This window comes from Chenopodium album, chromosome 11 (genome assembly GCF_948465745.1).
Source record: "Chenopodium album chromosome 11, dcCheAlbu1.1, whole genome shotgun sequence".
In the NCBI taxonomy this organism is placed as follows: Eukaryota; Viridiplantae; Streptophyta; class Magnoliopsida; order Caryophyllales; family Amaranthaceae; genus Chenopodium; species Chenopodium album.
In genome coordinates, this window is record NC_137844.1 from 57,242,871 (window position 1) to 57,295,805 (window position 52,935).

The window sequence follows — 52,935 nt, forward strand, 5'->3', positions numbered from 1 at the left end:
ACAACATACACAAGTAAAAACGATGAATATATACGTACCCTATGAAACAAAAAGGAATTGAAGTAAAGTTTGAAAAATAATATGAAGTATCAATTATTCTAATAGATTCTTAGTTGATTATGCTTATATTAATCTAATAGATATTATAGGATTATTATAATATTTGTCGCAGAGTAGGATATATTTGTATATATTTGTGATATAGTTTGTATTCTTATCGTACTAGGTTTCCTAACAAGATTAGGACTAGTATTGTAACACTATATATATTATTCAATGGTACACACTCCAACCCAAGGAGTTTTCCCGAAATCTAACATGGTATCACAGCTTAGGTTTTTTTAGGGTTCCACAAAATTTTTTTCCTAATAGATCCGATCTACTCTTCCGCTTCCTCTCTTCTCACGTGGTAATTGCATTACCAACCATTCTGCCTTTCCTTATTGTTCACTTGCCGCACCATTAACTTTGTTTCCAGTGGCAAATTTTGACTTTAGTTAGTTTCTTTAACTATGGCCAAAGATGATGACAATATCACCCCACCTCCACCTCTTCCCCCTCCATCCAATGATTACCACCCTGCCAATGCTATTAGCAATATCAAGAATGAGGTGCCTGAAATTCTTGACCGTGACAAAGGGAATTATGGTAGTTGGGTTGAACTCTTTGAGATTCATTGTCATTCCTGCAATGTAATCGATCATATAGATCCAAAATCTCCTCGTCCTACGGACCTCACAACGGCGCAGTGGAACCGCCTTGATTCGATTGTGAAAAAGTGGATCTATAATACAATTTCTGTTGATTTACGAAGCACGGTGTTGTACAAAAACGCTACGGCACAGGAAACTTGGGATAGGCTAGCTAATATTTTTCAGGATAATGGAGAAATTCGTGCTATTTATCTTGAAAATCAGTTTAACAATCTTTTTGTTGAGAATTTTCCAGATGTGTCTTCTTATTGTCAGAAATTGAAGGAACTCAAAGACCAACTAACTAACGTTGGTCAACCCATGTCCGAGAGAACTTTGGTGTTACGTCTTTGTGCAGGTTTAATTGACTCAGACTATGATGGCGTGGCTCAGTCCATCACCCAAATTCGTCCTCTTCCCGGATTTGATGAAGCAAGATCAAGAATTTTGTTAGAAGAGTCTCGTAAATCCGCAAAAGATAACTCCGGGCAAGGGTTTCTTACGCAAACAAACACCACCACCACCACCACCGCGGCAGCTGCCCAGCAGCAGCAGCCACCGCAACAGCAGGGCCGGGGTGGTGGTGGCGGTGGCCGTAGCAGCAGCAGTAAGGGGTGGGGTGGCAAACCAAAAAGCAAAGGCAGGGGCCGTGGCCAAAATCAGCAGCACCAAACGGCCCAGGCCCAAACCACCCCACCTAATCAAGCAGGCCCAACACAACAGCAGCTATGGGCGAGCTTTCAGCAATGGGCCCAGCAGGCAACTTGGGCCAGACCACCTGCGTCCTTCCCAGTCCAACAGGAGCAACAGTCCATACTCGGACAGCCCAACAGACCACAACAAGCTTATGCAGCCCAGTACGGGCAGCTCATGACTCCAACGGACTTGGCGTCATCCTTCTCTACGATAACCCTTCCAAATCCCGACAATCAGTGGTACGTGGATTCGGGTGCCACATCTCATATGACGAATAATGCTGGTAATCTCTTAACCCTGTTTAATTTAAGCACTAAAAATCATATTTTAGTTGGTAATGGTCATCGTATTCCAGTAACAGGTTATGGTCATGGCTCCCTTCTCCACCCTAAAACACCTCTTATCCTTCGTGATGTCCTCCTAGCACCTCAAATCATTAAGAACCTTATTTCAGTTCGTAAATTTCCTACTGATAATTCCGTGTCTATTGAGTTTGATCCTTTTGGTTTTTCTGTGAAGGATCTTCGTACGGGGAGACTAATAACGAGATGTGATAGTTCGGGAGACCTATATCCAGTCAAAACCACCAAGTCCACTCCGTCAACTTGTCTTGCTACCTCCCTCACTGCTGTTTCCCCATCTATTTGGCATAGCCGTCTAGGACATCCTGGAGCTCAAGTTTTTAGCTTTCTTAAGTCTAAAAATTATATTCATTGTAATAAGGAGCATGACTCCCAATTTTGCAATTCATGTCAATTAGGAAAACATACTCGACTTCCCTTTGATAATTCTATTAATACTACTATTTGTGCTTTTGATATTATACATGCCGATTTATGGACTTCTCCTATTTGTAGTGCTCAAGGCCACAAATACTATCTAGTCTTATTAGATGATCATACTCATTTTGTGTGGACCATTCCATTAAAATACAAATCTCAAGCTTTCCAATCCTTTATCAATTTCCGGAAATACGTTGAAACCCAATTTGAACTCCAAATTAAAAGCTTTCAATGTGATCATGGTAGGGAATTTGATAATGACCCCTTTAAGCAAAAATGTATTGACCATGGGATGCTTTTTCGTTTTTCTTGTCCACACACTTCTTCATAAAATGGCAAACCCGAACGTATGATTCACACTTTTAATAATATTAAGCGTACTATTCTTTTTCATGCGTCTCTTCCCCCTTCATATTGGTTTTATGCTCTTGAAACGGCCACTTATCTACTAAATATTTTGCCCACAAAAGCTCTTAAAAACAATACTCCGGCTTTTGCCCTGTTTGGAAAAACTCCTTCGTATGATCACATTCGTATCTTTGGGTGTCTATGTTTCCCTAATTTATCCGCAACAGCTCCACATAAACTAGCTCCTCGGTCTACACCATGTGTTTTCTTGGGCTATCCTATTGACCATAGAGGGTATAGATGTCTTGATCTCACCACAAATAAAATAATCATTTCCCGTCATGTCACCTTTGATGAAGCTACTTTTCCTTTCCGAAATCTAGCTCATTTCCGTAGCCAAGACTATGATTTTTTAGGTGATGACTCTCCTTCACCCCACTTATTGCATCCCTTCCTTAATAGCCCAAACGCTGCTCAAACCCGAAGCCCAGCTGCCAACACAGTGAGCCCACACACCTCACCTCACCTGCAGCCCAGATCCGCGTCACCTACCCAAGGGCCCAATCCCGTGATTTCTGCCCAGCAGCCCAATACCGAGTCTTCTGCCATACCACACTCTCCAGCCCAGCAGGCTACTCCGCAGGCAGGCTGCGGCAGTCCTGGCCGAGCCGCGGGTAGCCCGCGGACCCCCCTGCCTACACCTACCTCGGCCAGCAGCCCCGGCCCAGCCACAGCAGCCTACTCCCCGCCACCCATGCGTGGAATTCCTTCCATACAACCCACTCGGCCACCACCTCCCTCGCCCCGAGTCACCCGTAGCCAACGGGTATTTTTAAACCCAACCCGAAATATTGTAACCTCACAGTTCAACCTTCGGGTCCCCATCTTCACAAATCACCCCTTCCAAAGTCCTATAAACAAGCTTTAAATGACCATAATTGGAATGCGGCGATGAATGATGAATATAGTGCTTTAATTAAGACAGGGACATGGGAATTGGTGCCTAGGCCCACGGGGGTGAACATTGTTAATTGTATGTGGCTATTTAAGCATAAATACAAGTCTAATGGTGACCTTGAAAGGCACAAAGCTCGTCTTGTATGTGATGGCAGGTCGCAGGAAATTGGTGTGGATTGTGATGAGACTTTTAGTCCGGTAGTTAAACCGGCCACTATTCGTACTGTTCTCAGCTTAGCCCTGGCTAGAAAGTGGTCGATACATCAACTAGATGTCAAAAATGCCTTTTTACATGGTGATTTGCAGGAAACTGTTTATATGCATCAACCTCCGGGTTTTCTTGATCAGAAAGTGCCCAATCATGTTTGTCGTCTTCGCAGGGACCTATATGGTTTAAAGCAAGCTCCCAGAGCTTGGTACCAACGCTTTGCAAATTTTCTCATTAAGTTGGGCTTTGTCATTGCTAAGAGTGACACTTCTCTCTTCACTTTCCGACAGGGTGATGATATGGCATATTTGTTTCTTTATGTTGATGACATTATTTTAACTACTTCATCTGACAGGTTGCGTACAAGGATTATATCTCAGTTACAAACTGAGTTTCCTATGACTGACTTGGGTCCTTTGAGTTACTTTTTGGGTATTGCAGTGACCCGAAAACCTTCTTATATGCTACTTTCACAGAAAAAGTATGCACAGGAGATTTTAGAGCGCGCAGGTATGGGCTCATGTAAACCTGCGACTACTCCAGTTGACACTAAGTCAAAACTTAGTGCAGATGCAGGACCACCATTTCGGGATCCGACTTTGTATCGCAGTTTAGCAGGTGCTCTTCAGTACCTCACTTTCACTAGGCCGGATATTGCCTATGCGGTACAACAGGTGTGTCTTTTTATGCATGATCCTCGGGAACCTCACTTTGAGGCATTGAAACGCATTCTGCGTTATGTTCAGGGTACCATTGATCACGGCTTACATTTATATCCGACTGTTTCTCATCGACTTATTACTTACACTGACGCTGACTGGGGAGGTTGTCCCGATACCCGACGTTCCACATCGGGCTATTGTTGTTTCCTTGGGGACAACCTCGTGTCTTGGTCATCTAAGCGTCAGCATACTTTGTCTAAGTCGAGTGCAGAAGCGGAATATCGAGGCGTCGCGAATGTTGTCTCAGAGGCATGTTGGCTTCGTAATCTTTTACTTGAGTTACATTGTCCTCTACGGCAGGCTACTATTGTCTATTGTGATAATGTCAGTGCTATCTACCTTTCTGGCAACCCGGTACAACACCAACGCACCAAACATGTAGAGATGGATATTCATTTTGTTCGAGAAAAGGTTGCTTTGGGAGAAGTTCGGGTTTTGCATGTGCCTACTAGATATCAGTTTGCAGACATTTTCACCAAAGGCCTACCACGAGATTTATTTCTGGATTTTAGGTCCAGTCTTAGTGTACGCCCTCCTCCCGCTATGATTGCGGGGGTGTGATAGATATTATAGGATTATTATAATATTTGTCGCAGAGTAGGATATATTTGTATATATTTGTGATATAGTTTGTATTCTTATCGTACTAGGTTTCCTAACAAGATTAGGACTAGTATTGTAACACTATATATATTATTCAATGGTACACACTCCAACCCAAGGAGTTTTCCCAAAATCTAACAATTTCATATAATACTCAAAACTTGTATCAAGTTTTATGTTGTAGGCTTTAGCTAGCAACATTACTATTATGCCAGAAACGTCTTCATACTCCCTCCCACTTTAATCTAATAATCTATATGTCTAACTTTGCAAACAACCTTATAACTTATATGGTCGTAATTAATATTCAATTCCCTTTGTATCGTACATACATTTGAACATTAAACATATTATTATAAAAAATTATAAAAATCAACTTCAAGAAACAAATGTGTGGAGTAAATAATAAATTAATAATATGTAAATGTGTACATTTCATAATAATTATCAAGTTTTAGTAATTTCATTACAAAATACTGTATAATCTAATGAATTATTTATTAATCAAATGATCAAAGATATATCTTGAAGACGTAATAGGAAAATCAAAATAAAATGTAACAAAATAACAATCAACTAAAATGAGACGAAGAGAGCAGTACAACTAGTAAGATAAATAACAACTGTGGTCATTGTGTTTGCCACTTTTAATAATTTCACACATGTTGGTTTGAAAGTTAGCAATTATTTAAGAGATGAAGAAGACATATGAGAATGAAGCTATCATTTGGCTCTCCATTAACGTCCAAAAAGAAACATGTTAAGGAACTATCTTGGAAGAGCGTAAAACTTTTACACTGAACATGAACAATTTTTTATGGCTGAAACTGTTCTTAAATAGTTACTAACATGATGTGGAAAGACAAAAAGAAAGAGATTAAACCACTTTAATTTCATGTTGATTACATTATTTTGGCAGTATCTGATCTAATTAGACACAATGTTTCTGTTGAGAAAGATGCCCTAAAAGACCACAAAGCAATGCTTATTTTCCCCCCTAGATAAATCCAAGGTAGCGTAGACAAGATTTAATTCCAAATATAAGCGTCACTTCTAAGTTTATTTTACAAACTACAAGTAATTGAGATGGCATTCTAAATTGCCTTAAAAAAATGACATCCTCCATTAAAGCAATGCTTCATTCATATACATGCGAGTACTTTTCTGATAGTACTTTTCTGATAATTTTAGTAATATCATATCAGACACACCGAACTTGTTATTAATGATGAATTTAGAGGTAGTAATAGGATATTCATGTTTTGGATTGGGTCATCTTTGAGTAAGATTTGTTCGAGTTGATTTGATTATTGGGATAGGTTCAAATATTTATAATTTAATAATAATAATAATAATACATAAAATTAAAAATAGAAAAGGTAAATTGGGTGATTTTGATTTTTGAGTAGAGTTTAAATTTCTAATTAGGTAATTAAATACGTTTGCTAAGTCTGACCTATTAATCATAGCAGACAGAAAGAAAACTTATGAATTGCCAAGTACTAGTGTACTACTAAGTATTATCACAAGTTCATTTAATCTCTCACGTTAAACCGTGACAAAATAAAAACACAGTCTTAATTTCAATTGTCTTAATTAAGATGATTGCTAGTTTTGTCAAAAAAATAATGTTGACTATTGAATCATGTCACTAATCTACCAATTTAATAATTTATGAAGGAATTGACGTAGAATTATTTGGATTTGGATTTGCTTTATAATGGAAAATTTAGCCTGATTAATAATAAATTAATAAGTAATAGACTGATTAATGTGCATGAAAATCATGCATATTTGTTTGTCAGTAGGTCCACACTCCACAGTGTCAAATTGTAGTCGCATGTGGACAAATGAAAAATGTGAAGCCATTTTTGATCATATGAAGTACATCATTAGAACTTAGAGGTATGTTAATATGTTATTAATATACTACTGTATAGATTAATCCAAAAATGAAACACAAAATTTCGGTCAAATTTTGTGTGTTAATGGATAATTTTTGAACAACTTTTGGCAACCATTATCAAACTAGCATGCATGGTATTTGGACTATATTTATATGTGAAACTACCTTTCGCCGCATATTTATAACTAGGACATGCTATATGATATAGGGAGTAACGAGTAATATGATTATATGAATATGAACTTATGAAGTAGTAGTATAGTAGTATAAGTTGATAATAATATATTTTCATGTAATTTGATAAATTATAGGTTTATTTTTGGGACACTAATCATCACACTATGTTGCATCCTTGTCATGAACATGTAAGTTATGGATTCCGATCCTAAATGAAAACATTATTTCTTCTTCCGTTGTGAAATCGTTAGACTATTACCCTAAAACTGAATTGTCATAATAGTTATTGTATCATTTATTTGGTACCTTGATTTTAGTTTATGTAGTAATATATAAAAAAAAATGTCAAAATTTGATAGGTAGGCTCATAGAAGATTTGAATAGCCTAGCCCGACAGGGAGCATCATCCTTGGTATGTTGGGAGCATAAAATAATTTGCCATAGACCTATAAGGCTATAATCCAAACATCATCACAATATCTATAATTATAAATTAATGATCAAATATGTACGTGTTAAATACGAGCTTGGGCTACAATCGCAATCAAGAGAGAAAAAATCCACTTTATAAGTTAAAATGAGGTCCCATCTTTAAATCATATGGCAATAAAAGGAATAGTCCCTTAACCTTATAAAGTATTTGAGTCTCTTTTAACTTCTTTTTTAATATGGGATACTTACATATATTGTTTGAAAAACCTATGCCTCAAACATTAAAAAGTAAGGGTCACCATTTATTTTTTCAAATGATTCTCTTATAAATTACGAAGTATTTGAAATTTTGTGTTGTTTAATTTAATAAACCTCAAAGGGAAGTACATACATCCTTTTTGACATAGAGATTGCACAATAATGCAATAATATTTATTCTATTCTAATTAAGTTACTTTGCCCAAAAAATATTTTACTCATCCGTTCTAATTTGCTGGTCTAAATTTTTCTATAAGGAATGTCTCAATTCATTTGCATCATTTTCTTTTAAGTCTCTACTTTTATCCTCTTTAGTTGAGCTCCATATTCAAATTATTTAATTTTTCTCTTAGCCCAAGGCCATCTCAGACTTTTTGGAATTTTTCTGTAAGGGATGTCCCAATTCATTTGCATCATTTTCTTTTAAATCTCTACTTTTATCCTCTTTAGTTGAGCTCCATATTCAAATTATCTAATTTTTCTCTTAGCCCAGTGCCATCTTAGACTTTTTGGAATTTTTCTACAAGGGATGTCCCAATTCATTTGCATCATTTTCTTTTAAGTCTCTACTTTTATCCTCTTTAGTTAAGCTCCATATTCAAATTATCTAATTTTTCTCTTAGCTCAGTGCCATCTCAGACTTTTTGGGGGCCCGGAGTGAAAACTTAAATAATAAACAACTACATCATACATAATTTGCTAACAAATTTTTTTTCCTATTGGCATTGTTGTGAGTATAATAATAATAATAATAATAATAATAATAATAATAATAATAATAATAATAATAATTAGGATCGGAGAAACCGTAACTAGATATTTATCTATTTATAAAATTTAATTCATTTATTTTTTTACCAAATTAGATGTGTGTTGATGAAATGATGATACTAAGATCTCACAAATAAGAAATAATATATTATTGATGTATTGATGATACTAAGATCTCACAAATATGAAATATATAATACGGAATACAGTACAAATAACATAATTGCAGATAAAGTGTCAAGTCATGAATATGATCGGATTACGATGGTAAGACTCAACTTTGAGTATTGAAATACAAAATGAGTTATTTTTTTACCTTCAATGGTGATACCCAACCCACTTCTCAATTTAGCAACTCATGTGAAGTCTAGTTTTCCAATGCTTAGACTTTCTAAAATATACTAATATCACTTTCAATTTATGGTCCACCAAATCATATTTTAAGTTTTTTTTAGAAAAAAAATAAAATTTAAACTTAAATAAATTACAAAACATATTATAATATTGATAAGGGCCCACACTTTTTGTCAAATGAGACTCAAAGTTGAGCATCTAAACTTAGCAACTTTCTTTTGGAGTTGCTAAGTTTAGATACCAACTTATTGGTATCCTTTACAAAAAATACTTCCTCTCTCCTAAAAAAACTCACTCAAGTCTCACCAATGGAGAGGATCTAATAGAGTAAAAATTTCTCACATCCTTTTATGGCCTACATTAAATTAAAGAAATCAACAATTTAGTGAAATGGTGGGTCCGATATTAAATTTTCCCATCTCTTTTTTAACTATACTTTTCTTTTTCCTTTCTCTTTCTCTTTCTCTTTCTCTTTTTCTTTCTGAGTACTTTCATTCTAAGATGAAGCTCAGTGTATTCGTGTATATAGCTTCAATGGAGTTCTAATCTCCAACCTAAGTTATCAACGCGGAACCCATCAAAAAGGGGGCCTTGAGCCGTTGCTCAAGCTGCTCCCCCTTATAGCCGGCCCTTGTCTTAGCCATTTCAATTGCTTAAAATCTCGTGCAAAACATTATGGGACATGTAATTTGGGGCAAAAGATAAATTTATGCATATTTCTAGTTCGTCAATATAACTATTAATTGTCAAATGACCTTTTTTTGTCCTTAAAACTTATTTAAATTTATTTTATTTGGACTTATATAGTAAGTATTTTAACTCATTTAAACTTATTTAGCTAATTTTGTTTGAAAAAAGCCAAAATAAATTTAGTAATAATTCCTCCGTTTTTTAGTTGTATTGCTTTTTAACAAAAAGGGAAAGGGAGACAACTTATTTAAAACTTTCGTTTTAGAAAAGTGATGCAACTAAAAATAAACAGAGGAAGTATAAGCCCAAATAAGTGGCAATAAAAAGTGTCATATGACACTTTTAACTCGAGTTGACAAAAACTAACCCGACCAACCCAATCTGACTCACAAAAACCCGATTTAGATTTCAATTTACATGAATAGTTGGACACAATAAGAATAAGTTAACATAACTCAACTTTTCAACTTTAAAATACATCCTACACTACAGCGTATTTAAAGGCGACTCATATACCTAATTTGACACCTCTAGTTTTAACTACTTTAACAAACTTCTACAAATATTACTTTGGGTAATTAGCTACTTGTATGTTTAATTAACTTAGTTTCAAATTTCATGAAAAGAGTTTTGATATTTTGAAAATTTTACTTTCAATCGAATTTAACAAATTTCCAGATGGAACTCAGGTATTTGGCCTCCACAAACAGTGAAGCCAAAAGAACAAGAAATCTTTCCCCCTTTGCTGCTGACTGCTGTGCGTGGCCTCAATCTGATGCTGGTTTCTGGACGAGCTACACCACCATAACCAATGTCTTCTTCTACCTTAACTCCCAATCTTCTTCAAACCATCTCCACTCAGTTTCCCTCTCTCTCTCATCATCAAACCCCCTCAACTTCTCGAATTCTATTCAATCGCAAATCAAAACACCCAATTTCATCAAAATCACCTTCAATTCTAACCCCATTTGCAGCTCTTTCTGACCCTTTTGTGCTCCAAATTGCAGAAACCTTTGAAGATTCTCTCTCCTCTTCTTCTTCAGCACCTTTACCTTTGCAGAAACTAAGGAATTCTTCTTCTGAATCCCTCCTTTCTCTCTCATGGCCTACTCGAAAAGACGAGCCCTATCGATTTACTGATACTTCCTTCATTAAATCCTCTGAAATTCAACCTATTACTAACCCACCTCAAGATTCTGACATTTCCAGTGTTTCTGAGGATACCCATTTGCCCAATCTCACAATAATTGATGGGTATTTGGTGGAAACTCTATCCGGGTTATCGGGTTTACCCGAGGGTGTGTATGTGGGTAGCTTGTCAAAGCTATCTTCTGAGGAAATTCTGAAAAGGGTATCTGAATTTGTGTCAAATGTTGAAGGGGATTTGTTTTGGTCTTTAAATGGGGTTGGAGCTCCTGATTTGATTGTTGTTTATGTGCCTGAAGGGTGCCGAGTTGATGCCCCTTTGAATTTGAGGTATTGCTCTGTCAAAGGGAGTGATGTCGGGTCGAATACGTTGCCGGTTTCGAACCCAAGAGTATTGGTGTTGGTAGAGAAGGGAGGAGAGGTGGGTATAGTTGAGGAGTTTGTGGGTGGAGACGGTAACAAGTGTTATTGGACTAATTCTGTTCTTGAGGTGATCATTGGTGAAGGAGCAACATTTAGCCATTCTTATGTACAAACACAATCTTTGGGAGCTGCCCATATTAAATGGACTTCCATTAGGCAGGTATATTTGGTTCTGCTTTTATTATGTTTTTGTTGATCTAAGGTGTTAATATGTGCAACACTTGTGTGATTTCCTTTACTTATGATCTTGTTAGTGCTATATTATTTTGGAATTAATTGCCTTTGCTTCTGTTCTTGTTAGTGCATTAGCATTTTGGAATTAAGTGCATTATTATGTAATTGTCTTCACTTCTAATGTTGATAGTGCACTAGCATTTAGGAATTAAGTGCACTCAGTGTGATGCTGTTTATTGTATTGGTGGTATGATGGCCTTAATATAACCGGTTCCAAAATGGATACTGCACCTTTATTGTCACTGTTAGATAAAACCAAAACTAAGAACAATTGAAAACTGAGAAAAATAGGTTCTACAGATTTATGAAATAATATGGAGTTATAGGAAACTCTAAATGAACTGGCGGATACGAATATAGAGATTAGCACTTCATGAGAACTGATTAAGTACATGAATAGTTGCATAAGTTTTAACTGAATTCTAGAGTGAACTTGTAAGTTCTTTCGAAATATGTTGTTGGGCACTGATACAACGTATTGTTCTACTTGGAAGTGTTGTGAGGATTGAGAGTCTCATTCTAGAATGAAAATATTGTGGCAAAGATTCCTCATTAGTCATTGATAATGTTTCTGTGTTATTTCTGTATGCTGTTGCAATAGTAAGGAAGTTGTCGAATGAATAGGGACATTTGTAAGGGAGATGTAGGAGGAGGCTGCTTGTCTAGGAAATTGTGAACCAGGTGTGTCGAAACTTTTTTTGTGAAAACTTTATGTTAGAAGGCAAGAAAGATTCATTTGCTCTCCTATAAATATTGAATTTGTTTATAAAGGCTGCTTTCTTTTATTATGACTAAGCGTTTTGATAGTAAAGGATTCATTCTAGAATAAACGATTAAACGCGCTGCAGCAAAGAATCCTCTTTGGTAGTATTCTTGTATAAAAAAGCAAGCGTTGGGTATTGAAGAATCAAACATTTAGAAGAATATATTTTTTCTATAATCGGGTACATGTGCTCTCAGAAAAAAAGATTTGGTTGGACAAGATGGCTGAAAGTAGCTTGAAGCCCGATTATGATAATTCAACCCCATGAAATATGAAGCAAGCTTTATACAAATTAAATGTCTAAAGATGCTGCTGTAATTTTTGTGTCCGGCTTATTTCAGAGTTTAGAGCATTTATCTTTCAAGCTATATTTTCATCACATATAGGATTAATACATCATAAGTTAACCTCATTCTGGGATAAAAGTTTTTGCCGTAAAGAGGTCTCATTATAGTGGTGTAATTGTAATGGAGTTAAGAATTAGTATAAGTTTTTCACCAAAGAGCAATTTTTGTTTTGGATACATAGAGGTAGACTGTTTATAAGGAGATTCATATGCTTAAGATGGCTGAAATCTCCCTATAAGGATTGGAAGGTGAGAAAGCAAGAAAGAATGAAAGATTCATTGGCTGCTCTATGAAGATTGAGATGTTTTGCGGAGATTCATTATCTGTATTTTTTCTCCTTGGATAAAAGCCTCTGTGTCTCTCTCTTGGGAAGATCCTATGAGCTTCAGGTAGTTAAAGGGGCTACCCTGTTGATTCTGAGGAATTTGCTTGGGCTAAAGCCAGTGTGTCTGTCTTTGGGCAGATCCAATGAGTATTAGGTAGTTAGGAAAGTAACCTTTAGAAACACGAGATTCTGCATGCTCAACACAATTCATTGTAAATTGACTTTCCCTAAGATCCAATCAAACAACTTCCAGGTCTCAATATGTTAAAAGTTGCACTGCACCATTAACTTATATAAGCCTATAATTTACCTACTTATTATGTATAATTACATTTTGTTTTGGAAGAGGGATATAATCTTGTGTTTTAATGTTAATTTGTTTCCTACCTCCACAGGAATTAGATAGCACCTATAAGCTTACAGAATTTTTTGTGAAATAGGGGCTGAATGTTGATTAGATGAGTCAAATGCATAAGATGGCTGAAATCTGCTTATGAGAATTGTAAGATGGATCTCGAGGGAGGAGGGAGGAGTAGTGGAGAGCAGAAATTAAGGTATTGTTGATGGTGGTGTGTCATGGTTAATTGGTTATGGTGGCTTCCATGGTGAAATGCGAGGAGGGAGAAAGAAGTGGGTTGTGAATTGTAATTGAGAACTGAGGTGAGGGGGTGAGAAATGGGTAAAAAAAAGGTTTTTTAATTATTTATTTATTTATTTTATTTTATTTATATATATGTTATAAAGGTGAGGGTTAAATGGGAAAAGTGTTATGTAAGATTAGCCAAAAAAAAAAAAAAAAAAAAATTGGTCTAGTAAAAAGAAATTTCCTAAAAAGGAATACAACCATACATGTCAAGTAAAAAAGAACGGAAGAAATAAATAGAAAAAAAAAACCTAGAAATGTTGATGTGACATATCAATACTATATACTAAAGTAATCACCAGGAATGTTCTAGAAGTACACATGTTACGTCTACATTAAAAAATTTCCCGCTAAAAACTTTTTATTTTTTATTTTTTTTTTCCTTAAAAAATAATAAGATAATTGATGAAAAAAAGAGAATATGCAGCCTACAAAATAGAACAATAACTTTAAATAAATAAAATATTAAATATATACACGATCTATAAACAAATACAAACTTTTAATAATATATAAAATAATTTTTTTCCCGTGAATATTCGAGCTTTGCTTGGGCAAAAAACTAGTATATATACTAAAATAACAACCGCTGATGTCATCATTGTCTACGTGTCACTTTTTTATTTAATTTTTTCCCTTCAAAATGCAAGGATGATGTCATATTTTTTTTTTCCTTTTTAACCTATTCTATTTAACATATCTTTGAAAATATATTTCATTTGAATTTTTAAATTTTAAATTTTGGGTTTTCTTCAGATATTATGCTATTTAGTTATTTACGAGTTGTTAACAATAGTTAATAATATAATTGAATTGAAATTTCTTAATTAAATATGAAAATTATGCACTTTCGGGAATTGTATATTCATATTTAATTAAAAATTAGTTACGAAAAATGAGGAAGTTATTTTCTTTCAATACGTGTTAAAAGTCTATAATTCAATTCTTATTTTTAAACCGTGCATTGCACGGGATTAACCTAATTTAATAGTAATTCAAATTGTGTAAGGTATATGACATAATTTGTGTCCCAAGTCTCCCCCCAGAAAAGGACATGATTTTTTCATGTGTCTGACGCGTATGTAGGTGTGTCTCGCGTTTGTCGGTGCTAGACACTGTGTCAGTCTGTCCGGTGTAGGTATGGTGATTGGGTGGTGTGTCTGTGTTTCGTAGGTTAGAAAGAGTATCCTAGGAATTTGCATTTCCATCACAATCCATTGCGAATTGACTGTGTGACTGTGTCTCATGACCCAATTTAACAACTTATAAATCTCAGTATATTAAATGTGTGAATACTCTGCACCAACTGTTATGAGTATAGTTTTTCCCTACTCATTATATTTTTAAAAAAAAAAATTTTGGAAGAGGAATTGAATGTCGGGTTGTTTAAGTTAAATTTGGTATTTGCCTCCGCAGGAATCAGCTAGCACCTATAAGCTTGTAGAATTCAGCTCTGGTGGGAAACTGAGCCGACACAATCTCCATGTTCAGCAAGTTGGCCCAGATACAGTTACAGAATTGTCAACACTGCATCTATCTATCAATGATCAGACGCAGGATTTGCACAGCAGTCTGATTTTGGACCATCCACGTGGTTACACCAACCAACTTCACAAGTGCATTGTGGCTCATCCACGGGGACAAGCTGTATTTGATGGGAATGTAAGAGTTAATAGGTTAGTTTACTTGCTATTCTTTTCTGGCTTACGTAGGATTTCTAGCTGTCATATCTTGTTTCTTTTTCTTTCATCAATCTCTCACCTTCATGCTCGTCATAGAAACCGAAATTATCAGATAATGGGTTAGATATTATCCATGTGCCTTGGCATACTGAATCCTTGATGCTGGTCATCCATGATTTACACTTTTCGTATGATGATAATCTTTAATATGTGTAGCATGTATATCATACTTTACCTGAATACAAAACCTTTTCCTTTATTTAAGAAATGTCAAAGTAAATATTGCGAACATATTGACCAGCAACGTGTTGAGTTAGCTTTTTACCTTTTCAAAATATTTCTCTCAGATAATGTTCCTGTGCTACTGAACAAGATGAGACAAAAATATAGTAATGTTGGTATACTATCATTGGTAAAATAATGTTGAATAAAAATGTGAAGTTAAGCTAATTGCCGAGCTCACACGGATCATAAATAATCAACCTTTACCCTTTTGCAACAATTCCTGAGAAAAGTTTATCCTTGTAATTGTTAATTGTTTACTGTAATCTCTCCTGTCAAAAAAGAAGAAAAACTGTCATATCCATTGACTTCATATAAGTTTCTAAAAGAATTGTTGTAGGAATATTCTTCTATACTTTTTTGCACCAAGGAAAAAGCTATTTAATATCTCCTTTTTTTCCTTGAATTTAATGTGACTTGTATGTCAAATCTCTTTTTTTGAGGTATTTTGTACGAAGGAGTCTTGTCAATCTGTTCTCGCTATTGGTTTTTACTTGACAGTATGTGCTTTCTATTAGTTCTAAGTCATTGGATTCCTTCTTTGATTCCATTGCTATTTTTATTTTGAAAAGCATGACCTTAGAAACTTGGAATCTGCCATCATGGGATTTAGAGGGTCCACCCTCTGCCCTGAAAGTCTAAAAGGAGCTGCTGGAACAGTAAACCCCCCCCCCCCCCCCCCCCCCTCTTCTGTTCAAATGTTAGATCATCAATGAGAATAAGACTGGTGAGTCTAATGAAGATAGTTGATATTGACCATGGCTGTTCAAGTAGAATTATGTATATTCTCGGAGATTTAACTTTGATAGTCCATTCTTGCAGAGAATTGCATTTCCTTTGCATTTCTTGTACTGAGTGTAGATGAATCATACTCTACTTATCAAACTTTTAGTGTTTCGTATATGCTTAGATTGATGTGTGATGAATTTGTGGATTACGAGCTAATGCATTATTCAGAATAGTTCAAACTGTGGGAAATCACATGATCCTCCTTTCTTATCATTATTTTAATCCTTTAAAAGAGACTTTTGAAGAGCTAAGCCAACCCGTTTTCCCTGCTCTATCATTTTTCCTATTTTCTTTTTTATTATTATCAATTATTATCGTTCCATGCATCAGTGTATATATCCACCAACTAATGCCCAAATTATGATGATTTCTGACAACTTCAGAGTAATCACTCGTTGCTTTTCAAGCCCTTGAGATGCTAGTCATTCTAGGCTATCATCAATTACTTGCAATAATTTATCTTAATCTCTGAGTAGTAGTCTACACAGATTATACTTGGTTCTTTTGCTTACAACTCTTTTTCTCCCTGCAGATATGCTCAGCAAACAGATGCTGGCCAATTGACAAGGAGTTTGCTCCTTGTTCCTCAGGCAACAGTAAATGTGAAACCCAATCTCCAGATAATTGCTGATGATGTCAAGTGCTCTCATGGAGCTGCTATAAGTGACCTAGAAGAGGATCAGCTCTTTTATTTCCAGGCTCGGGGTATCGACTTGGAGACTGCTAGAAAGGCGCTTATTTACTCTTTTGGGGCTGAGGTAATTGATCGCATTCCTTTTGCTTATGTGAGGGAAAAGGCGAAGAGTCACATCGCCGAGTTACTTGTTCCCACAGTAAAATCTATTTCTTGATGAAGCCATAAACAGACGCAAAAAAAAGTTTCCGTGTCATTCTAATTTTGACAGTGTTTATATTCCCGAATTCAATTCCCTCATTTTTGTAATAGGATAGGTAAATCAACTGCTTTATGTGATGAAAGTATAGTTTCTCCATATGGTGTACACTTTTGTAAGTTTCACATATGAGCAAAATATGCTGTTGTATTATAGTGCCTGTTTTTAAAAATATATGTGGTTCTCTATATGTTTTATTTGGCAGTCACAGAACGGCGATGATAATAGTAGAAGTAAGAAACAGAACAAGGATACAACTACTTGTACCCTTTAACATTAATCGCTAGAGTATGAACCTGGGTAACTAACAGACCAGAAACTTTCCGGCCAGAAACCTAGGTGCTCAATAATTCCTACTGGGGTCATGACAGTCCCCTATAATATCTGTTACCTAGGGAGTGCAATGTGCAGGGTCTGATAATGCCCTTACCCTTTCTTTTTAACTATACCCATACCTTGTCTATACCAGGCTACCAGCATTAGACTGCCTGTGAAGGGCAGAATCCGTGCACCATATGAACATTCCTGATATAGCTTCACTTATCCATCTGGATAGACATGATTGTTCCACCGTACCTCCCATTCCAAACCTAAGAAAGAATCTCCTTAGATAGATTATGTCCGTGCACCAGTTCAGAATGTAATAGGAGCATGGTCAGATAGCATGGTAGGGAAGATTATAGGATTCGAATGCAAATGGTGCTTTCTTCCCTCCCATTCCACTGTCTGAATTGACACCCCCTCATAGGACATCAACAAGCTAACTGGACATCTTCCGGGATATGCAGTCATCCCACCTTTGGATAGTAGTACAACCTCCCTGCTTGTCATAACCTGTCTACCCATTTTGAAACTTGGGTTCTGGACTTAACGTCCTGAGCTCCATAAACAAAGACAACACATATAATAAATATCCCTTACTTTGAACTTTACGATATTGCTAGGTGCCTACTCCAAGCCACCCCATCTGTGCCATCAAGAAAAGAAAAAAACATAACTGTGTATAAGGAAATCTAAGTATTCCAGCGACTGAATGGTCTTAAACATAAACAAAAAACTGTTTTAGAGATTAAACGGACAAACATTTTAGAAATGAAACTATAGGATTGTCTGCATTATTAAAGTTCCTAAGTCCCCTACCATTCCAAGATGAATCCTAATTCATGGCCGACTTGAGGGCTTTGAAAAGGAAGCCCCATTACCATTTTGGCAATACAAGCGCACCAAAAATCTTAGTGCCTTGACTAGCTTGTTTCTGACCATTTCCGGAGCTTCTGCCTTTAGAACCTCACCTTTTCCAGAGCTTCTGCCTTCACCAGCTTGTTCTTCACCTTTTCTGGGGATTTTCCTGCACTAGCCTGCACTTGACCTTTTCTGGTGCTTTTTCCTGCACTAGCTTGAACCCGACCTTTTCTGGAACTATTGCCTTTGTTAACCTTCACTTTTCGGCCCTGCTGTTGTTCCTCTACCTTTTTCGCTTCAAGTCCCAGCACAATGGGCCTGACCGGTATGTGTTCCTTGTTTTTGTGCTGAGTTTTCTTGGACCTTGCCTCCTTACTGCCAGTCACCACGTCTTTCTGTATTTCCTTCCTCTTTTGACCCTGTGATTTCTTCGGCGAGCTTCTTGAATTCCATGAAATCTCTTCCCTTAGTTCCATCACTATGCCTTCTCTTCCTGTCTGGATTTGCTGCTGTGATTCAATGTTGATAAGAAAAGAGTGGATTAATAGGAAGTTGTAAGAAAGAAGGATTCTGTTATTTTGATGGGGGACTTCTAGAATTTTTTATAACAAAACTTGCCCTTGTAAGAAGTAAATGCTGTACATATACTAAAGCAGAAGCCACTAATGCAATATCCCTAAACATATCAAGATTGCATTAGAGATGTATACTATTGGTCAGTAAAGACAATAATCAATAAAAGTTTTTATTTGAAATATAGATTTCTTTAATTATGTATTTGATCACAAATTTTAACATTTTCAAATTAATGGCGTAACAAATCTTAAAATATTTAATTTGATGATCCTATACATAATGGATAAATTATATTCAATATTATTTACAATTGATTCCATAAATGAGGGAGAGCAACACGGGTACGTATCAGATAGATACCAATTACTCATACTAATTATTATATACGTTAGTTTTCTTATACTTATATATGAATAACAATTACACTTTTAAAAATTATAATTTAATTTGATTAATAATGTTTATATGTTATTTATTATTATACTTATCCGAAGTATGTGAATAGTTATTCAAAAAAAAAAAAAAGGTATGTGAGTAAAGGTGATCAAGAGCCAGATCGGGCTTTGCCAAAAAAACAACCCAATTTGGGCTAAGCCTGCATCCAAAAAGGTCATGTCCAAACCTGCTATTTCAAGCCAATAACATATAGCGGCTTTTCGGGCCAAAATCAAGTAGGATCAAAATTTAATTAAAAATGAATTATTGGGTTATCTTTTGGAAAATCAGCCCAGGCTTGATTTGATCAAGTCTATAATCTTAACTTTAGGTCTTTCGATTTAATGATCTCAATTATTGATAATTTTTAATAGTCCGAACTTTAAAGAGTATGCTTTCTTTAGGCCTAGCGGGTTACAAAACTTGTATCAATGCCAAATTGACTAGTGTTTATTTATTTATTTATTTATTTTTGTTACTATTTTTTAAAACAAAAATACAATCCCTCCGGCCAATCGTTGACCACCTTCCCCTCCGTTTAAACACGATGACCATCCTCCTTTCGTAGACGACCACCTCTCATTCCACCGCGGCCGCCCTCGAAAACTACTGGACCCAACCATCAAAAACAACCCCCTCCTCCCCCCCCCCTTAAACAACCCCTCACATTCCCCCACTGCCTAAACCCCCCCCCCCCCCCCCCCCAAAAAAATTTCTACAATGCCGAAAAACCACCCTAGTGGGTGTTCTCAATGACGATGGCAAACGTTGTTGGTTGTGGTCAATAGGTAAAAAACAAAGTTTTTAAAAAAAAAATTAAACAAGTTATCGGTTATTTGGGAACAAAAAAAGCGAATATCCCTCAAAGTTTAAAAAATAATCAAATATTAAAAGCAAATGGCCTAAATTAAGTTAAAATTATTCAAACCAATTTTTTCTAATTTTTCTTAACAATAGTGTAAGAATTTTGGACTACCTTTTCTAAAACCATTGATGCTTCATTTAAAACCCCAAGCCCCAAACAACCCCATCCCACCCCACCCCACAAAAAAAATGAAAAAAAATTTACATCAACATTGTTGTTGCAAGAGAAGCTAAATCCACATAGCATATCTGACTAGAACCGGTTCCACAAAAATTTATTTGTATTGGGAATGCATATGGTTGATGTTCTTGGGCGCCACAAGTAGAGTTGCTCAAAATCTAATCCGGACTAGAATAATGGACCGAACCAAATCAGCTACTCTAATCTTTGGGTTAAGAAAAATAACTTTTTTGATCTTTTATCCGCCCTAGTCTAATCTATAACCCTTAAATAAATCGATTTTGGGCGGACCACACAAGTTTTTGCTTAAATTATGCATAAGTTATTTGAAAATAATTGAGATAATCCTTTAAGTTAGAAAAACTTCAATTTATTATGTGCTTTTATTGGACCTATAAGAAAAGACATTAAATTTGTTTTCCCTTTATTTCTTCCTAGTTTTGCAAAATTTTATTACTTTTCTGTATTTTCCTTTATTCTAAAACCGGTCCAATTTGGATTTTGACCGATTTTTCGATCCGGTCTAAATTTGGTCCTAGCTTAATCATTCTGGCTTTTGATTCTTGAAATTCAAATTTTGGATCTTTGGCCCGGTCGGTCTAGCCCAGTCTTAGAATGATTAATAACCCTAGCCACATAGAAGCAATGAGAAAACCAAGTGATGATCACTAGTGGCCCTGAGAACATTAGGAAGGGTTGAAAATTAGTAAAAATAAATAGATTTTTTTTTTAAAAGCAAAATTCCAGGAGTTGTTGGCATTTGGCAGCGGTCTAGGGTTAGTGGCAATGTTAAGGGACCATGAGCAACGACACAGTAAAGCCAACAATGGGAATTAAGATATTGATAGGCCGTCGTCGAGCCTACCAAAGATAATCCTATTTTGGTCTCACAAACTAATAGCAAGGGTAAGAAAGGGTCAAACCCAAAAGAGGTGTTGAAACATCCACCAAAATACTACTGTTTAAATAAGCTAAATCAAGACAAATTTGGGTTGGTTTTAAGTAACTTCTACTAGTTCAATTCAACTAAGGCAAGAGGAAATCAACAATATTAAGAGGAATCTAGGGCTCAGGTTATACTACTCAACTTCATCACAAATCACAATTAGCATGCAACAATCAAGGTAAATTAGGGGATAAAATAGGGGAAGTCATATAAGGCACCCAAGTACTCTCTCAAGCTAGAGAAATTGATTGAATCATGAAAACAATCTACTCTCGTGGTTATAAGCATAATCACGATGACATAAACGTTTCCTTGACTGGAAATTCCTATTCTCATGGCATTTCAAGTCAATTAAGCATAAAGGAGCTAACTCAAGTTCATCTCTCGATCCTTTGTTGAGAAAGCGGTTTGGATAAATAATCCTAACATTGGCCAAATGCAAGAACTAACAAGGAAACCACTTAATCTCAACTAATTAACATATCCCACAATTACCAAATTATCACATGCAACAAGTTATTAGTGACTACATTGAGAGTTTTACCCAAACCCTAGAAATTAGACTACTCAAAATCCATGAATTAAAGTAATTAAAGATTTCAAGCAATTCATGAACAAATTCAAATTAAGAATTAAACTAATTAACAATCTAAGCATACAAGAATTAAGCAAGTAATTAGCAACTAAGTTAAGAGAAGATAGAAGAAAATAGTAAGAAATAATTACTAAGAAGCTTCAAACTTGAATAACAATGGCGGAGTTCTTCTTCTACAATAATTTGGATTGAGATTTCCAAGCTAAGAATTAAAAGCTAACTACTTATTTGAGAGTTTTTGAAAAGATTACAAACTAATTAAGAGAAAAACTCTAAAAACTTAGACCCCCCCTCCCTACAATAATGAGAGCTAAAGGGGGTATTTATATTACCTCCAAACAAAAAGGACAGAGAAAACAAGAATCGGGGTCGGTTACAGGTCTTCACGAACGTGCCAAGGTTCGATACGGACGTGCAAACATCTGTACGGCGTGCATGAAAGGCAAAACTGGGGCAGTAACTACTGATCTGGGGCGAGGCACTATACCGTCCATATAGGCTCGGTTTCAAGGTTCGGTATAAAGAACCGCTAATACCAATAGAGGTTCTATATTAGTTAAAACTGCCATCAATGTTAGCGGTTTTATACTTGCAAATAGCCAAATACCAAACCTTGAAATTGAGCCTATATGTACGGTATTGCGGGAAATTGTAACACCCCCAAATCTCCCTCTACGTAAATACTATATTTATACGTATACAATACCGTAGAGATAGACTTGGACGTATTACCGCCACGTGAAAACGTAAGGATTGAATAATTACTCAAGTTGCAGCGGGAAATAACTAACTTTTATTAATAAAATGAATAACTATAACAACTGTTTGAAATTACTTCAGTAAAAACTCGTCCAGTCATAAAATAAATTTTTAACTCCTAACTACGTGATCCCATCTCGACACTAGCATGTGCACGAACAACTCCACACCTGAAATCAAGACTGCTTACCAGTAATGGTAAACAGGGCGAACCAAAACAAAAAGGAAAACAGATTAGCAAAAACGCTAAGTACGTATAAGTGCAAGGCATGTAAATACTTTTATTAGGCAAACATGCTTTCCAAACCAATAAATTTCCAATTTATAAACTTTCCAATTTTAAAATATAAATCCAAACCAATTTTCCTCACCTAAGTGTGCACACCCCCCAAGCAAGTTAAACTATACTCGAGGAAAGACCAGATCATACAAAGCTCATGGTCTTACTTAACCAGTCCCGGGTAGAGGGACAATTAAAATATCAAATACTTAGGCTCGTAATGAGCTGCAAATTAATTAAATCAAGTGATTTATAAATTAAACAACTTTTATTAAATCAATCATCACTTTTAGAGATCAAACCTTTAAATCATAAAATTATATATTTTAACTCATCATGAAAATCATTAACTTAAATATTCATACGTAACATTTATTCAAACAATCATTAAAACAAACAGTTTCCACAACACGCATTCAAAATTGTATCAAGGATCTAGCCACCTATACGTACCTTGATCACGAGAACAACAAGGTACGACTACTAAACTTGACCACGATCGAGGGACTCCTCCTACACAATTAAAATAACCTTAATTAATATAAGGTTAACAAAATAAACACAAAACTATAAATAATACTCTATTTGTGCATGAACTACAATATCAACTTAAAAATCAAATTTACAACAATTACGTAAGTATTACTTTAGTACCAAAGTTAGGTAGCATAATAATATTCTTAGTATCAAAACTTAATAATAGTAATCATAATATTAATAGTAGTATCATAAGGAGTAAAAGAGTAAGAAATTTGTTGTTATGTTTTTAACAGAAGTTAACGCAAAATAGGGAGTGAAATGATCAGGATGGTGCGTAGCACCTTGCGGCAGCAGCAAGTGGCAGATAAAGGGGGCAATAGGGTACAGCGTCAAAGTGTTGTTAGTGCAACAATAAGGTGGCAATGGTGGCTATGAAAACAACTTGGTGGCGATTACGGTGTTTGTTTTAGGCAAGGAAAATAGGAAGAATGAGAGGGCCGTGAGTTTAAGAAATAGGGAAGAGCGTTTTCTGATTTTTGTGTGAGGAATTTGTGAAGGATTGAAGGTCTATTTGTAGTGTTTGGAGGGGAGAAAAGATAGAGTTGAAGGTATGATATGTTTACTAGAAGATATGATAAGTTTTGGGGTTTGTTAAAGTACTTGGATCAAATTGGGTCTAGGTTAGTAGTTGGGTTAAAAGATGAGAAGAAATTTAGATAGATTTACATATGGTTGAAGGAATGAAGATAGGAAGCAAAATTGGATAATAAAGAAGAAAATTAGAGGTTAAGTTATAAATATTAACAAAGTAAAGTGATAAAAATCACCATGATATTTTGATCTACTTGGATCACGTTTAACCTTTTTTTTTTTTTTTTTAAAATACGAAAATCATAAATAATAAATAAAACAATTGAATTAGATAATTAAATCAAGTTATTATATAGATAATATCAAAACTAAGATTAGTTATAATTCATGAGATAATAATTAAGCTAAGGTTGTTAAGTATTATTAAGGAAAAATCTGAAAAACAAAAATTAATTTAAAAACGGCGTACAACGTTAATAAAGTATGGACCGACCAAGATCATAATTTATTTAATTGTTTCAAATAATTAAGAAAATATTTCCAAAAGTTAGGGGTATTACAGAAATAGTTTTTAAACAAATGTATATAAGGAATTAGTTTATATTATTACATTATTTTGGGAAATCACTCATAAAAATGGAAACAATTTAACAATTATTTTAAGAAACAATTTAATAATTATTTTAAGAATATTTTGGATAACCTGTGCATAGTAGAGATACATATACGTAGTACAAGTTTTACATTGTACCAACAATTCTCTTTTCATGCAAGATAATATAGATACTCTGTAAGTCTCTAATAATTTGCTATTTGACATCTTGTTTAAGGTATTTTCGTAACTTACCCTTGAGTCCTTCCATTTTATAATGTTTATCCCATTTGGCTTGTTACGGTTTTCTACTTACAATAAGCAACAACAGATTTACAATGTATATAATAAAACTATGAAAATTAATGATTGTTTTGAAACTACAAATCAAGACGAATCCACAACAATATTACTTCTAATTGGTATAAGGCACGTTGTATAATTAAGAGATTCGAGCGGACAAGATAGTTTCTGGTGAAGATCTCATAATTGAGTTTATCAGCTAATCTTATCGCTCAAAGCAGCATCAAAATTATATTTCCTTTCTCTTGAAACTTATAGGAGCTCATTGTTATTTCAGTGATTCATAATCACAATTACAAGTTGAAGGGAATTGAAAAATTAGTAAACCTCTGATTCCTGTCATGCTTCTCACTCTCTGCAATATCTTTCAGAGTAGTCCAGGACTTCTTCCTTTTCTTCAAAATGCCGCTACCTTTTTCTATCTCTGCTGGGGCTGAACTAACCATAGTCTCCTCTGTTGATCTCTTCAGCCCTGGTTTTTTCCTTTTCCTCCTCTTACTATCCAATAATTTTGCACCACTCTCGGCCAATGAACTAGTTGGAGCATCTGTAAGAGAAGAACAAACATTGCTTATTGCTGGTGCAGGTGCCTCAGTTGCCTCGTCAGTTATGACCTTACTAAAATTCTCCTTGTCCCCCTTGTCAGTTATGACCTTGTTTAAATTCTCCTCGTCTGCCTTGTCAGTTATGACCTTGCTAATCTCTTCCTTGCCAATTTTGGCATTGCTAATATTAGTTTTACAATTCTTTGCAGAGATTACAGATTTAGGTATTGAAGATCTGGGCTTTGAAGGGGTTAGATCTTTCATATGTCCTTTTGGGGTTCCTCGTTTTAGATTCCGGTGCAAACAGAAGTGGCATGTGTAAACAACGTTATTCTGTGTGGGTGTCTTAGTTTTGCTTCTCCTCTGACTCTTGGCTCGATTTTTTTCAATTCGAATCGTGCAGTTGGAGCCAGGTTGGAGAATTGTCTCACATCTGCAAAAATAGCAATAAAATTCATTAAACAGAATAAAAAAACTACCTTCTCACAACAGAGGAAAAGTATACCCAATTACGCTAGTAAACAATGCCAAGTTGTGAACAGAAGCAAGCTAAAAGGCCAATAAGCCTGTCAGTACAACGGTACCAACTACTAACTCCAGGCCCTTTTTCCTTTGCAAAGAAACCCTACGATTAGGCAATAGAAATTTCCCTCGCACATGTTAATGGCTTTGCAGTTACTACCATGCTGGGATTGAAGCGGAAACAAACCCCTCAAGATGATCAGTGTTTCTACTGTCTACAAGGAAGAAGATTGATGCTATATGTCTATGGACCCCTTATGGGCCTTATCTGTATTAGTTATTAGCATTGTAAGCTTGTAACAGCCATGAACTTAGACTCTTGCAAGCTTTTACCTACTGTGCTCTTCTAAAACATGTCTGTTAGCTACTGATTCAAAAATGAAGATTAAAACATATTTTATAGTCTGCCAGACAAATTTGTACAAGATTAAATAATTAGAAATGAGGGAGAGAAGAGAATTTGAGGGAGAAATGATTGTAGATTGTAGATGCGATCAAATCATCAAATGGGGCATACAATGATAACAATCCCAGACTTCAACGGGGATGTATCATCATATGTATACTTGAATAAAAATTGAACTCTTCATCAAAATTCTCTTATGCCTTCGCTCAAACTGATCTCATATATGTAGAAACTCCCTAGCTGCCTTCCTCCCCAACCTAATAATAACTAGCTTATTAGCATCACCTAAAATTCCCTTCATTTATACCTGATGCATCATATTACAGGTCATCAGGAAATAGGAGCAACGATCATAAGAGATAGCCTAAAACAACAAAACTTCTAGCCTTCCAGATCTCGGTTCTAATTCCTATTTGTCAAACATGCTCCACGACAAGCTAATCAAACCGCTAAATATACACCTTCACCTGATACAAAACCACTTGAAAAGATATAAATAATCAATTGTACTTGGGTTTCCCTCTCAACTTAAACTGAGCCTACAGCTTTCCTGTGAGCCAACTCTGTAACAAGTTAGACTAAACAAAGCAAACCATACACTATGAATGAATGAGAGGATTTAGAACAAAGGAAGAGTGAGGGATTTATTAGGATGATTATCGGGAAGGCTTGGGGAAAGGAAGGGAATTTGAGGTCCCATTTTCTTCCAAAGTTGGCTATTAAGCCACAACAGCTCCATCACCATCTCTTTTCCATTGATACGAGCTACGAACAAGGCAATGAAATAGTTATTCCTATCAGGCATTTAAGAACATTGGCTGCAAAATCCTTTCCTTAACCTGAGTTCCCCGTGCTTCGAGAATTTAATCATAACCGAAAATTTATCATATCCGAGCACATCAAGCACTTCATTCCCATCCCTTACTAGCATTTCCTTACCCTCATGTTTTGTGTTATCCAAATGGGAAATTAGTTTTCCCTTCTGGCCTTCCCCTCATCTTTGCTACAAGCCTACCTTCAATTCCCTTGAAAATAGCTAGTTAGCACAGTCTTAATAGCTTACAGAAGCTCCCTGGCCAACAGATAGCCACTGCTTCCAAGCGCAAAAGGCCTTTTACAACTCATAATCTACCAGTTCTATGACCTATTCTAAAAATTCAACATCCTAGCTAGAAAGTTTATGTTGAATTTTAGACACAATCTAAATAAACCTGTATAAAAAGCAGTTCTAATAATCAATCTTATGATATTCATGTGAGCCTAAATATTCCAGAACACGTTTATTGTTCTTCCCACACACTAAAACAACACACCATAACTTCATAAGCATACTCTTCTTGTAACCCAATATGTTAACCAGTATAGATTCTACTTTTTTTTTTTTTTTTTTTGACAGAACCAGTTTCCTTGAAGCAAAAAACAACCAAAACCACACAAAAATTCAAATACAATTACCATTACAATCATCTATTACCGACTACCAAACCGGCTGTAACAATATCATAAATTGCTATACAAAACACACACAATTCCCAACAATCATAAAATTTTACAAAGCAAATAAACAAAATCATAGAAAAAGGAATCACCTTTGGCAAGAAAAGAGAGAAGGGTCAGGGGCAATTCCTAAGGACTCCCCAAACTCAGCAAAACGACGACCAAAAAGGGCACCCAAATAACCAACTGAAGGTTCATCTTTACCTTTCCCTTGCCCTAACCCAGTAGCCCATTGAGCCAAACTCTGTAAATGTTTGTGTTTAAGAACTGCTTTAGAATTGTGGGATTGTTTCTTTCCACTAGCTTCTTCTCGAAGAGTGAGAGATGTGTGAAACCCAGATGAAGAAGAAGCGCCATTCTCTCTCCCTTTACCTCGTTTACCCATCTCTGGTTCTTGAAAGGGTTTTTCCCTGGTTTTTTTGGTTGGGGAATTTCGTCGAACACTTGGTGGGCTAATTGTGTGCGCGAGTATAAGAGGATGGATCTCGTTGAAAGAAGAGGGGTGGGTTAGTCAAGTTTCTTTTAAGAAAACTAATGTTTTGTACCACATCGAAAGATTAGAAGGTAGAATATTAGTTTAAATAGAACAGATTGTAATATTTAGATTGTGTTCGTAGAAAGGAGAGATGGTTGGCATCTCCCCTGACAGGGACGGGAATGGCCTTCGGGCTTTCCTGTAACATACACATCCGGTTAAGGCTACCCACTTCGGTGGATCTTATAACCCAATTTTTTTGGACCTTTTTTGAAGTCCTATGACCTTAATAATAAGTCAAACAAATCGATTCAAAACTGTAACTTGCAAAGCAATTTTACGATCACACAAACAAAACAATATTTTTTTTGCGAGTAATAAGAACTAGATATAATACTCCCTCCGTTTTTTTAAAATGCATCACTTGAAAATTTGCACTATTCATATGTTACATTTGACTTAATTTTTTCAGTATTATATAATTTATAAACATGGTCATGTAATATATTATTGGATTTGTTACAATACCTACTATCATAATATAATTTTGCTATAATTTTTACTAATATCTAATTAAAGATATTAATGGTCAAAGTTGTGTCTCAACAAGTGTGAAAACTCAAGTGATGCATTTAAAAAAAAAAAACAATGGGAGTATTAACAATTGGAAAACTGAAACTCGTTGAAAAGTTTTAACTAATAAATGCATGAACACAAGACATGAGCTAGAAGATATAACGTCCTAGAAACTTTTGAGAATCATGAGAAGTACCTCAATGCAATAGCTTGTTGGAGCACAAATGTTGTTCGAAGGCTACAGTTGAAGGCTATAATACATAAAATTGAACCAATTTTGTAGTTTTCAAGGCGATGTCGAAAACTCAAATGATGGTGAGGCTACCCACTTCGGTGGATCTTATAACCCAATTTTTTTGGACCTTTTTTGAAGTCCTATGACCTTAATAATAAGTCAAACAAATCGATTCAAAACTGTAACTTGCAAAGCAATTTTACGATCACACAAACAAAACAATATTTTTTTTGCGAGTAATAAGAACTAGATATAATACTCCCTCCGTTTTTTTAAAATGCATCACTTGAAAATTTGCACTATTCATATGTTACATTTGACTTAATTTTTTCAGTATTATATAATTTATAAACATGGTCATGTAATATATTATTGGATTTGTTACAATACCTACTATCATAATATAATTTTGCTATAATTTTTACTAATATCTAATTAAAGATATTAATGGTCAAAGTTGTGTCTCAACAAGTGTGAAAACTCAAGTGATGCATTTAAAAAAAAAAAACAATGGGAGTATTAACAATTGGAAAACTGAAACTCGTTGAAAAGTTTTAACTAATAAATGCATGAACACAAGACATGAGCTAGAAGATATAACGTCCTAGAAACTTTTGAGAATCATGAGAAGTACCTCAATGCAATAGCTTGTTGGAGCACAAATGTTGTTCGAAGGCTACAGTTGAAGGCTATAATACATAAAATTGAACCAATTTTGTAGTTTTCAAGGCGATGTCGAAAACTCAAATGATGGTGAGGAATGCATTATTCTAGGATAATAATAGATTATTCACAACCATATACGTTCATTAAACAGATCCATAAATGCTTGTGGTGACCTTAAGTCAACAACGAGAAGTGTGTCAATAATTGGCTAAATTGACAATTAGGAGGGGTGGAAATGGATGGTTTCAACCTTCCAACTCCCCAGGAATTTTTCAGGGTTCGTGGAAAACACCTTAACCTTTTTCTTTTTAGGGTCAAAGAAAATTTGAATATTCTCAAAAAAATCAAGGGTATAATACATAAATTTAGATCATTTTTGCATATTTTAGGACCTATTGTTAAAAACTAAAGTGATGGCTAAGAATGCAACTCAAAGTGATAAAAGGTTGTTTGGAACCATATATGCCTACTAATTTGAACACAAAGGTTTGTGGTGGCAATGGGTTAAATGTGGAAGACATGGTCATAATCGATTAAATTGATAGTTCAGAGGAAAAATAGATTATTCCAACCATTTAGGGAATCACCTTAAACCCTTTTCTTTTATAACTTTTATACTTTACCTTTACACTTACAACGTACGGAGTACTATGCAAATTTAAATTATTAAACTCTACTTGTGTATAAGGTTATAAAGTTGATTCTTCATATTCCACAACCATATATGGAGACAACTCTAATGACTTAGCTATAATCACTCATATGTAATTTGTGAATTAAGACTTGTTTAGTTCACCTTATTTTTACTAATCTGCTCTGATCAGATCTAATATGGTATGAATTAATCTGATGTGATCTGACTGTCTGATTTGACAAACTTTGACCTTTTATGTACGATAATCTATAAAGAAGAAATATATCGAGTGAGGTCTAGTTACAATTGTATTAATGTGTATTTTATTATTATATAATTTTTATAATTTTTTCATTACGTAATTAAAAATATTTAAAGATAAAAAACTGCAAATAAAACAATAAACTGATCTGAACTTATTTTTTTAAAATAAGTAAAAATAAGTTAAACTAAACAAGACCTTAACCGCATAATGCATGCACCAACCTTAGGGTCTGTTCTCATTGACTGAAATGAGCTGTACTGAACTGAACTTATTAGAGCTAAACTGAACTGAACTTATTAGAGCTAAATTGAAGTAAACTGAACTGAAATGAAATGAATATTTTATAAGAGAAGGAAATTAGGAGTTGAACTGAACTGAACTTATTAGAGTTGAACTGAACTGAAAATAATCGTATGAGAACAGGCCCTTAAACTAGTCTAATACTCTAATTATCTACTCCCTCCGTCCCATAATAAATTAGGCATTAGACTTTTTTTTTCACTATTCATGCATTAGGTTAAACCATTATTTTTTTTTACCAACATAATAAAATTATATTTTATCATAAAATATGTTGTTAGATAGATTTTAATATAAAGTTTCATAATACAATTTTAACAATAATTTTCATCAATATTTAAAAATAAAGTCAAATTACTATGTTAGCATATGCGTAATGTTTAACTGTATCATGTGTTATGGGACCGAGGGAGTAACTTGTGGAGTGACTATTGCAAATTTCAGTCCCTATACAGTTATACAGCCGATACTACTATTGTCTATCTCTTACATTCTCAGTCCTTATCTGCACTCAGAATACAAAGGTTTAAGGCTCAAAAATGAAGGGTTTATCGAGCTTCCTTCAATAGATAAGGTGTTACATTTATACACCCTTTTTTCTCTTCGTTAATTTTAATGGCTGCTCCTCTCACCATGTCTATGGATCTTCATTATAATATGAATATTTCAAATATTTCTGAACCCAAACACCCCAATTTCTTCCCCAAAATTTCCAGATACCCAATTAGAAAATCCACCATTTTCTGCAATTCCTCTAAATCCCCTCCAAATTTGGAAGAACCCCAGAAAAATTCTTCACTTTCTGACCAACTTAAGCCTCTTTCTAAAACAATTTTATCAGAAAACGCTAAAGAACAAGCTCAACTTCTCATTAAACCGCCCAAATCTACTTGGGTCAATCCCACTAAACCTAAGCCTTCTGTTATTTCTCTGCAACGCCAAAAACGCTCTCCTTATTCATTTAATCCCCAAATTAGAGACCTTAAGCTTTTTGCAAAGAAGCTTAATGATTCTGATTATACTTCTGATGAAGCTTTCTTTTCAATTCTGGAAGAAATCCCACATCCAGTTACTAAAGAAAACGCTCTTTTGATGCTTAATTCTCTGAAACCATGGGAAAAAGCTTTGCTTTTCTTCAATTGGGTGAAAACCCAGAATTTGTTTCCTATGGAAACTATTTATTACAATGTTACTATGAAGTCTTTGAGGTTTGGTAGGCAGTTTGAGCTTATAGAAGGTCTTGCTAATGAGATGATTAATAATGGTATCGAGCTTGATAACATTACATATTCAACGATTATTACTTGTGCTAAGAGGTGTAATCTGTTTGATAAAGCTGTGGAGTGGTTTGAGAGGATGTATAAAACTGGTGTGATGCCTGATGAGGTTACTTATTCAGCTGTTCTAGATGTGTATGCCAAGATAGGGAAGGTTGAGGAGGTCATGAGTTTGTATGAAAGAGGGAGGGCGAGCGGGTGGAAGCCCGATCATATTGCCTTTTCTGTTCTTTGTAAAATGTTTGGTGAGGCAGGGGACTATGATGGTATCAGGTTTGTGTTGCAGGAAATGAAGTCTCTTGAGGTACAGCCTAATTTGATAGTTTACAATACTTTGTTAGAGGCAATGGGTAAGGCTGGAAAGCCTGGCTTGGCTCGGAGTTTATTTGAGGAAATGGTTGAATCAGGGGTTACCCCGAATGAGAAAACCCTAACAGCACTTGTCAAAGTCTATGGTAAGGCAAGGTGGAGCAAGGATGCTTTGGAGTTGTGGGAGCGAATGAGGTCTAATGGATGGCCTATGGACTTCATTCTGTATAACACATTGCTGAGTATGTGTGCAGACCTTGGATTGGAAGAGGAGGCTGAGAGGCTGTTCGAAGATATGAAACAGTCCCAGCATTGTAGACCAGATAGCTTTAGCTACACAGCAATGCTAAACGTGTATGGTAGTGGTAGGAAAGTTGATAGGGCAATGGAGTTGTTTGAAGAAATGTCGAAAAGAGGTGTTGATCTTAATGTCATGGGATTGACTTGTCTGATTCAGTGCTTAGGAAAGAGTCAGAGAATTGATGACTTGGTTAGAGTGTTTGAGGTCTCAATTAAGAGAGGTATCAGGCCAGATGATAGACTCTGTGGTTGCCTACTTTCCGTTATGTCATTCTGTGACAACACTGAAGATGCTGACTTGGTTCTTGGTTGTTTGGGAAGAGCTAACCCGAAATTGGTTGCCTTCATCAGTTTGCTAACTGAAGAGGGAACTAAATTTGAGACGTTGAAGGAAGAGTTCAAGGCTATACTTACTGATGCACAACTTGAATCTAGAAGACCCTTCTGTAATTGCTTGATTGACATCTGCAGGAAAAGAAATTTGCAAGAGAGAGCTCATGAGCTTTTGTATCTAGGAACTATTTTTGGATTGTACCCAGGTTTACACAAGAAAACCGCAGGTGAGTGGAGTTTGAATGTGCGGTCACTATCTGTAGGTGCAGCTCACACTGCTCTAGAAGAGTGGATGACAAGTCTATCGAATATTGTAGAGCGTGAAGAGGCACTGCCAGAGTTATTTTCTGCCTATACTGGTGCAGGAACTCACAAATTTTCTCAAGGTCTAGCCAGCTCATTTGCTTCCCATATAGAAGAATTGGCCGCACCATTTAGGCTTAGTGATGATAGAGTGGGTTGTTTTGTTGCAACTCGAGATGATATAGTATCATGGGCACAATCTAGGGTCCCCTCTCCTGCTTTAACAGCCTAAATTAAGAGCTAGAAGCTGTTAATATTACCTTACGTTTTGTAATATACTGGCCCTTCTGTAGGCTGCCAGAATTTTTATTGTCTTTGAAAGCCTTAGGAAGAGCATTATGTATCTCACTTTTCATTGTTGTCAATCTCCAAAATACAATTCACACGTCACACAATAGACTTCATGATCTTCTTTGACTGCCACTCTGCCAGGAATGTCATGAAGAGTTCGATTTTAAGGGCCGCCTTCTGTTTTGTCTTAGTAAAACTCCTCGTCTCTATTGCTTCCATCATCATAAATGCATCTCAGATTATGCGTAGTATAGCAAATCACAAGTGAATGAACGTTGGCATAGATAGATACTGAAGATGAGAGTATGAGACCCACATATTGAAAAATCCAACTGTGATACAACAAAAAAATTTGTAATTTGTAAAGTTCTGCAATTTCAACCTGCTACTCTGCTTGTAGATACTTGACTGTTAGTCTGTACTATAAGCTTGCTACTGCTAACTATTGCCTTTTGTGAAGTAATTTTATTTTTGCGTACTAAAAAAAAAAAAACACTTGACTGCAGATAATTACTGCAAATCAAAGATTGATGAGCAAGAGCTAGTCAGAAAGTTACCTATTACTGAATTAAAATTATACATCCCACAGCAAAAATATTCATGCTAATGAAATTAGCTGCTTGAAAAAAAGGTGCACGAAAATTGAAAACCGTATAAACGAAGCATGTGAAAATGAATAACCGGATAATAGAGGTAATTTCTCACATCTCAAGTCCCGCAACATTGACAAGAACACCCATTTAGCCACAGCATTTGAGTGTGCTACTCCAAAAAAAAAGAAGAAAAAGGTCTACTATATGCAGAGAAGAAAGTAAACAGATAGCAATCTTTACAAACAGTCTAAAACCTCTCTATATCATAAATATATCATAAAAGACTACTAAGTATTACTTGTACTGTATTAAACTAGGACGAAGTAGCAGTCATCTTCTTCACCTTCTTTAAAAGCTCCTTCACCTCATTTTCCAGATTAGATTTTATCTCCTCTGACATCTTACCATCAGTCTGTCCCAACATTGATGTCATTGCCTCGAGCTTCTGCTTTATAAAGATAACCGCCAAAAGTTCACCTTCGGGTGTGGGTGAGTTTGGTGACACGGAAGGCTGTTTGTCAGGTGATTTGGCTACTGGTGACTCAGTAGATATCATTTTCTTCTTGTTCTGCACATTCACTTGCTTACCCTTAGAAGACACAGCTGCAAGATATTGAATTTTATAGCTAACTTCCGCAGTTCCAAAAGGAAGACTCTTCTGCATACTGTCCATAGCAGCTTCAGCATACGAACTCTGTACAAAAACTATCTTAGCTGTGGATAACTCCGAGATCACCTCAGTTTTTGACTCGTCCAAGTCACCAAACTTACAGCACATTCCTATGATATCTTCCTTTGTTGGCAAGGAGAAATCTGCCGGAAATGTAATCACAAGGGTAGCTGCTGATGAAGAAGGCTCACACGATACTTCATGATCAGGCTTTGACTCCGAGTTCTGCTCTTTCTTTGTTGCACTCCTTTTAGAAGGTTTCCGCCTGGGGATCTGCTGATCAACATCATTCAGAACCTTATGCTCTGAGTCTGACCCGTGCATGGTACCAGACGAATTTCTCTTTCTCTTTCTCCGTTGAACATCAGCCAATCCTTTCTTATAGATTTTATAGTTTGGTCCATTTCTGTAATTTGAGCTCCTATATGAAGATACAAATCCCTTGATAGAATCAAAGTTTTGGTCCCTTCTTGTACACAGTGGATCAAGAGCAGCTGAGTGAATTTCACGAAGGACACAGTTCAAAGAATCAATACTTTTCTCAGGACCATTTTCCTCAGAAATCAGATCTGGCTTGCTTCTGTTCTGATCTGGATGATCAATTTTCTCTTGCTTGGAAGCCGGTACCTTAGAAGGCTTCTGAAGTGTTTCAGCGTTGCATTTCACTAACGGAGTAGAGCCCACTAACTTGCCAGCTGTCTTGGCCATCCTTTCGCCCATATTGGCAACATCAGAGAGCTCAAGCCCTCTTGCTTCTGAACTTGTTTGTGATAATGAACTTCTTTGCCTCTGCAGCAAATTTGTGTAGGGAGGAGACAAGTACTTGCTCAATTTCCTTTCTCTTGGAGAGATCCTCTCATAACCCTCCTCAGCCGTAGATCCACCATTAATGCTCACCTGAGGCACAATGTTCATTTTCTGCTTGTTTTTTACCTCACCACCACTATCACCTGAAGCTTTCTTGTCAGAGGTAGTTGATTTTACAGAGTCCTCTTTCGTTTTCCTTGAGCTTGATCGGGATTTTACAGAATCCTCTTTCGTTTTCTTTGAGCTTGAACGGGCATTTACAGAGTTCTCTTTCGTTTTCCTTGAGCTTGATCGGGATTTTACAGAGTCCTCTTTCGCTTTCCTTGAGCTTGATCGGGATTTTACAGAATCCTCTTTCTTTTTCCTTGAGCTTGATCGAGTAATCATCGAATCATCTATCACATGATTTTGTGTTTCATCAACAGTCTTCCTTTTTTTCCTACTAGATATTGAAACCTGCTTTCCTAAATGCTCCTCATCTTTAGAAAAACCATCATCTCCATTAGCCACAGGCATAGATGGCTGATCCTCATCAGTAACCTTCCTCTTCCTCTTCCCAGATTTCACTACCGACTTTTCTATCTGTGAATTTTCTTCTATTCCATCCATGTTACTCTCCAACTCATCTTTTGTGTCCATTCCCAACAGGTCAGCAATGCTCTTCGTCTTCCTTCTTCTATGTGACATATCATGTGGTGGCGTCTGCACGTCATTTTGTCCCAGCGTCTGATCTTCAGAGCCTATAAACCAGTCCCCATCATCTGGACCCCGAAATGAAGTTTCCCTAGGTACACCCTGCTCATTCACAGGGTCTTCAATTCCCATGGGATCACAATATATCGGTAACGAGTAGCCGAACTTAGCAAGATAATAAGCCGATAATCGACTCTTTAACACTGTTATCTCAAGTGCTTCTAGCAAATCATATATGGCCATACGTCTGATATCAGCAAGCATTGCTGGCATATCAAGCTGAGCAACCGAAAACTTGGCAATTCCATTATCAGGAACATGAACCCCTTCTTTGACTCCTGCATTCACTACAAACGACAGAGAACTTTGGCTTTCTCTTGCACAGGAACAAGTCATCTGCAGTTTTACAAGTCTACCAAATTCATTCTGAGCTTCCTCCACAGCAGTAACAAAGGTCTTCAAGCTGCTTTGCTTTGACATCTCTTCAAAATTCTCCTCAAAAGATTTCAACTGAGAAGGATCACACCAAGCAAAAGTCCTATCCCCAAAATATGCAACCAGAATCCGCCCCTCGTGCTTGTATTTCAACGCAAACTCAGATGCATTTGAAGGATCATAGATCCTCCCAGGCCACCAAGGATGACTCTTAACCTTTCCCCAAACAAAATCCCCCACACGAAAAACATTTTCTTCATCTTCCTCATCACCAACCTCGCTCCCCTTTTGCCCAACATCCACATCACCAATGTCCTCTTTTTTACCAGTCACAGCCCTGTTCCTCGTCCTCTGCGCAATGCTACTCGATACATCATTTAAAGGTTTCTTCTCAGAACTGCTTCTCCCATCCTGAAATTTCGCCCCAAAACCCTTCCCACACACTTCCTTCGAAACACCAGACGCAACATCCCCTATCACACTCCCATCCACCTTTTCATCAACTTTGCATTCTGTAATCCCCTTATCTATCACACAACCATCAGCACCATTCTCCCCATCCACAATCATCCCAACCCTAGAAACATCCGTCGTCAACGATTCATTGGCAACACTCAAATCCTCCCCAACAGCGGCACCGGCACCGCCAACAGCGGCACCTCCATCTATCGAATTATTATCATGGACACTTTCTTCCCCAAAAACCCCAGAACCATTGGCTTGACTTTTTGTTACACGGGCACCCATTAAAGAAGAACTAGTCAAATCCAAACCACAAGATTCCTTTTCAACAACTGAGGAAGTGCTTATAATTGTTGTTGACTGATCAAACTGAACTAGGGTTTTACTTGTTTTTACCATCTTTCCATCACTTTCCATTTTAGGAAACTTTAAGCCTAAAATGTTACCCTCAACAAATCACAGCTGCATAGAAACCTACCATAATAATCATACAACAACAACAAAAAAAACCAATTCCCAAAATCATCAAAAATACCCAATAAATTAAAAAAGCAAGAAAACCCCATAATCATAAAATTAAACCCAACAACAAGAAATTAAAATATATAGACCAACAAACAAATAAAATATAATCTTGATTGATTTTTATATGCAAAAATAAAAGGGGGGTTAAGAAGAAGAGTGGCGTACCTGTTGAAAGAGAGGAAAGACACAGAAAAAAGGGGGATTTTTCTCTCTCTAAACTATCTATCTAACAATGGTTTTTTAGCGTTATTACAAAGCCCGATAAAAATTCAGTCTTTTGGTAAATTGCTCATCCAGAAAAATGGTCTACTGTAAAATATAAACCCTTGTTTTCTTTCCTCCTCAAAAGAAGCAAGCATTTATTTGCGCATTTTCAAATTACCAATTTAGGTTTTGTCAATTGCTAAACTTGGTGGATATCAAAGGGTATTTGTAGAATTTTCATTATATCCTTTGGGGTACTTGATATACTTGGGAGATAATTGTATGATTTGTTTTTTGGGTTTTATTTTGGCATATTCGATATGGAGTATTTGCATATCACATTTATACGGGGTAACTACGGAGTTTATTGTACTAAAAGATATTGCACCGGATATATTCTTATGATGAAAAACAAGTTTAGGGATTGTTCTCATTTAGTGAGCTGAACTGAACTGAACTGACAATAAACCGAAGAGGACAGCCGAACAGGCCCTTAAAACATATTTTGGTTCAAAAAAAAAAATTACATGATAACATACTTTATATATATATATATATTGAGAAAATGTACAGTCAAAGTAAGCAAATGACAAAATGAAAGTGCAAAAGTCAAATTGTTGCGACTATTACGAAACTGTAGGAATAAAACATATTGGCGCGGGATATATTTATGACAAAAACTATCTTAAATATTTTTTTTTTAAACCCCTATCTTAAACATTTTGATTCTTAAAAAATAAAATTAGTGAGATATATCCAATTATCTATATAAATAGTTATTGATTTCCTAAAAAAAAACCGTTATTGATGTTTTTATTTTTATAAAAAAATGTTGAGTATGAATGAAGATTTAGAATTTGGAGAATCGTAGTTAGAAATTGACAAGCTCTTAAGTCATTAACACCCTAGGTAGTATAAAACTATAACCTATAGTAATACCTATATAAATTGAGGAAAATATTTTCATTTACACTATAATGGCACAAATTATCTTTAGACACACTCATTTTTGAGATATCTTTATTTTTATACTCGTAATATATTTTGCATAATAGATGCTTTTCATTTAACAATTTTTTTTATAATTAATCGCCTTTATTATGGAGTATTATAGTTTGTGAAATTATTGAGAAAAACTCTCTTATGATTTTATTAAATTTTTGACTCAACCTAACAATACTTTGTATATATTTCATCTTATTTATGTATACATGTCACATATGTTGCACCAAAAAAAAGAAACAAAAAACATGTCATACAATTCTAATAATATCACAATATCCATTTTCATACTCAGAATTCATATAGTCATAATGTCATATGTGTCCCTATTTCCTACTCCGTATTATTAACGTTAGGAAATAATATGTGACTAATTCAGAAAATCACTTGAACATTACAACCTTCCTAATAAACCCTATTCACATTGAATATTTCCAATTGTAATATGTTTTTAATGTCGCAAGAGTTACATGCATATATTATGCATATTTCCTAATTTAAACATCGTTGGCCGTTGCAAAAAGCATCTTCTACTTCTTCCTCAACTATTTTCACTGCCCTATCTTAGCACAATTGCACTTTTCCATTAAAATTGAACAGGTTTGTCCTCCAAACTCTTCATCTGGGTTTTTTTTTTCTTTTTTTTTTTCAATTATTAGTTTTCGATTTAGTTGATTACATTGCTAAATTTTGTAGATGTTGTTGTTTAAATTCATGCATTACTATATTTTTGACGATCATTTTTTTCTAATCAGGTTAAGTGGGTTATTGATGATCAATGATTCTGTTTATCATGATTATAGTTAAAGGGTTTTTGAATTTTGATCAGGCTTTTCTTTCAATGATTAGAAGCTTAATACAATGATTAAGCCCTCTATTAACGATGATTAATTTTGGGTATCCCATTTCATCATTGGGGCTCCCCTGTTTAATGTTGATAATATTATATACTTATCCTGCATCAATGAATTTCCCATGCTGAATTGAGCACTCTTATTCAATCCAATGCATTAGGCATTCCCCTCGTGAGTGTAGTGGCCTAAGCTAATGTTTTCGTTACACAGGTAATACATTAAAAGGTAATTGTAGTACGCGTGTTGATTAATTTGTTTGTGAAGGGCCTAAACTTATATAGGATTTGATTAGAATCATGAAGTGATGAACTAATTGAGAAATTAGATGAGACCCTTGATTAATTTTCATGCATGAAATAAATTCATTGTAATTTGTACAAGCTCAGCTGCTAATTAGTTGATCATATGTTAGTATTGAATGGGTTTTATGAAATTGTCCTGCAGTTAAACTTATAACAATGAGCAATAAACACAATCAGCAAGTAAATCCACCACCACCAATGGAGGAGTTATCTCCAAAGAAGACTTCTCCAAACATACCGTCGACTAAGAAGTCAATGGCTAGTGCATTCAGCTTGGTCGAGCCAATGGAGTTCTTGTACATAAGAATAGTGAAAGGTAAGGACCCTTGTGAGCTTCAAAATGGTACCGAAACTTACAAAACATATGTTGAAGTGAGAATAGGAAGCTACAGGGCAATCACCAAGCCTGTGGAGAAGACTGCTAACCCTGAGTGGAACCAGGTGTTTGCATTCTCCAAGGAACGAATTCATACCTTTTTCGTAGAAATTTTGATGAAGAAGAAAGATAAAGAGGGAGAAGGGGTGAAGGGTAGATTGATCTTTGATGTGAATGAGGCCCCCAAGCGAGTGCCACCAGATAGCCCGTTAGCCCCTCAATGGTTTATATTGGAGGACTTGGGAGGGGTTTGTGTGAAGGAAGAGTTGATGGTGGCGGTTTGGATGGGGACTCAAGCTGATGAGGCATTTACTGAAGCATGGAATTTGGATGCTGCAGGGGTAAGTTATGAGGATGTTGTGAATACCAAGGCAAAGGTGTATATGTCTCCTAAACTTTGGTATCTTAGGGTGAATGTAATTCAAGCTCAGAACTTAGAGATTGCGAATAAGAATAAGAAGGCAGATGTTTTTGTTAAGGCTGTGTTTGGGGATGCAATGGCAAGGACAAAATTTTCTACCAGCAAGAATGTTTTGAATCCATTTTGGAACGAAGATTTGATGTTTGTTGCTGCTGAACCTTTTGAGCATCTATTAGTTTTGACAGTGGTGACCAAGGTTGGGAATAATGAGGAAGGTGTTGGGAATTGTGTGATTCATTTAGGGAAGATGGAGAGGAGGCTAGGTAGTAAACCGGTTGATGCGAGGTGGTATAGTCTTGATAGACCAGGCGAAAACTGCAAGATACAGTTGAGGGCTTCTTTGGATGGTGGATATCATGTGCTTGATGAGACTGCTCGCCATAGTAGTGATACGAGGCCAACTGTGAGGCAGCTATGGAAACAGGAAATTGGGGTGTTGGAATTAGGAATTCTGAATGCAACTGGTTTGCCACAAATGAAGATGAGAAGTGGACAGCAGGGAAGAACAGATGCTTATTGTGTGGCAAAATATGGGCAGAAATGGGTTCGGACAAGGACAATCATAGATAGCTCTTCGCCTCAGTGGAACGAGCAGTACACTTGGTTGGTTTATGATCCTTGTACTGTAATCACAATTGGAGTTTTTGATAACTGTCAGTTTCAAGGTCTTGATAATGCTAAAGGATCTCGGGATTCAAGAATTGGTAAGATTAGGATCCGATTATCTACTCTTGAAGTTGATAGGATCTATACTTACTCATATCCACTTTTGGTCTTGGAACCTCAAGGATTGAAGAAAATGGGGGAGCTTCAGTTAGCCATTAGGTTTAATTGCACATCTTACATAAACTTATTACAAGGTTATGCTCAGCCTTTCCTTCCCAAAATGCATTACACTCACCCTTTATCCTTATATCAGCAAGAATGTCTGAGACACCAAGCTACTAAGCTGGTTTCATTGAGGTTGGGCCGTTCAGAGCCACCATTAAGGAAAGAAATCGTCGAGGATATGCTTGATTATGATTCACGTAACTGGAGCCAGCGAAAAACAGCAGCTAACTGTCAAAGGATTAAAGCTGCACTTTTTAGTCTAGGATATGTATTCGAGTATGTGGAAAGTGTAAGCAGCTGGAAAAGGCCTTTCCTATCAGTCTTGGTGCATTTGCTTTTAATCTTCCTGGTATTCTACCCACAACTTATATTTCCTGCCATATGCTTCAACTTTGGTGTGATTGGGATGATGAAGTATCAGTCCCGTCCTAGAAACCCTCCACACATGGATCCTCAATTGTCCAGGGTTCACGGACTTAGTAAAGAAGACTTGGATGAGGAATTTGATGGACTTCCAACGACTTGCAAGAACAATGATTCACTTAAGTATCGGTATAACAGACTAAGATTATTTGCAGGGCAAGTGCAGGTACTACTTGGAGACATAGCAACTCAACTAGAGAGAGTACTATCTCTTTTCAGCTGGAGGGATCCTAGAGCTACTGCCTTGTTTGTGGGCTTCTGTATGATTTCTGGGATTGTTCTTATTTTCATTCCAGTGCAATTGTTATTTATCTTGTTTATAGTTTACATTTTGAGGCCTTTGAAATTGAGGAGCAAGCAGCCATCAGTGCCTGTGAACTTCTTTCGCAGATTGCCTGCGAAAGCAGACTCACTACTTTGATGCAGCTGAAGGCAATGCTACTTGAGAATTGTCCACGATTGTGACGAGGTATAAACAGAATTATGTGTTTTGTTACATTGGTATCCTATGCCACTATTATTTTGTACAGGAAGTTTGAAATTGTATTTTAAATTTTCATGGTTAAAATTTTTTAGTATTCTCTATACTCGCTTAATTGTTAATGGTTAATGGTTAATGGTTAAAATTTGTGTCATCCAAGTCATGTGACAATAATCTAAACGAGAATAGAGCTAATATTTTTTGTTAAATTGTTGTCACATCATTTGGAAGGATTTATTCTCAAGCGCATCTTTAACCCGAAAAATGGCTGGTCAAAAATGCATTAGGCAAATAATCATGAACAAAAGTACGCCCTAAACCGAGATCTATGTATAAATTTCGGCTGTCAACTGCATTGATGAAAATTCCACCTGAAATTACAGATTCTGTAACCTTTTTACCCCCCACCAAATTTTGCTACTCCTTTTTCTTTTTTTTTTTTCACCCTTATACTACCTTTTTTCGGCTCTGAAAAAAAACAAAAGAAAAAAAAAAAAAACAAACAAAAAATGAATCGAAGAGCCTTTACCTAATCTACCTACGCAAAATCCCCAATGGAGAAAAGAAGAATAGAAGAGTAAAACACCCTTTCCTCTAAAAAAATCCCAACCCATATGTTCCCAAGCTTTCTCACTATGGCAGCACCTTCTTAACTGGGGTACTTTTCTTACAGTCTCTCCAATTGTTTCCTCCCCTAACTAAGACAGTATGCCTATCAACCTCTAGGACTAATTTTGAGACCCAGGAGAACTGGGTCTGTTACCATATCAAGACGACTGCCCAGCTGTTAAGATCAATGTCTATCCGGTGGTTCTGATTGAAACCATGTCAGCTTTGGCAATTCCAGATAGAGCCTTAATTTTTTTAGTTTTCATATGAACATGGATTTTAGGGATATTTTCCTGAAGACTTCCAAATTCTCCCTTCAAGAGATACCACCATAACAGTGACATCATCATGGTACTTTCGGCGATCACCTTGGGGAATATCCAACAAGTCATGAAAATCCATACCTGTATGCATCAAATTAACAAATTAATCAAGCTCTGAATATTAAGATGCAAAGGTAACCACTAACTAGTAGGTGCAACATTTTATAAGCAAAAATGATCCATCGACTTAAAATTAGCTTTGCACGATTTATGCACCACTCGGACATTTAACAGAACAATCCCCATTCTGGTAGAAAAGAGTAACCAAGAGCTTCATGTAGAGAAAAATAAAATATCGGAGGTAATATTCAAGCACAAAGACAAAACATAGCAGCAAGATCGAAGAAATATTGCTTTGGACAAAGTTTCAAAACAGAGCTAATTGCTAGCCTCTAGCCTACAAATATATGGACAGATACTATATTTCTTGTTCTTATGCAGTGGCCAAAGAATCTAAGTCTGTGCTCTATAAAGTATTTGAAGCTCCAGAATCAAGGCACTGGACTATTGCAAACGAAGTTTGCCTAGAGAAAAAAACTAGATGATGACATAGACAGGTAGAAATTACCTGCTTTTTTAGCAGCTCGGTTTAGAAGCTCCTCTATTAGATGTTGTGCTGGATCTCCATCAGGAAATTTCTTCAAGAAATTCTCAACAAAAGAAACCACATCCTGATTGCTGAAATACTGGTATAGCCCATCAGATGAGAGCACCAAAAACTGGTCTCTTCGTCCAAGTTTGTGATGGTGAAGAGAAGGAATACATGATACATAAGGGGCACTACCAATGAACTCATTTCTGAACATCTCCAATAGCGAGTCATTAAACTTGGCCTGCAACAGAAACACAGGTCAATCAGAATCAAATCCTCAATTATTTGCGAAGTGCTGCATATGGTTCAATTTATATATTTTATTTCTCCTGTGTTTGGTATCCAGAAGGCATGTGAAGGCTTAAAATATACACCATATATTTCTGTCTCTGTAAAACTAGGGAAGGCATGTATCTGTTACCCTGGAATTATGCTTCCAGAGGCATAGAAATATACTTCCTACACACTATAGTTGCTCAAAAGTCTTGCCACAAAGGTGAGAAGGAAGTGAGAAAAATGAACACCTATTTATTTTTCCTGTGCCATCAACCCCTTAACTCAGATTTAAGACTGTGTAATCTGTCTCAGCCCACAAACCCCACCCAAATAGCTAGAGATCATCATAATTTTCATAAAATTCATTTGTTTATAGCATCTTCACTGCAGACGATTACCGCAGCACACTAAACAAGAGAGCAAAAAAACATAAAACCACTCTTACCAGAATGATAAGATTGTCTAAATGTCTAATAGCATAAGACTATGTAACATGTACTTTACCATATAGAATCAAGCCCAAATGAAAAGTTTATCAAAAACGTGGAAGTATTTGAAGCTCAGTTGAACTCATCATCTATCAAGAAACCAAAGAGGCTGACAAGTAAACCAGAATTCTTTCAAAAAGAACTGCATATTTGACTAGACCCTAAATTGATTACTAAAAAACACAGTTTGTAGCTGCAAGTCAATGATTGCATGTTTCTTTGCAAAAGCAATACCAGACACAAGGAAGTAGCATTCCACTGAAATGTCAGCGAGGATAAAGGCCTCTCAATCTCAACAGATTTTTTTATAGGTAAGATTGTAAGAGACCCATTTTGAGCAATGAAGTGTATACATTGTTTCCATCTAGATTCCAAGGGTAAGAGTTGACAGTAATATGGTACAAGTGACAAACCTGTTTGAGAAAACCAGCTCCAAATGCTCGAGTAACCTTGAGACGGCCTTTTACTCTATCATTGACAATGCAGTGTTTATCATCTGGATGTTCCCTCTTAATTCTTAGAACTTCCTGCAGAATTGACAAAACATAAGAAATTAGAAGCACTAAGCTGAAGGAGGCAGATACATCAAGCTCACAGACAAAAAATAGAGGACTGCATCCATCTTAATTTGCAGCATCACATAGTGTTTCAGAATTTTTGTTCTTACACTTCTTAGGACTATCACAAAATCCAAATTATTCAGCACATTTCTGTTAAGTAAAACATCAGAGCTTCCAAGGCTTACTTTAGAAAGAAAATTATGGCAATAACATCACATATTTATAATCTCCACCTCAACATCAAAATACATAATATCCAATAAATCATCTCTATGGTCAATATTCTTGAAAAATTGATAAACCTTTTAAGAAGGAATGGAATAGCACCAATACTAACATAGTAACACTATAAATCCCTACAGCTAAAACAAAAATGCATGGTTGTTTCAGTTACTTTTACTATCAAGCAATAATGTATATCACTCTATAGTTAATAGCATGTTCAGAAGTACTGATAAATGAGTGGCCCATGCCCCAAGAGAACCCACAAAGACAAAAATATAATTAACACATTAGAACTCCAAAAATCTCAAGTACTGGACTGTCTCAGAATATGGTTGTCAAAAACAGAAACTGGAAAGAAGATATCAAGTGAATCACAATATTATACTTGTATAACAAACCATCCAACACCCATCTCATGTTCCTTTGGACAGGTTCACAACTAGTAAATCAAGTTATGTGAGGCAAAATCAACATATGTTGATCTCCAAAATAGACTGAAGACAGCTGATTTTGCCTCATAAGTCAATACTGTTGGAGCAGCATTATACACTAATCCCCGTGGGGCCCCCGCAAACTGTGACCAGGAAGAATCAAATAGGTATGTGCTAGAGCTACATTTTTGGGCTAATAATACAAAAGTAGATAGGAAATTCCTTTCCCATAACCAATCTCAAACAGCGAAGTGGATAATGGGATGGAATGCATATGCTCCCATAAACCAAGCAATTTAAAAAAATAAAATAAAAAAATCCTACTTAAGTGGGTTAGGTTCCCCTCCCCCCCCCCCCCCCCCCACCCCTCCCCTCTCTTAAACCACAGTAATCAAGGCCCTCTCAAAAATGCTCAGACACAAGACCCTCCCCCCCCCCCCCCCCCTCTTTTTCTTAAACCACAGTAATCAATGCCCTCTCAAAAATGCTCAGACACAAGAGATATATACACTACAAGAATGTTTTGATATAAATTGAAGCTCATATAATCCACTAAACATACCAGCAATCTCCAATTTCAACTTCAATGACATCATTGCTATCTTACTGCCATTAGGCATCACAGTCATCTATCTCTCTTTCTCCAATTTAAATTCTTCCTCTAACTATAGATAACGATTTTATTGATCCTTGAGTCAGTCAATTTTCTCAACATTTATAATTCTTCTCCAGAAAACAGCAGCAAACACAGATGACAGATATCGTGCTACAAAACTACTTTCTCCCTCTTCAATAACCGCAATTTTGCAAGAACATTTGTAACTGGAGAAAGTATAAGAAGTAATGAAGACAATAGTGGTTGAGAGAAAATATGGACATATTCTTGGCAGCTGGCAAGATCGCATATCAAAAGGGATGATTTAAAGTAAGAAAGAAATTTACTATACTTAGAGACTCTTGTTTTAATTCTGGGACCAAGGCTTGGCTTTTACTGATATAGGTACTTAATACTACAAGCAGGACCACAATAAGCCTCAGCACTAATTCATTCCATAAAACCTGATTCTCAGAAAACATTAAAATTTCTTCATAATTTTAAACAACACTCCAGCACATATACTTCTACACAGGAAGAGTATATATTAGGATCCTAAAGAACTCACCTGGAGCACAAACAGTAATAGCTTCATCATTTGGCAATACATTATCCAGGAAAAAGATAAATATAAATCTAGAAAAGTCCACACCTTTGTATCTCCTGTTCTTAATTTTGGTCCAATTTCTCTACAGAAAGCAATTTCATTGACCATTGAACATCTAGAGAAGCACAGAACTCATAACATCTCCCCCAAGGAACAAGAAAGGACTGACAACACAAGCCTTCTTAGATCAAGTGAACCACTATAGAGCATATCGAAAACTGGTAGGAGCATATCTTCCATAAAGATCACAATTATGTGTTCACTAGCACATGAAGTCAAAGCACAGTGCAAAGGAGACTTTAGTTACCTAAATTTTCAATGGACAACAGCACACCAGAGTATTTATCCCACTACAATATAGTCTGAGGTGGTCCATAGGCATGTACCTTCACCCTTAAATAGCTACACTGCTACAGATTATTAGAGGTTGTTACCAGAAGGCGTGCAAGGTTTAAATATCTTAATATTTGTCAATGTAATTGTTACCTGGATAATTCACTTTACCACAAGTATTGTGACATATTTTTGACAAATTAATATGGGCATGGACAATGAAGACTTCATTTTTTACCAAAACATGAAAACTTATAATAAAGGAGAAGCTAATTCTGAGTGCCATAGATAGTATACATGACACTGAACCCATATCAATAATATAGCCATAAGTAGAAATGAAATCTCCATTTTTCTTTAGGCAAGCGATTAGGAAAAAAATAATAATAAATAAACTTTAAATAATACTTTCATGCACTTACCTTCATTCATGTATAGGCTACCACTAAAATGAACAAGGGCAAAGAGAACAAGCAACTGTTGTACAAGTACATGAGATACATCACAGAAATCATAAATGATCAGACATGCTTGAGAATTTAAGGGAAATATAAGAGTGGTGACAGATAAAACACTATTTTGCAAACACTGCTTCCAAAACAAGGCAAATAAAGATTTTTTAAAAAAGTATTCCTGTTTAATATACTCAAACACACTCAGGTTGATACATGTGGCTTTCAAGGATTTATATTACACTAAAAAAAAAACAATTACAAGCAAGTAGAGGTGGGGATGCAGAAAGTGTAATTGGACCATAGTTAATGCCATACAAATAGCTTTTGAGAGAAGAGCACCAGCATATGTGCATGCATCACTCTACGAGGAGAGGGGGTTGAGGATGGGAAGCCATGAAGAAAACTATGCCCAAATTACCACAAGCATAGGTTGGACATATCTACAGCTAAATCTCCAACAAAGTGAAGCAGAATCTAATGGGCTTAATATATTAATTTGCTAATTGGGTACTTGGGTCCTATATAGCTGCCTCAAGAATTCCAGACAATTGTCAGACTTAGTTCACATAATTAGTCATAGTTTAACAATGTGCAAGGAAATTGCAGCTGCAGTGGAATCAATAGTATTGATAAAGGCACCAAAGAGGCAAAAAGACTATAAATTCCTTTGGATAAAGGCACAATATGCACTGCTACTTAAACAAACAATCAAGTTCTGCCAATATCGCCCTACTTTGCAATATCGACTGAAAGCAGGAAAAGGGTGAGATAACAACATGATCATGAAAGACAACAGCATAAGCATGAAAGAAATCAAACATCAACAACCAGCATCTCAAACAGGCATTTCAATTAGCTACTCAACAACAAGATTGGAGTCTTACTTCTTCAACACTGGTACTGTGGTCAATCGTAAGCTGCAATGCAGTCAGCTTCATGGCCTCCAAAGGAAACTCATCATCCACATTGCTCGACTTCTCACCACTAGCTGTGCATTCCTCAACAATTCCTTCTGTACTAGACCCACATTCTGCCTTCTCCTTCAATCCAGCATTGGAACAACTCTCTTGAGGTTCCAATTGTGCAACAATAGCACGGCTATCCCCCAAATTCATCACATACACATCCTCATCTCTCATTAAAACAACTAACAAACACGAACCCATTAACGCGAGCTCTGGATACCGATCAAGCACTTTATCCGTCAAATCCAAATAAGCTTGCTCCGTCTTTTCCAATGCCTGGGACAATGCCCTCAAAACCAAGTCATGATCCACAGGACCCGTCTTTCTCCTACGACCACTCCTACACGATCTCTCCTCAACTCTATTCTCAACATCATCTACTTTATCCTTCTCTTCTACCCCAAACCTCCATTGAAACAACCCTCTACTATGCCCTTCCTTACTCCTAGTTAACCCTTGCTTCAATTTCGACAACAGCAACGATCTCCTCCCCACGGCAGACCCTGCATTGCTAACACTAACCGCATCATCAACCGAAAATGCAAACCTATCCGACCCTGAAAGATCAAGCCCATCTTCAGCATCATCCTCCGCAAGAAACTCCCACAATTTCCTCCTAATTATCTCCTTCTTATCCAACCCCGCCTCGAACGTAACCCTCTTGACCGCCCCGCCACCACCACGCTCCTCCCCAGCACGATTTTCCCCCTCCCTACTATCCACATTCACAATCTCTACCTCAATTTCGGAATGATTCTCCACTTTCTGCTCCAAAACAACACCATCATCATCTTCCTCACTATCCCAAAACAACCCTTTAAGCTCACCAAACACGGCCCGATACAAATGACCCATTAGAAACTCCGGAGCATCCGGGCCATTAAACCCATCATAAATCCCAACAAACAACCACCCATGTTCTTCCGATACAACCACATGTACCCGATCCTCCCCCGCCTTCCCTAACGCCCACTGTACATTTACATTACTACCCTCAACATCATCTTCAACCTCTTTCTCTCTCCTCCTCCCAACCTCCTCTTCGCTACTCTCCTTCCTCCCTACTACCGGCACAACCCATTGCCGCTTCTTCTCCGAGAAGCTTCTATACAACTTCTTCAAACTCTTCTTCCTCTTCTTCTTCTTGTAGGCCCCACCAAGAGGGGCCGAGAAGGGGACCCGCCCAGTATCCGGCCCGGAATCAAGCGGCCCAGATAACGCCCCACGCTCGATCGGACCGGAGAGGAAAAACCCGGAGCTATCCCCTCTTGGAACCGGCTGCAACGGCAAAGCCGAAAACGACGACGTACAATCAAACCCGTTTACAATCGAACCGGACCCGTAAACCGCGGCGGTTTCAACCTCAACAGTTCTCGGAGTAGAAGTATTCGCAGAAACCGAAGCCCCGGAAATGGTGCGAAACCCGGTTTCCGGCCCACCAACTCTGGACGGTTTCCGGGTCGGGTCGGATCTATCGTCGAAACGAAGAGAATGAGAAGGAGAGAGAAAATGATCGGAAGAAGTAGGAGAGAGAAAACGAGCAGAAGAACGAACGTAACAGAAAGAGTGTCCTAGGGTTTCGTCAAGAGGTTGTTCCGCCGCAAAAACAACCGGGTCTTGGTGGTTATGGTTGTTGGAATCGAAGCTCTTGTTATGGTGGTGGTTGTTATGGTGGTTGAACTCAGGTTTGAGACATGGGATGAGGTGAGAGAACCCACTTCCCATCACATTTGACTCTCTGTATCTCTTTCTCTCTCCTCAATCTTTCTCTCTCTACAAATTTTCCGACGACTTTCTCTCTCCTCAGTAGCAGTAGTAGTTTTTCTTCTGGGTTGTCTTCTTCTTCTTCTCTCTTCTGTAAGTAAGAAAGGAAGTCTAAATTTCTGACTGTTTTTTTTTTTTTTTTTCTTCTATTACAGGAGAAATGAAAAAGAAATAATAAAAATGGCTTTATTTATGTAAGCGGAAAACTAGTCAAACAGATTCAAAATTCACACAAAACATACACCCAGCAAAGAGGAGGAGAGAGAAAGGAGGAAGATGGAGGGAGATTTGCTTCTTTTTTTTTTTCTTTTTTTTTTTTTTTTTGGGTTAGTTTTTTTTTGGATTTTTTTCTCTCTCTTACCAATTGGGATTATGTTGGTTTGAAAATGAGGAAGAGGTTAAATTGAAATTTGGAACTTTATGGTAGAAAAAGAGGGTGAGAGGGGGAAATTTTTAAGAAATTGATAGGTCAATCCAAAAGTGCTACATTATTACTACTACAAATTATGGAGAATCATTTTCAAAGGAATAGGATTTTTTTGTATATTTGCCGAATCGTTATTTCGCCTATTTTTTCATTTTGGATTGTAAATTTAAGTTGAGAGTATTCAGTTTACTATTTCCTCCGTCCTTAAAAGATTGACCCTTATGACCAATTTTCACGAGTATGTCAATTTGGTAGCAATATTGTATGAATTTTACAATTGAATTATTAAGGTCTTAAATTAATCTTTGTTTAGTAAAAATAATTATTGAGGTATTAAATGTTTAGGATTTTTTTTTTTAATAAATTTAATACGTGTCTCAATCGTAATTCATCTAAAGAAATTTTACTACTGCAGTAAAATCAATGAAGTATTATGACTGCTTATGACTAATCGATTACAAAAACATTTTCAAGTATGTAAATTAAATAATAATGTAGGGGTTACATTTTTTTAAAGATGACTCAAAGCATGAAATTGCTCAACAGTGTTTCAAAACGTGAAGTTATCAAACAGTGACTCAAAACGTGAAGTTATCAAACAATGACTAAAAAAGTGAAGTTGCGGAATATTGACTCAAAACGTAAAATTGCAATAGCTCAAAATGCGAAACTGTGGGTATGTTGGCATTTGCTGGCTGGAAATCTTGAAACTGTTGATATATAGAAGAGTACTAGGATTGTATTCAAAAACTTTACTTTACTTTGATTTTTATTTTTTTTATTATTTATATATGGATAAGAAAAAACATACTTTGTAGATGTGTGGTATTTTGTTAGATTCCTCTTTGTATTTTTAAAATAACAACTTTTTTTTAATAATTTTTACTTATTTATAGTTAGATTTATTTACAATTGAATTTATGCATTTACAAACGTGATAAAATATCGTGTTAACTAATTTGAAGCAGATAAAGTGTTAAAGTTAATTGATGAACTAATTGTCCACAACTAGTATGAAGTAGGACAATATAATCACACACAATCAATTTGATGCATTGATAAAAAGGGAAACTATCATTGGTACAGGTACTACATCCTAGGTTTGGACTTTTATAAATGATAGACCTGCTGTAATTATACTTATTAGTGGCACACTTGTACTTTTAACTAGTTAACTACAGTAATCACTCCGTTAATTAAACGTTAATAATAGGTTGATGACAACAATTTTGACTTAACATGAATTGACTACTAAATTGCCCCCCCCCCCCCCCATTAACTCTCCCTCGAAGGCTCCAACTGCCAAAATTAAAGACAGATTAACTTGATTGTTCATCTTCTTCATCCCTCTAACTCTCTCCAGCA

The 52,935-nt window shown here is 36.2% G+C and overlaps 7 protein-coding genes and 1 non-coding gene across 8 annotated transcripts; 5 read left to right on the forward strand and 3 right to left on the reverse strand.

The window, feature by feature from the left end:
- The first annotated feature begins 512 nt into the window (after positions 1-512).
- LOC145566965 (uncharacterized) lies at positions 513-6,013 on the forward strand. Its single transcript, XM_081626214.1, has 4 exons — positions 513-2,066; positions 3,824-3,891; positions 4,039-4,301; positions 5,928-6,013. The coding sequence occupies exons 1-4, from the start codon at positions 513-515 to the stop codon at positions 6,011-6,013; spliced, it is 1,971 nt and encodes a 656-aa protein (XP_081482340.1).
- Positions 6,014-10,282: 4,269 nt separating this feature from the next.
- LOC145567894 (protein ABCI7, chloroplastic-like) lies at positions 10,283-17,295 on the forward strand. Its single transcript, XM_081627312.1, has 3 exons — positions 10,283-11,325; positions 14,894-15,153; positions 16,763-17,295. The coding sequence occupies exons 1-3, from the start codon at positions 10,408-10,410 to the stop codon at positions 17,079-17,081; spliced, it is 1,497 nt and encodes a 498-aa protein (XP_081483438.1). The 5' UTR covers positions 10,283-10,407; the 3' UTR covers positions 17,082-17,295.
- A 7,728-nt stretch (positions 17,296-25,023) lies between these two features.
- On the reverse strand, positions 25,024-28,348 carry LOC145567899 (uncharacterized). Its single transcript, XM_081627319.1, has 2 exons — positions 27,970-28,348; positions 25,024-25,885 (listed from the first exon to the last, which is right to left on the reverse strand). Exons 1-2 carry the CDS (start codon positions 28,260-28,262, stop codon positions 25,201-25,203), a joined length of 978 nt encoding a protein of 325 aa, XP_081483445.1. The 5' UTR covers positions 28,263-28,348; the 3' UTR covers positions 25,024-25,200.
- A 136-nt stretch (positions 28,349-28,484) lies between these two features.
- LOC145569787 (U6atac minor spliceosomal RNA) lies at positions 28,485-28,613 on the forward strand. Its single transcript, XR_014096318.1, has one exon. It is a non-coding gene; the product is annotated as a U6atac minor spliceosomal RNA (small nuclear RNA).
- A 2,999-nt stretch (positions 28,614-31,612) lies between these two features.
- LOC145567890 (pentatricopeptide repeat-containing protein At5g46580, chloroplastic-like) lies at positions 31,613-33,936 on the forward strand. The gene has a single exon (XM_081627308.1). It carries the CDS (start codon positions 31,644-31,646, stop codon positions 33,780-33,782), a length of 2,139 nt encoding a protein of 712 aa, XP_081483434.1. The 5' UTR covers positions 31,613-31,643; the 3' UTR covers positions 33,783-33,936.
- Positions 33,937-34,483: 547 nt separating this feature from the next.
- LOC145567887 (PWWP domain-containing protein 6-like) lies at positions 34,484-38,360 on the reverse strand. Its single transcript, XM_081627305.1, has 2 exons — positions 38,192-38,360; positions 34,484-37,975 (listed from the first exon to the last, which is right to left on the reverse strand). The coding sequence occupies exon 2, from the start codon at positions 37,916-37,918 to the stop codon at positions 34,748-34,750; it is 3,171 nt and encodes a 1,056-aa protein (XP_081483431.1). The 5' UTR covers positions 37,919-37,975; positions 38,192-38,360; the 3' UTR covers positions 34,484-34,747.
- A 2,226-nt stretch (positions 38,361-40,586) lies between these two features.
- LOC145567889 (FT-interacting protein 3-like) lies at positions 40,587-42,860 on the forward strand. Its single transcript, XM_081627307.1, has one exon. It carries the CDS (start codon positions 40,587-40,589, stop codon positions 42,858-42,860), a length of 2,274 nt encoding a protein of 757 aa, XP_081483433.1.
- A 387-nt stretch (positions 42,861-43,247) lies between these two features.
- Positions 43,248-51,485, reverse strand: LOC145567888 (protein phosphatase 2C 29-like). Its single transcript, XM_081627306.1, has 4 exons — positions 49,299-51,485; positions 45,622-45,735; positions 44,421-44,685; positions 43,248-43,933 (listed from the first exon to the last, which is right to left on the reverse strand). Exons 1-4 carry the CDS (start codon positions 51,102-51,104, stop codon positions 43,809-43,811), a joined length of 2,310 nt encoding a protein of 769 aa, XP_081483432.1. The 5' UTR covers positions 51,105-51,485; the 3' UTR covers positions 43,248-43,808.
- Positions 51,486-52,935: the final 1,450 nt, after the last annotated feature.

Bases quoted from the DNA above. Each gene is read 5' to 3' on its own strand.
- LOC145567899 (XM_081627319.1), bottom strand. From the start codon at position 28,262: ATGGGTAAACGAGGTAAAGGGAGAGAGAATGGCGCTTCTTCTTCATCT. The intron at 25,886-27,969 runs GTGATTCCTTTT...CTATTTTTGCAG, and splicing joins TCTCTCTTTTCTTGCCAAAG to ATGTGAGACAATTCTCCAAC.
- LOC145567888 (XM_081627306.1), bottom strand. From the start codon at position 51,104: ATGGGAAGTGGGTTCTCTCACCTCATCCCATGTCTCAAACCTGAGTTC. The intron at 44,686-45,621 runs GTTTGTCACTTG...TTTCTGTTGCAG, and splicing joins GAGCTGGTTTTCTCAAACAG to GCCAAGTTTAATGACTCGCT. The intron at 43,934-44,420 runs GTAATTTCTACC...TGATGCATACAG, and splicing joins CCGAGCTGCTAAAAAAGCAG to GTATGGATTTTCATGACTTG.
- LOC145567894 (XM_081627312.1), top strand. From the start codon at position 10,408: ATGTCTTCTTCTACCTTAACTCCCAATCTTCTTCAAACCATCTCCACT. The intron at 11,326-14,893 runs GTATATTTGGTT...TTGCCTCCGCAG, and splicing joins AATGGACTTCCATTAGGCAG to GAATCAGCTAGCACCTATAA. The intron at 15,154-16,762 runs GTTAGTTTACTT...TTCTCCCTGCAG, and splicing joins GGGAATGTAAGAGTTAATAG to ATATGCTCAGCAAACAGATG.
- LOC145567890 (XM_081627308.1), top strand. From the start codon at position 31,644: ATGGCTGCTCCTCTCACCATGTCTATGGATCTTCATTATAATATGAAT.
- LOC145566965 (XM_081626214.1), top strand. From the start codon at position 513: ATGGCCAAAGATGATGACAATATCACCCCACCTCCACCTCTTCCCCCT. The intron at 2,067-3,823 runs GTTTTTAGCTTT...TTTCTTGATCAG, and splicing joins TAGGACATCCTGGAGCTCAA to AAAGTGCCCAATCATGTTTG. The intron at 4,302-5,927 runs GTGCTCTTCAGT...TTATTTTGGCAG, and splicing joins TTTGTATCGCAGTTTAGCAG to TATCTGATCTAATTAGACAC.
- LOC145567889 (XM_081627307.1), top strand. From the start codon at position 40,587: ATGGAGGAGTTATCTCCAAAGAAGACTTCTCCAAACATACCGTCGACT.
- LOC145567887 (XM_081627305.1), bottom strand. From the start codon at position 37,918: ATGGAAAGTGATGGAAAGATGGTAAAAACAAGTAAAACCCTAGTTCAG.